At 37.4% G+C, this 72,089-nt stretch overlaps 1 non-coding gene across 1 annotated transcript; it reads right to left on the bottom strand.

Annotated features, from left to right (window-relative positions):
* Nucleotides 1-28,925: 28,925 nt before the first annotated feature.
* On the bottom strand, nucleotides 28,926-29,032 carry LOC141662968 (small nucleolar RNA R71). Its single transcript, XR_012551065.1, has one exon. It is a non-coding gene; the product is annotated as a small nucleolar RNA R71 (small nucleolar RNA).
* Between the last annotated feature and the right edge of the window lie 43,057 nt (nucleotides 29,033-72,089).

The raw sequence follows: 72,089 nt of genomic DNA, 5'->3' as shown, positions 1-72,089 counted from the left end.
TATCAGAACTTGCACCTTTCCTGGAAAACTTCTTTCCCTTCCTGAACTTCCTGTATGCAATCTTTGTGATTCGTTTCACCATAAGGGCACACAGCTTCATCATCTCTTCATCAGCATCCGTCTCAGGCGAGCTTTCAGATTCTGAGTCATCATCACTATCAGAACTTGATGACTCAGTATCAGACTTTGTGAAGTGCGCTTTACCCTTGCCTTTCCTTGGGTGGCTGCCTTGGGGGATTCTTCTTCAGCCTTAAGAGCAACTATCCTTGACTTTCCTCCTTTTCTCTTGCTTCTTTGTTCCATCTCAAGTTCATGAGTCTTGAGCATCCCATAAATTTTATCAAGAGTTGTTTCATCAAGATTATAGTTGTCTCTTATTGTTGTTGCCTTCAAATCCCAGCTTTCAGGAAGAGCCAACAGGAATTTAAGGTTTGAATCTTCAAGATCATACTCCTTATCAACCAGTGACAAATCATTCAAGAGTTTGACAAATCTATCATATAAATCAGTCAATGACTCATTAGCCTTTGAGTCAAAGTGTTCATACTCTTGAGTGAGTATTGTCTTCCTATTCTTCTTAATCGCATCATTTCCCTGACATCTTATTTCCAAGGCATCCCATATCTCCTTTGCTGTCTTACAGTTTATTACCCTGTTTGACATTACATTATCAATGGCATTATGCAGTAAGTGTCGTACCTTAGCATCCTTAGCAATTGATGCGATATCTTCAGCAGTGTAGTCACTCTTCTCCTTTGGTACTGACTTTGCTGCTTCACCTGCAACTGCAACTGCGAGCTTGGTTGGTTTGTGAGGCCCTTCCTTGATTCTGTCAAGATATTCTGGATCTGTAGCTTCCCAGAAACATAGTCATCCTCACCTTCCATATGGGATATTCAGATGGTCTCAATATGGGAACTCTAATAGCCTCATATCGGCTATGGATTTGTGTCTTTGGAGGTTCTTCAGTTTTGGTGGGCTTAGTTGGAGTTTCTGAAAGGAATATGTCCTAAGTCCAATCATGAATTAGGATTTAGGAATAACCTCCTGTGTAATCTGTTATGATTTCATTGATATTATTAAAAGACTTGTTTTGTTTTTATTACGGGCTCTATCTATTTAAGTGTTTAAATAAGATAAACCATAGTTTAGAGTAAAGCTTTTTATGGATTATGATGAGATCATAATAGTGAGACCTAAAAGATGATAACTCTAAACTTAAATAGTTCATGGTCGTAGGATTACTAACTGGTAATTAATAATCCGCAAAGATCGGTACATACTATGCTTGCTTCATTATGAAGGATGTATGTTCTCATAGACATTTGTGTGGTGACACTATAGCTAGTATGTAGGTGCTTATTATAGAATAAGTTCACTGAACATGACTCGCCCAGCTGAACAACTGATGGAGTTCACCCACGTGTCAGCAATTGTTCACATAGTGATAGTTGTACAAGTATCCTTAGACTTGAGGTCATCATAGTCATCTTGTGTACACTGAACTATGCTTTGGTTTAGTTCTTAGTCTCCAGGGACATTGTAGGGTAGAAGGAATTTATTGTACGGTAACTATTCACTGAATAGGTTCTTGGTATTCTAAGCAGTGAATTCATATTATCCGGATAGTCGCGGGGCTGAGAAGTATCCCTCACGATGTAGAATAAATGTGATTAATTAATTAATCATATTTAATAAATTAGAGAATTTATATAAATAATGATAAAATAGTTTTATTATTATTTATTTCTACTACCGGCTTAATATTGAACCTACAGGGTCACACCATAAAAAGAGAATGATTTAATGGTGGAGGAATTAATTAATAATGGCTAATAATTATTTATTTGTGAAATAAATAATTAATTGGCAAATTTAATAATTGATTAAATGAGATTTAATTGATTATAAATTAATTAAGAAAAGTTCTTAATAATTAATTAAAGGATTTAATTTTTGGAAATTAAATCAAGAGAGAGAATTATTTCTAAAGTGTTTAGAAAAATGATTAATAATTAAAAGGTGTTTTAATTATTAATGAGAATAATAAATGGGATAAAATAATAATATTTATGGGAAAATTTCAGCTAAAAATTTTGCCTATAAATACACTATTATAGACCCTATTTTATTATGAACCCCAAAAAAAACCCAAAAAGTTTGGAAAACCCAATTCTCTCCACCTCCTTCCTCCTCCTTAACATCGTTTTCTTGGTGGATACCGGTGGAGTGCTTCACACTTGAGGAGCAACTGCTAAGGATCTATGATCGTTGTCTCCGAATTATTTTAAAGGTTAGATTCGATCCCTCGAATTTTTAGTCATGATCTATTGCTTTTATTTGGATTTTATGTGTGTAAAAGTGTTTTTTCATGCCCCCGCTGCGATTAAAATCCAACAATGGTATCAGAGCCTAGGTTGTATGCATATAGATCTGTGGTAAAATTTCAGAATTTTATGTGCTTGTATGAATTAATTATGATTTTTATAAGTTATATCATGGATTAATTTTGTCTGATGAGAATCATTTCTCAGAATAATTTTGAATGTTGATCTGGGTTCTACAAGTGTTGTAGATCGTCTGGGTATTTTTTTTCATAATTTTATGATGTATGGATTATTTATTATGAATTTTTGAAGTTATTTTAATTAAATTCATAATTAAATAAAGATATATATATATATATATGTATTGTAAGTATGTATATATATATGTACATCTGCGTCTGCTGCTATTTATCTGCTGTTGAATGCACGGAACGAAGACAAGGACGACTGACAGGTACAAAAAAGAACAGTCGGCGGCGGCTGCTGGCAGGCGTGTGTGGTGCACGCGCGCGGGAAGGGGGTGTCGCGCATTCCGGGAATGCGTTACACCCTGTGGCGCATTCACGGAATGCGTTACACCTTTTAATTGGCTTAAAAGGGTTGTAACGCATCACCGGAATGCGTTACAGGGCTTGTAACGCGTTCCTGTAATGCGTTACAGCCCGACTGTTTACATTAAAATTGATTTTCTGGGAGTTTCGTAACTCCGTTTTAGGCGAGCAATATACCGTTGGATTCGTTTTTCCGAGGACGGATCTAATGGAGTGATCAATTTTAGTTTATATAAAATTTTTGAACTGTTTATATTTCCGAAAGTGTTTTAAAGCTGTTTTTAACTGTTTTTAATTGCTTTTAAATGCTTCATGTGATACATAGAGATGTATATTGCTTAGACTAATGTGCCTAGATGATGTAACATGACTACATTGATGTTTATTCATGTTTATATATGTGATATATGCTTAGTTTATCATGCGATGATAGATTTAGGTGAACTTAAATGAACATAAGGCGTTGTGTAGTGAAAGTGTTTCATAACCTTAATAATAATATTATGAATACAATCATGAGATTCTTGTGTTTATGAAACACGTAAATGAATATGAATTTTCGATATGAGAGAAAGGATGATTCTGTCAACAACAGATTTCTATCTGTAAGAAAGGGTTATTAAGTGACGCCTCTTGACAATGCTCCACCCGATCTGGGAATCATCTGATTATTGATTATTGATTTGAAATATTTAATTTAAAAGGAAGAATCTCTTTATAATATGATTATGATTGTAACGTAATATAATCCCTCTAAAATTAAATAATATCAAGTAGTAATTGGCCAATGACACAACGAGCTTGTGTCGGTCATAGCCTTCCAACATGATAGAAAAGTAGTTCTATTTTTGAATCATTGTCGGTTCGTGCTACAGATGAGGGATTTGATTTTGAAATAAGAAATACTTGTCTATTACATAGAGATGTGTACATTGAATAAGAATCTAAAGGTCGGTACGTGCTACAGCCGTGGGCCTTTGGGGACTGATTCAACTGTACGGAATGTTGGGTTAGACTTGACTTAGAATATTGAGTTTGTCATGCCACAGCCGAGACTCAATTATTCAAGAGGCTAAATTTTGATTAGGGAATAACATAAGATGTAATTTACAAGAGTTGTCTGCCTATTGAACATTACATAGCGGTTCGTGCTACAGCGGGGTTGTGTATTGGAATGTAGGATCCCTATTCCCACTAGCATTATGAATGCTTAATTTTTCACGTAGGGGGTTGAATAAATTAGGTAACTAGTGGGAGCCACTTATGAATAAAGACCCGATTCATATAGTGTTTTGAAATAAAATCGAATATTTGCTAAGTGTTGTTATGTGTTTATCATTTACAGATTTACAATATACATTATGTCTTCTGCACTATCACTCAGGAGCATACTGGATGCTCACAAATTGACTGGTCCTAATTATGCTGACTGGCTTCGAAACTTGAGAATTGTTCTCAGGATTGAGAAGTGGAATACGTGATTGACTCACCTAAGCCTACTGAACCTGCTAGTGATGCACATAATGATGAACATGTTGTGTATCGTAGGTGGATAGATGATGCAAATGTTGCTCAATGCATCATGCTAGCTTCCATGAACATTGAGCTACAGAAGCAACATGAGCATATGGATGCTCACACTATCCTCATGCATCTACAAGAGTTGTATGATGTGGCGGGGAGGACAGATCGATATGAGATATCGAAGGAGCTGTTCGGTTGTAGGATGTCTGAGGGATCATCTGTGAATGACCATGTACTTAAGATGATCAATTTGATTGATCGTCTTGGACAACTTGGTTTTGCCATGGATGGGGAGCTGAGCCAAGACTTGGTATTGCAATCGCTTCCGAGTTCGTTCTCGTAATTTGTTGTGAACTTTCACATGAATAAGTTGGATGTCAGCCTGCCTGAACTCCACAACATGTTGAAGACTGCGGAATCGAATTTTCCCCCTAAGAAGAGTTCTGTTCTTCTAATTGGTGAAGGTTCCAATCCTAAGGAAAAGGAAGAGGAACTCTTCCAAGAAGAAGAAAGTAGGTGAAGAAAAGTCGGTTCCACCAAAAGCTGAAGACCCCGAGAGCAAAGTTGTTTGCTTTCACTGTAACAAGGTGGGGCACTGGAAGAGGCACTGCAAGGTTTACCTTGCAGAATTGAAGAAGAAGAAGGGTAGTGAGACTACCGCTTCTGATTCAGGTATATTCATGATAGAAGTGAATATGTCATTAAATCAAATTTTTACTTGGGTATTAGATACGCCTGTGGTTCTCATTATCTGCAATTTGTTGCAGGGACCAAGGAGAAGTAGGACTCTTGAGGAAGAGGAGGTGATTCTACTGATGGGAAATGGAGCAAGAGTTGCTGTTGAAGATGTAGAATCATTTCATTTACATATGCCTACGGGCAAGACTATGTTTTAAATAATTGTTATTTTGTTCCCTCGATTGTGAGGAATATTATTCCCATATTAGACTTGGCTGGATTTTCATTTATTATTGAGAATAATGAATGTTCTATTCTTAGAGATAATATTCTTTATGGACGTGGTACTTTAAATAATGGTCTGTATAAATGTGACATAATTTACTTCAGATTGAACAAACTAATAAAAGAAAAGGGATGATGAAAATCTCACTTCATTGTGGCACTGCAGTCTCCATTTAGTAGACATGGAGAGAGGGCTGCAAATTTGCTAGGAATGGTACACACAGATGTATGTGGACCAATGTCTACGCAAGCCATGGGTGGATTTTTATACTTCATTACTTTCATACATGATAGATCTGGATTCAAATATGTGTTTGATGAAATACAAGTCTGAGGCCTTTGAAAAGTTCAAAGAATATAAGTATGAAGTGGAGAAACAACCAAACATAGTATTATAACTCTTCGATCATATCGAGGTGGTGAATACTTTAATGGAGTGTTTCTAGATTATCTCAAAGTAAATGGTATAGTCTCCCAGTGGACTCCTCCAGATTGGTATCTGAAAGGAGAAATCGAACTTTGTTAGACATAGTTTGGTCCATGATGAGCTATGCAAATCTTCCAGTATTCTATGGGGCTATGCATTGGAAACCTCAGCATATTTACTGAATATGGTGCCTTCCAAAATCTGTTCCTCAAACTTCGTATGAGATATGGAAAGAAAGGAAACCGAGTCTTAAACACGTTAAGATTTGGGGATGTCCAGCTTATGTCAAGTAAGTTGACCCAGATAAGCTGGAATCTAGATCCGTAAAATGTAGTTTTATGGGATATCCTAAGAGACTTTAGGGTATTACTTTTACACCGATCATCGGGTGTTTGTCACCAGACATGCTACCTTCTTGGAAAAGGAGTTTATCCTTGAAGGAAACAGTGGGAGCAAAATTGAACTTGATGAAGTTTCAAGAAGCATAAACTACTACAGATCGAGTGGAAACAACCTTTTGTGGAACAGCCCATTCATAGATCAGGGAGAGTGTCTCGCCAACCTGAGAGGTATTATGGCCTTGTCATTGAGAATGACAATGAGTTGTCGATCATTGATGATGACGACCCTGTAACCTATAATGAGGCTATGAGTAGTGTTGACTCAGAGAAATGGCAATAGTGCCATGAAATCCGAAAAGGAATCTATGTATACGGTATACGAAAGAATGATTGGAGCAGATGGCCAGGTGGAGACCTATAAGGCCAGGCTTGTGGCAAAAGGATTCAAACAAAAGGAAATGGATTGACTTTGATGAAACCTTTTACCTGTAGCCCTGTTAAAATCAGTTCGGATTTTGCTTGCGATTGCTGCTTACTACGACTATGAGATCTAGCAAATAGCCAGATGGTTTCTTTCCAAGGGAAATGAAAACCTAGTATGTAAGCTGCTACAAACCATATGTGGTTAAAGCAAGCTTCTCGAAAGATGAACATTCATTTTGATGAGACAATCAAAGAGTTTGATTTTATCAAAAACGAAGATGAACCCATGCGTCTACAAAAGGGTTAGTGGGAGCGCGGTAACATTTCTTATATTGTATTGAATTAGAGTTGACACACATAACAACATAGCAGACCCACTCACAAAGCTACTTTATGAAAGTCACTTGATCGTCATAAAGACAAGATGGGTATTAGATACCAGAGTGATTGGCTTTAGTACAAGTGGGAGATTGAAAGGAATATGTCCTAAGTCCAATCAGGAATTAGGATTTAGGAATAACTTCCTGTATAATCTGTTATGATTTCATTGATATTATTAAAAGGACTTGTTTTGTTTTATTACGGGCTCTATCTATTTAAGTGTTTAAATAAGATATACCATAGTTTAGAGTAAAGCTTTTATGGATTATGATGAGATCATAATAGTGAGACCTAAAAGATGATAACTCTAAACTTAAATAGTTCCTGGTCGTAGGATTACTAACTGGGTAATTAATAATCCGCAAAGATCGGTACATACTATGCTTGCTTCATATGAAGGATGTCTGTTCTCATAGACATTTGTGTGGTGACACTATAGCTAGTATGTAGGTGCTTATTATAGAATAAGTTCACTGAACATGACTCGCCCAGCTGAACAACTGATGGAGTTCACTCACGTGTCAGCAGTTGTTCACATAGTGATAGTTGTACAAGTATCCTTAGACTTGAGGTCATCATAGTCATCTTGTGTACACTGAACTATGCTTTGGTTTAGTTCTTAGTCTCCAGGGACATTGTAGGGTAGAAGGAGTTTATTGTACGGTAACTATTCACTGAATAGGTTCTTGGTATTCTAAGTAGTGAATTCATATTATCCGGATAGTCGCGATATGCTGAGAAGTATCCCTCACGATGTAGAATAATGTGATTAATTAATTAATCATATTTAATAAATTAGAGAATTTATATAAATAATGATAAAATAGTTTTATTATTATTTATTTCTACTACCGGCTTAATATTGAACCTACAGGGTCACACCATAAAAAGAGAATGAATTAATGGTGGAGGAATTAATTAATAATGGCTAATAATTATTTATTTGTGAAATAAATAATTAATTGGCAAATTTAATAATTGATTAAATGAGATTAATTGATTATAAATTAATTAAGAAAAGTTCTTAATATTATTAATTAAAGGATTTAATTTTTGGAAATTAAATCAAGAGAGAGAATTATTTCTAAAGTGTTTAGAAAAAGGATTAATAATTAAAAGGTGTTTTAATTATTAATGAGAATAATAAATGGGATAATAATAATAATATTTATGAGAAAATTTCAGCTGAAAATTTTGCCTATAAATACACTATTATAGACCCTATTTTTATTCTGAACCCCAAAAAAAACCCAAAAAGTTTGGAAAACCCAATTCTCTCCACCTCCTTCCTCCTCCTTAACATCGTTTTCTTGGTGGATACTGGTGGAGTGCTTCACACTTGAGGAGCAACTGCCAAGGATCTCTAAGCGTTGTCTCCGAATTATTTTAAAGGTTAGATTCGATCCCTCGAATTTTTAGTCATGATCTGTATGCTTTTATTTCGATTTATGTGTGTAAAAGTGTTTTTTCCATGCCCCCGCTGCGATTAAAATCCAACAGTTTCTACTTCAGACATGATTGTTTTTGGATCTTAAACTGTTTGTGTGTTAACAGATAGGCTCTGATACCACTTGTTAGGTCACACACACTGTAGAGGGGGGGTGAATACAGTGTATAGCACAATCAAATCGAATTCTAATAACACAAGTAACAGAAAACAAACTTTATTCAAAGCAATAAACTCTGTTACAGTATGGAACTGTCCTCTCTCAGTGATGAACAAATATCACGAGAGCTGCTAGGGTTACAATGAATAATCTTCTCGATAATGATAACACTTATAGTGTAAACCCTATGTCTGTGTTTATATACTGCACAGTTACAAGATAGTCGCTAATTGATATGGAATATAATTCTGCTTCCTAAAATATTTCAATCAGATATCTTTTCTTCCAAGTATTCTATTCTTCAAAGAATTCCTTCTTCATGCATATATGTTCTTACGTTTATCTTGATCTTCTTTTCCTTTCAATCAGTCGCCTTCCATATCTGAATATTTCCTTTAAGTCCTGATATTATCTTCTGATAAATATCTCCTGAACCTTAAGTACTGATGACTTAAGTTCTGACTTCAATATAAGTACTGATTTCAGTTAAGTACTGATTTGTCCTGTTTAATTAAGATCTGAAAACTAAACATAAATCATATTAGACATGACATTATCAAATATATCTAACACCATCAACTCCATTAAACAGGATATTCATGGCCTTTTTATCCTTCCTGACTTGTTCAATATCAGGATCAGACCATTCATGCCTTGGCTTGGGGACAGATGGCTCATTTCCAGTTGCAGCTCTCATTGGAAACATGAGGGCCTCTTTCTATGCAGTCCACATAGACCTCATCTTGAGAAAACAAATGAAGATGCATCTTTACCTTCCAATAATGGTATCTTTATCCAGAAAATAAATCTTGACTCCAACATCCTTCTTGTTCACCTTGCTGTATTGTTTTGATCTTTAAACTCTTTGATCTTCAAGAGCTTGCTCTGATACCAATTGTTAGTCCCTTAACAATGTAACAAGAATTACAGAAGGGGGTTAAATGGAATTCTTGAAACTTTTTCTTGAATAAAAATGTTCTAACTCAAATATATATATATATATAAGTGTGAATTGATTAGCAAAATGCGGAATACTTACTTGAAATGAATCAAAACACAAGTAATTAAAAACAAGAGTTTTTAAAAACTTTCTGGTGGATTTGAATGATTCCACCAGAGATATATAATATATATCGAGAGAACTCTGTGTGCAAAAAGCTCACAGCTGCTTACAAAATGATAACAACTAAGAATGAGGGAAATTCTAAGAGTACAGCTTACAAATGTTTCTCTCTTTCAATCTGAGTTTCTTAGTTTCTATTTTATTGCTGCTTCTTGGTTTATATATCACCAAGATTATAAAGTAATAAGACAGGATAATAAACAAAAACTATCAAGTCTAATACAATGTTATTTCATTACTCTATTCTAGCATCTTTGAATATCTTCATAATAGCATGGAAATGGCAATGCTTCTTTGTTCTCGAAAACCCAGTTGAATAGGCTACCACATTCCATTTGCATACACTCGACGCATGTGACTATGTTGTCACTGTCAACAGATATTTGAATTCTTTATCCGTTGGGTTCATGATCATCCATCGAGCTACTGATCATCCGTCGGGTTGTTGATCATCCGTCGAATCCATTGTTGTTCAACCGTCGGGTAGCAATCAGGCACTTGACTTCATTTCATTTATCCAGAATTACAAGACATCATCTATGTACAATTAATCAACCTATCCTGCATATCTAGTTAAAGTCAACATGACTTAAGTACTACTACAGATTCTAAACAATGTGTATGCAGAAATGTGCTACAAACTTATTGTTACATAAGCTACTCACTCGATGGATAATAAGTCATCATCCATCGGGACTAAAATGAGTTATCCATTGGGACTATAATCCTTATCCGTCGAGTGCTATATTGAGAAGGAATTACTAGCATTTCCCCCTCTTGGGGTTGGTTCCCCGCGCCCACAGCCACGAGCAGGTCTGAGGATCCCGCAGGATCGTGGCCCGGATTGGGGGGGTACTATTACTTCTCCCCGCATCCCCCAAAAACTGGCTCCTAGCCGCTTTAACAACAGCTGCTCTAGCTCTTTAACTCCTTAGTTATAAGAGAGGGCTATCTACTACAATGGGACATAGCTTCTCCTGTCTCCTTGAAACCGCAGGAACAAGAAATAGCTCCTTAACTTCTTAGCTACAAGAAACTAATTTTCACTTAGTAAAATCGACCAAGGTGTTTTTTTTTATGAAATCATCATGTACACAACATATACACAACAGATCTGAAGGACAACTTTTGGTGGTAGACATGAAGAAGGAGATAACGAAATGGGTGAGTAAATGTTATATGTGCCAACAAGTCAAGGCAGAACATAAGCATCTAAGTGGATTACTACAACCACTAGATATTCTGCAATAGAAGTGGGAACATCTTGTGATGAATTTCATAGTGGGACATCCAAGAACCAGGGAAAATCACGATGCAATTTGGGCAATTATCGACAGACTTACAAAGTCAGCACACTTTCTTCCGATCAACGAAAAATTTCGCTTGACAAGTTAGTGTACTTGTATCTCGAGGAAACTGTAATGCGAAATGGAGTGCCTCTATCAATCATTTCTGATCGAGATCCTCGTTTCAATTCAAGATATTGGAGATAGTTTCAAGAATGCTTGGAAACCAAGTTAAATATGAGTATCGCATACCATCCGCAGATGGACGGGAAAAGTAAAAGAACAATCCAAATGAATTAATCCAAATGTAAAAAATTCAATTCTATCAACATCATTTTCATTATCAGAACAATGCCACCACGGAGAAGAGGAACCAGGGCTTAGCCCGCAGAATCTGTTAATCAACGACAGAATGAACTAACCATATAGTGAATGAGGAGAGTGAAAAGGACCTAGACTTTAATGAATTTGATGAAGAAAGATATATAGAGGAAGAAGCTAAGGATACCCATCAAGGGGGAACCCCATGAATGAATTTATGGACCTTTTGAGGGCAAAAAATCAATCAACATCCCCTTTCACCACCGCCACATGTTGTCCAACAAACTGTTGTTACCGCCTTCAGGGCGTTTAAGTCTCTCAAACCCCCGGAGTTTCTAGGATCTGCCGACCCCGTTGAGGAACAGGCCTGGCTTAAGGAGATAGAGAAGTCCTTTCTGATACTAGGTGTTGAGGAATGACACAAGACCATCTTTTCCTCTTACATGCTGAAGGGGGAAGCCAACTACTGATAGGAGTCCAAGCGTAACCTCGAGACTGATGCTGTGATCCCATTCGATAGATTCACACTATTTTTCTTAGACAAGTATTTCCCTAGGTTTATGGAGACTCAAATAAAGATCAAGTTTCTAGAGCTGAAATGGGATAGAATGATGGTGGCGAAGTACGAGGCCAAGTTCACTGAGCTATCATAATTTGTACCATAGTTTATGAATATTGAAGAGAAGAAGGCACGAAGGTTTCAGCTTGGTCTAAAATAGTTGATCAAGAATCGAGTAGTGATGTTAGAGCTAACAGATTATGCCACTCTAGTGTAGAAGGCCTCGATTGTTGAATCAGGAAGCGAGCAGAGCTTGAAAGAGAAGTAAAGTAGGAAAAGGAAATTAGGAAGTCAAGGATGTAACACCCCCAAATCCGGGGTCGGAGATCCGGGTTGTCACGAGTTCCATTTCCCTTAATAACACCCAATCTTAATAATTACTCAACTACTCTGTACTGTGACCCCACAATAAACACACACACCACACGTTATAGTCTCAGAGATGAACATCCAAAAATAACCACAAGTCATTTTATTCCACAATTATCTGCCCATACACCTTAAAAGGTTTTCTGAATAAATTTACATTTCTTTGCCATTATTACAATTCATAAATATACATAAATCTGGTACATCAAAAGTTGAAAGCCTAGCCTATTGGTAGTTCCTACCTCAGCTACGGCGGCATCAATGCTTCTAGAAAACTGCGGAACATCTCCTAATCGCTTGCGAATCGGGAGCTTGGTCCTGTTCATCTTTTCTATCTGTTGTTGTGTGATAAAAGAAGAAAGCAAGGGTGAGCAGCAAGCCCACCAAAATAATATGTATAATGATTAACAATATGAGCCTTCTCATAGTACTCATGAAAGTCTTGGTCAAAAGAAATGAACCAAGTTTGATATCTTAATGCGATGAAGTCGCAAAATATTCAGTATATATACATATATACTTTTCAAAATATTGGAAGTCCTCTTCCATGCATAATACACACAGAGTTCCAGTGTATAACTGTATAAAAAATATCGTTGCAAGGTGATCTCATATATCTGACCTTGTCTCAACGTTTTTCTGAAAATCTTTGTCATTCATAAGACAATTATTAACTAGATATAAGTTTAAAAGATGAAGTTACCAAATACTTCACTACACTTATTTCATTTATGAAGCTACTTGAACTACCATTGTTCAAAGTATAATGAGCTTTCAACAGTTCATCACATAGATGAGACTACAAGACAAGATTTGAATAGATTAAATCTTTAAAATATTATTAAAGGAAATGAAGTTATGACATACTTCATTAAGTTCTGATATATATATATATATCCACATATACATCTTCCTTTATACATTTCCTGAAAACCGCTGCCATGTAAAGTATGAACAGAATTGCAATATCCAATAATTTGGAAAGGAAAAGAATTTTGGCATAAACCAGATATCTTGCTGATCAGGCAAAGATACCCATAAGTAACCTTTTCTACTAGTAGATGGACGAATTCCCCACTGGTCATCACCCTGGTCGTAATAGGACCTTATGCTGGACTGCCACTCAGCCACTTAAGCATTTGATGGACTCCCACTGAGCCACTTACACTATCATGGACGCCCACTGAGCCCATGTTGCTTATGCCGACTCAATAGATGGACTTACTTCCCGAACGTTGGGTAAGTAATCAATTCATTTACCAAAACTGCAACCTTGTTGCGAATATAAAATACACCACAGAGCCGGATCCCTCAGGTTTTGAGCGAGTATTTAAATCCCCTTAAAAAGGAAGATCTTAAATATAAAAATGAGTTTTGGGATCCGCTCTAACTTTTAAAAATTATTTTGAAGACTCGAAAACACTTTAAAGAGTGTTTGGAGTAAAGCTGATTTAATGAAGTAAATCAGTCCCCATATATTTAGAAAATGTCTGAATATTATTATTTAAATAATATTCCCATAAAGAATAATGGAGGTAGAAGTTGGAAAACTTATACTCGAATGAATAGCAAATAATCAAAGATATACTTATACGAAAGTAATATCTTTATTTGAATAATCAAAAATAAGTTTAATTATCGACACCTTATTCTTTAATACAATAAAGAATATTATTAAGTAATAAGCGGAGTCATAATACCTTGAATGAATACTATAAATAATATTCATAAAATAAAGGAGTCATACATCCTCAAATGAATATCCAAGTAATATTCAATAATAAAATAAACTGAGTCATAAGCCCTCGTATGAATATTCAAATAATATTCAAATAATAAAATAAACTGAGTCATAAGCCCTCGTATGAATATTCAAATAATATTCAAATAATAAAATAAACTGAGTCATAAGCCCTCGAATGAATACTCGAATTAATATTCAATTAAGTAAAATAAAGGTATTGAATAAACCTTATTCGATCAATAGTTTTAAAAACTATATCCATATATATATATATATGTATATATATAATATACTCGGGAACATCGACTCCCGGTTTAGAAATATGTTTTCACCTTTGGGTCCCTATACTACGGGTATATGCAAATTACCGCTATCCTCTAGCATAGGTATTATCAACTGAATCAATAGATATATATGGAAACAGGCATGCATATATATATACCATAGCAGCATGCTTCAATATATTGCAACATTTGCTAATTAACCAACATGCATCTATCGCAAGATAATGCATATACATATATACATCACAACAACAGTTATAACGGGTAGAAAACTTGCCTGAGCGACTTGGGGTGATAAAAGGCTCGGGACGAGTCTGGTAACCTATAAACAACAAGTAAGATGGAATTAAACCAAAGTCACTTGTAAATCTATACTTTAACTAACTTAGACTCTAACGCTTGTTTTGCGCTTAGTGACTCGCTTAAGTCACTCGGGTACCCTCGGCTCCACCATTTTTAATAATTTAACCTTTACGAGTTTTAAGGCGATTCCTTCACGAGTGTCTTACCAACTGCCTAACACACTTACCATAAATGTTTTATACATTAATTAACCCTTTTTGGTCTTTAACCTATGTTTCAAAGTAAGGCGAGGGGAAAAGTTTCGTTCGCGAAACGCCGTTACATGAAATGGTCGTTTCTCCTAAACCGTGCATCGGAATCGAACGAACTACATATCAAAACGAAGCTCGTAACATGAGCTATCTAAACATGGCAATGGTCATAATCTAGCAGGGGGTTCTCGGGTCCTAATGTTATGCACAAAAACAGTCTAAAGAAAATCGGACGTTACGACGGCTATGTTTACGCGATTTCCCAATTTTAAACCATTCAAAACCAACCCAATTCAACCTCAAATCCAACATACAACCAACATCCATCCTTATCACATCATAACAACCCCAACCAATTCAATTTTACCATTCATACTTATGCCTAAGCTTAACTTTAACCATGCTTAAGTTCTTTTAATCAAAACAACAACATTTACCATTCCATTTCAATACCATTTCAATCCCAAACTCTAAATCACAAATATCAAGCTACAATATCACCCTACTAATCAAAATCATCTTATAATACATAGGAATCTAGGGTTTGGAGATGATATACCTTCCTTGAAGTGGTGGGAGGAGCTAGGAAGCCTTAAGAAGCTTTGAGAAGTCTTAGGAATGCTTGGATCTTCAAGGAAAACAAGAAAAATTTCAAGTTAAAAACTTGAAAACACTATTCATTGTCTTCTTCTTTGATTAAATGAAGAAGATTGAGAAGGAATTGATGGCTTAAACTCATGATATAGCCCTAACTAAGCATAAAGATGATTAGGGAATTAACTCACCAATTTAGGAGGCTTGGATCTTGAGTTTTGAATTTCTTGCCCTTTTGCAATAGTAAAAGCCGAGAGCATGAAGAACAATGCCTTGGTTTCTTTTTGATTTTGATGAAAAATGATTTGCTTGGCTTGGTTGGTTTGATTTTTGTGTTTGTTTTAGTAAATTACCTAGTTTCCCTTGATTTTGTGTGGTTAAAAAGCCACCACATCTCCTTCCTTCCCATGTCATGCTTGTGTCATCCTCATGATGTCATCCTCCCCTCCTTGTCCTCTTCTCATTGGTTGGGTGACATCATCCTCTCTAATCCCTTTGATTAACTTCCTAATTGTTTGCGTAATGACCGCTGATCTGTTATACGGTTCGCTTAACTTTCGTTTTCGTTTATCATTTGAAGGATCATACCCGGGATCTTATTACTTAGGTTCCCTTAACCTTTTTCAATACATTATATTCCTTTTTATGATCCTCTCTTATAATCCTTTAATTTAAATCCTTTTTATCCTGTTACCTTATACTCAATTCTTTCCGTACCTAGTGGATTTCTGGTAAAAATCAAAGTGTTCGGAATTGGATTCCGACGATCTTTACATACACTTATATCCCATATAAAGTACTAATAAAATCTCAGAATATCCATATCAGAACCCCTACATAGTGTGGCATGAAAATTTTTCTCATTCAGCAAAAACACTATTCATAAGGGTTTCAAAATTTCAAAAAAATTGGGGTTATTACAGTCTCCCCTCCTTAAAAGGATTCCGTCCCGGAATCAGATAGAAAATGAATAGGGATACTCTCTTAGCATTACACTTTCTAATTCTCAAGGAAATTCTCCCACATTGTGGTTCTTCCATCAAACTCTGAATAGTTTGATAATCCTTCTCCTAAGCACTTGTTCCTTTTTAAATCTATAACCTTTCCTGGTTACTCCATATAGGTTACGTCGGGTTGCATGTTTATGTGCTCATATGCCCCTATTTGTCTGGCATCCGAATTACACTTCCTTAAGATTGATACGCGAAACACGTTATGACTTGCTACAGGTTCGGGGGTAGGGCTAGCTCGTAAGCTAACTTTCCAATCCGTCTTAATATCTCAAAGGTCCAATGTATCTTGGGCTTAGTTTTCCTTTCTTTCCGAATCTCATTAACCCCTTCCAAGGGAATGCCTATAACAACATTAGGTCTCCTACTTCCCATTCCTTGTCCTTTCATGTCAAATCAGCATACCTCTTATGTCCATCTTGGGTTACTACCAGTCGTCCTCTGATTAGATCTATCATATCCTTGGTCCTTTGGACCACTGCTGGTCCGAGCATCTTGCGCTCTACAACTTCATCCTAACCTAAGGGAGATCGACATTGTCTTCCCTCAAGGATCTCATAAGGCGATATCTCGATAATGACATATGATCTATTATCGTAAGATAACTCAATCCGCATTAAGTGATCATTCCAAATTCTTTCAAGTCTATTGCATGGAATTTTATCACAGCTTCTAGCACTATAGCTTTGGCGTCTCAATACCCATTCTTTTCCAGTTCGTAATCGCTACTACCTTCCGTTCCTAATATTATACTGGTTACACCTTTGCTCGTTAGCATTCTATAACCTTTTAATACACGCGTCAACCTTAGTATCACGAATGTGTTTCCATTCCGAATACTACCACAACTTTATTACTCCTTTTTCAGCTGTTTCCATTACCCAAAGTTTGATCAATCATATAGAAGTAAATGAATTTGTTGAGAGATCACTATGATCATGAACACTTGTTATATTGCATAGTTAGTACAGAAGGTGGCCAGCCTTTAGTACTTGACAAGTAATTAAACAATAGCTGGTATCCTACTCGGCTTCTATCACACAGATAGATAGTCATTCGGCAATACCTCCCCTTCTGGAAGGGTTGTTCTTCTCAGTTTACATGAAATGAAAAGAGAGAAAAGAACGAACTGAAGAGAATTGTATATATGAAAAAAAAATATTGCCATAAAATATCTGGCTTGGAACCTACCTCTGAATCATAGAGGTTTGTCATAGGAGAACAAAACATATATGTATATATATCAACATCAAGTATTATCGCATCGCATTTCACATGCTTGAATATTTTTGTTATTCCGTCCATCATTCTATGGACCCATGCTCTTCCTCGAGCTTATACTCAATTACCTATGAAACTCCCTCGACATCGAAAATCGAATCTGGAATCTCATTTTATACATCATCGTTAATAGAATTCTATGCTTGCACTGCAACCTTCCTCGTATAGTATTACGACTCTCTATTGATAAGAAAGAATAATATTCAATAGGTAGATACTCTACTTATTCAGTCTATCAATGATAACTTATACACTACCACGACCCGATTAGTGGTACTCAATCTCAACACCCATTCCAATACAACTCTCACGGTTGTAATCAGCTCATTACTCGCAGAATTATTGCTGCCTTACTATGGTCCACCACTGACCTACTGTAGTCATTCATTTTCCATGAAGTCTTAATAGCTAACCATACGGAGTCCATACATCTCGTATCTAATTCTCCTAAGGAGTTAACATAACCACCAATCACAATTCATGAAAAACACTCCAAACTCTGACGTACTTTCATGACATGAAGTAGATAAAATTGCAGAAGAGTTTCAATCAAAGTAACGATAGCAGGTTAATACCATTCTTAATCATATGCCTTCGATAGAAGACTTAACTCAAAGGTTCATTTAGTCCTTTTGAAACATGGTCCAGGCTCATTCTCAAGATAGTACCTTCTAAGATAGATAGCCCGCTAATGGCGATTACACGAATTAAACCTTTACCCAACTACTATTACGGTTGAGTATTGCACAGTCATATGAAGGAATGTCAATCTTCCGAACCGTAATACAACCTTCCCGGCTTCAACCATCATCACTGTATTCCTTTGGCAGACGCGCCTATAATTATCCTCTTACCTTTAAAGTGTCGGCCACCTCTTTGGCCTTTCCTGATAGTAAAATTTCCTTACAGTCAATGTCATTTTAACCACCTCCAAATAAATTTTCTACCTTATTTCAATCACAGCTTATGTGAAAATGCTTTTCTTTAATATCTGATGAGTAAATAAAATAAAAAAAATATATCACCATTTTTCCATAAGTTATTGCCTCAATCTTTAGAGGTTAATCACTGTCACGACTGACTCTCAATCATACTTAGAACATCTTTTATCTTAGGTCCTAATTACCCTGAACAATTTCAACCTTTACTGGTTCAATTCATACTTTCTCATGGTTTAATACGTGCCTCACTTGGCAACATTATAATTACGTCATATTTCCTTTATCAACATTTCTATTCTTGAGAATTTTGAATATTACCTTTCTCCTTGTAAAACCTCTAAGGTTATCCTTCAATCGTTCCTCCTGTATTCCCTAGATACAGGGCATATCACAATACCATTTCTAATACTAGAACCATTGTTTATATTCTTCTGAAAAATTTCTCCACTGATTCTTAAAGGTTGTTGTTACCTTAACCCTTTCCCAATCATACTGTCAAAACTCATACTGTCCCTATTACGGGTGACATGCCAACCTTTATGCAGTCCCCTAGGATTCATTTTAAGTTACCAATGTTCTATCCTTAATTCCACCTTTAGAAGGTGCCTGCATCCTTCCATGGATAAATCAAGTCATATATCCTTGATAGATTATCTTATTCATCATTCCCATCTCGATAGTCTATACCTAACTTCATAATAGCATCCTTATTCAAATTGAGGTCAATCCATATGGCCTCCAAAAGATAACAATGGTCATCCGCTTTTCTTTCCTGATTTGGTAATGATAACATGGATGTTCTGGAAGATATTGGTCATGTTCAACGTGAACTTCTTCTTAATAATTCCTTATTTACTTTTGTTGTTTATCTCAACAGTCATCTCAATGTTGGGATACCTCTCATACCTGGCGTCTCCCTTTCTGAGATTCGAGCCACCGGTCTTACATTTCACATTATTGAAGGTCACTTCCTTCATCCAATTTTCTTACTTTCTTACTTTCTTGTCTCCTTAGTCTATCCGCGTCTTATTATTTATCCTTCGAACTATCTAAAGGTTTCCTTGAATCCTCCCAACTTAAAGGGGATAAAATGTACATAACTTGTATGCCTTCAACCATCAACTTTAACTCGTGGTGAATCACCCGCATACCAATGATTACATACTTTCCTATTTCTATTGCTACGAGTCTTTAGGGTTTCCTCATACCCGACTCCCTTATCATACCTCAAACTCTATTGCCTTTATATCCCTTTCCACTTCAGTTCCTTTTTATTTCCCTTTCTCTTATCATTATTTCATAAACCAACACAACATAAGCATTGATTTCAAACATCTCGTCATTCTGGATTCGTGTCCTTAGAACGAATCTTGACAACTTTTACAACTTAGATTCATAATTCATCATACTTGTTTGCCTTTGTTCTGGCTCTAAAGCTTTTACTCTATCTCTATAACCTTGGGAAGTACTTTCCTGAAAACAATTGACTGAACTTAAATCAGTTTATTATAATCTCTTGCTCTGTGCCTTCCTTGGTCTTTCATCAGCAGGTGGTCTCTCTCTTAGGAGGGTAAGTGATAAAAACAGTCTTTTGTGATTCGTCAATCATTTAGAATCTCAAATGATTCCTATATTTCCTTTAGCAAGGCTCTTGCCTCGACTGGGTCAGCTTGTTCCTTGGAACTCTGAGAGCTTAGCAACTTAGAGGTCCTGAAAGAATTTCACACCATATTGTTTCCTCAAGGTGGTGGTTGGGAATAAAATATAAGTTCTGTTTAGACAGGTTCATGAATTTCCGTATAGGAGTACCGTCTTGGGTCTCCTTATCTCGCTCGACTTCTACTGTCTTAGTCTAAATATTTCTTCCTACTCCCCATAATTGGGGTCATCTTTTAATTTAAAATCTTCATTTTCCACTTTATTATATTCCGGATTCTTTATATCTTAATTGCGACCTCCCTGATTATCACATTCAAGGTTTGCCCCTAATCTTATTCCTTGTGGGGGCATATTACTTGGAAAATTTTGAGAATCTCCGGATATTTGTCTTACTTACTTTGCTTAAGTCTTCCCCTCGTTTAGTCCTTGCACGATTGCAAATTATGAGTTCTCAAGTTCGATAAACTTCATGACACTCTCTTAAGTGTTAATAGAGCAATTAACATTGTGATTTTATCACAAACAAACTGATCTGAACTGAAATTAACGAATATATACATAACCATTTGTTCGAGGGTACAACAACTGAACATATTAAAGAGGATTACATCATATAAACTTATCGCTCCTATCCCAAAAGTACTACCATAGATAGTCATCTCGTCATTAAAACTAATCATTCATAACTTAGCTAATCCTCCAAAAGCGGTGCTACATAAAACCCTTATTTGATTGCTCTGGCTCTGCACACTACCATGGATTAAGAGATGCGAGCACGCACGACATCCCTAATCTGCTCCATCACAGAGGTGATGAGGTCTAAGATAGTCGCAAGTAGAGCTGGATCAACCTGACCCTCAAGATGGCCTCTAGCTGTAACACGGGTGGTAGCCTCAATCCTTTCCATGCTATACGCTAATCCTGCCGGAAGTATCCCACCCTCAATCCTTGGTGCAGTAAGTCGATCCAACAGATCACTCCTAACATTCCGGGCCTCTGACAGGCCACCCAAAGTCATATGATAATCAGCGATAAGAGAAGCCTGAGTGGTAGCATCTAGCAGTCCATGGGGTGCAGGTGGTGCAGACCCAGGAGATCCAAATGGATAACCAAGCACGGTATCAGGTGACAATGGTGCAGGGGATAAAGGTGGCATTTCCTCAGTATGTGCTGGGCTCTGTACAGGGGAGGGAACAGGAATTGGTGGAACCTCATGGATGTCTACAGGAGCCTCTGGAAGAGGGTCTGATACTGGTATAATTGGGGTCGTGGAAGGCCCCACTTCTTCTGCCCTCATTAACCTTTGTGCCCTTGGTAATTCTTCATCCTCTATTGCCACCCTCGCGGCCATTCTTGCTCTGGTAGTCGCCCTGACTACGGTCATCTGTTCCTCAGCGGTCCTCTCTTCATTCTCATCAGGATCCTCCATGAGATCCTCCTCAGCCACAATCCTTTCCGGAATAACATCCTCAACCGCAACATTCTCTATCTGAACCTCATCCGGTCCCTCATTAGGGTACTCCATCGGATTCACAATTTGATCTCCAACTTGTAATAAAACATCCTCATGCTGATACTCCTGAACCTCAAGGTTCGGTGCCCCGCTGCCCTATACGAGAACGAACTATGTTACTATCACGATACTTATAAAGGTTCCCGTAAGGGTTTTAACTGTCAGTGCTACGTTAGGTAGCCCGACTATAACTTGGCAAGAGTTCTTATTATCTTAGTGAACTTATTATCTTAACGTCACATCATCTCTGAGGTTTATAACGCTTGGCTCTGATACCATTTCTGTAACACCCCCAAATCCGGGGTCGGGGATCCGGGTTGTCACGAGTTCCATTTCCCTTAATAACACCCAATCTTAATAATTACTCAACTACTCTGTACTGTGACCCCACAATAAACACACACACCACACGTTATAGTCTCAGAGATGAACATCCAAAAATAACCACAAGTCATTTTATTCCACAATTATCTGCCCATACACCTTAAAAGGTTTTCTGAATAAATTTACATTTCTTTGCCATTATTACAATTCATAAATATACATAAATCTGGTACATCAAAAGTTGAAAGCCTAGCCTATTGGTAGTTCCTACCTCAGCTACGGCGGCATCAATGCTTCTAGAAAACTGCGGAACGTCTCCTAATCGCTTGCGAATCGGGAGCTTGGTCCTGTTCATCTTTTCTATCTGTTGTTGTGTGATGAAAGAAGAAAGCAAGGGTGAGCAGCAAGCCCACCAAAATAATATGTATAATGATTAACAATATGAGCCTTCTCATAGTACTCATGAAAGTCTTGGTCAAAAGAAATGAACCAAGTTTGATATCTTAATGCGATGAAGTCACAAAATATTTAGTATATATACATATATACTTTTCAAAATATTGGAAGTCCTCTTCCATGCATAATACACACAGAGTTCCAGTGTATAACTGTATAAAAAATATCGTTGCAAGGTGATCTCATATATCTGACCTTGTCTCAACGTTTTTCTGAAAATCTTTGTCATTCATAAGACAATTATTAATTAGATATAAGTTTAAAAGATGAAGTTACCAAATACTTCACTACACTTATTTCATTTATAAAGCTACTTGAACTACCATTGTTCAAAGTATAATGAGCTTTCAACAGTTCATCACATAGATGAGACTACAAGACAAGATTTGAATAGATTAAATCTTTAAAATATTATTAAAGGAAATGAAGTTATGACATACTTCATTAAGTTCTGATATATATATCCACATATACATCTTCCTTTATACATTTCCTGAAAACCTCTGCCATGTAAAGTATGAACAGAATTGCAATATCCAATAATTTGGAAAGGAAAAGAATTTTGGCATAAACCAGATATCTTGCTGATCAGGCAAAGATACCCATAAGTAACCTTTTCTACTAGTAGATGGACGAATTCCCCACTGGTCATCACCCTGGTCGTAATAGGACCTTATGCTGGACTGCCACTCAGCCACTTAAGCATTTGATGGACTCCCACTGAGCCACTTACACTATCATGGACGCCCACTGAGCCCATGTTGCTTATGCCGACTCAATAGATGGACTTACTTCCCGAACGTTGGGTAAGTAATCAATTCATTTACCAAAACTGCAACCTTGTTGCGAATATAAAATACACCACAGAGCCGGATCCCTCAGGTTTTGAGCGAGTATTTAAATCCCCTTAAAAAGGAAGATCTTAAATATAAAAATGAGTTTTGGGATCCGCTCTAATTTTTAAAAATCATTTTGAAGACTCGAAAACACTTTAAAGAGTGTTTGGAGTAAAGCTGATTTAATGAAGTAAATCAGTCCCCATATATTTAGAAAATGTCTGAATATTATTATTTAAATAATATTCCCATAAAGAATAATGGAGGTAGAAGTTGGAAAACTTATACTCGAATGAATAGCAAATAATCAAAGATATACTTATACGAAAGTAATATCTTTATTTGAATAATCAAAAATAAGTTTAATTATCGACACCTTATTCTTTAATACAATAAAGAATATTATTAAGTAATAAGCGGAGTCATAATACCTCGAATGAATACTATAAATAATATTCATAAAATAAAGGAGTCATACATCCTCAAATGAATATCCAAGTAATATTCAATAATAAAATAAACTGAGTCATAAGCCCTCGTATGAATATTCAAATAATATTCAAATAATAAAATAAACTGAGTCATAAGCCCTCGTATGAATATTCAAATAATATTCAAATAATAAAATAAACTGAGTCATAAGCTCTCGAATGAATACTCGAATTAATATTCAATTAAGTAAAATAAAGGTATCGAATAAACCTTATTCGATCAATAGTTTTAAAAACTATATCCATATATATATATATGTATATATATATAATATACTCGGGAACATCGACTCCCGGTTTAGAAATATGTTTTCACCTTTGGGTCCCTATACTAAGGGTATATGCAAATTACCGCTATCCTCTAGCATAGGTATTATCAACTGAATCAACAGATATATATGGAAAGGATACGAAACAGGCATGCATATATATATACCATAGCAGCATGCTTCAATATATTGCAACATTTGCTAATTAACCAACATGCATCTATCGCAAGATAATGCATATACATATATACATCACAACAACAGTTATAACGGGTAGAAAACTTACCTGAGCGACTTGGGGTGATAAAAGGCTCGGGACGAGTCTGGTAACCTATAAACAACAAGTAAGTTGGAATTAAACCAAAGTCACTTGTAAATCTATACTTTAACTAACTTAGACTCTAACGCTTGTTTTGCGCTTACTGACTCGCTTAAGTCACTCGGGTACCCTCGGCTCCACCATTTTTAATAATTTAACCTTTACGAGTTTTAAGGCGATTCCTTCGCGAGTGTCTTACCAACTGCCTAACACACTTACCATAAATGTTTCATACATTAATTAACCCTTTTTGGTCTTTAACCTATGTTTCAAAGTAAGGCGAGGGGAAAAGTTTCGTTCACGAAACGCCGTTACATGAAACGGTCGTTTCTCCTAAACCGTGCATCGGAATCGAACGAACTACATATCAAAATGAAGCTCGTAACATGAGCTATCTAAACATGGCAATGGTCATAATCTAGCAGGGGGTTCTCGGGTCCTAATGTTATGCACAAAAACAGTCTAAAGAAAATCGGACATTACGACGGCTATGTTTACGCGATTTCCCAATTTTAAACCATTCAAAACCAACCCAATTCAACCTCAAATCCAACATACAACCAACATCCATCCTTATCACATCATAACAACCCCAACCAATTCAATTTTACCATTCATACTTATGCCTAAGCTTAACTTTAACCATGCTTAAGTTCTTTTAATCAAAACAACAACATTTACCATTCCATTTCAATACCATTTCAATCCCAAACTCTAAATCACAAACATCAAGCTACAATATCACCCTACTAATCAAAATCATCTTATAATACATAGGAATCTAGGGTTTGGAGATGATATACCTTCCTTGAAGTGGTGGGAGGAGCTAGGAAGCCTTAAGAAGCTTTGAGAAGTCTTAGGAATGCTTGGATCTTCAAGGAAAACAAGAAAAATTTCAAGTTAAAAACTTGAAAACACTATTCATTGTCTTCTTCTTTGATTAAATGAAGAAGATTGAGAAGGAATTGATGGCTTAAACTCATGATATAGCCCTAACTAAGCATAAAGATGATTAGGGAATTAACTCACCAATTTAGGAGGCTTGGATCTTGAGTTTTGAATTTCTTGCCCTTTTACAATAGTAAAAGCCGAGAGCATGAAGAACAATGCCTTGGTTTCTTTTTGATTTTGATGAAAAATGATTTGCTTGGCTTGGTTGGTTTGATTTTTGTGTTTGTTTTAGTAAATTACCTAGTTGCCCTTGATTTTGTGTGGTTAAAAAGCCACCACATCTCCTTCCTTCCCATGTCATGCTTGTGTCATCCTCATGATGTCATCCTCCCCTCCTTGTCCTCTTCTCATTGGTTGGGTGACATCATCCTCTCTAATCCCTTTGATTAACTTCCTAATTGTTTGCCTAATGACCGCTGATCTGTTATACGGTTCGCTTAACTTTCGTTTTCGTTTATCATTTGAAGGATCATACCCGGGATCTTATTACTTAGGTTCCCTTAACCTTTCTCAATACATTATATTCCTTTTTATGATCCTCTCTTATAATCCTTTAATTTAAATCCTTTTTATCCTGTTACCTTATACTCAATTCTTTCCGTACCTAGTGGATTTCTGGTAAAAATCAAAGTGTTCGGAATTGGATTCTGACGATCTTTACATACACTTATATCCCATATAAAGTACTAATAAAATCTCAGAATATCCATATCAGAACCCCTACATAGTGTGGCATGAAAAGTTTTCTCATTCAGCAAAAACACTATTCATAAGGGTTTCAAAATTTCAAAAAAATTGGGGTTATTACAAAGGAGGAGGAGGAACCGAGAATAGGAGCCTTCCGAGAAGGTTTGTCAGGGGAATGGTGTCCCAACCTGCAAGATGCCCCAGATTTAGAAAGGCCCCAAGTGAGAGAATTGGCCTGGGCGGCGGACCATCTAGGGCGATATTTCACAGCCAACCCCACACCCCTATACCAGAATGTCAAACATGCAGAAAGAGATACCTCGGAGTGTGTGTCTAGGTGAGAGCCCTTCTGAAATGCTTCAAGTGCAACCAACCAGGACACCTTGCCCCAAGTTGCCAACATCCAGGAATGACATGTTTCCCGTGTGGAAAGGTAGGGCACATAAGGAAGGATTGCCCCACCAACAGGCCACCAACTTCAGGAATAAGCAGAGCCGCTTCCAACCGGCCCCCAGCTGCTACGACATTCAACATGACCGTTTTGGACATTTTCCGGAACACTGATGTGATAGGAGGCACCCTTCTATTAAATTCTAAACGTGCAAATGTTTTATTTGATTCCGGAGTGACTAAGTCATTTATATCTCGAAATTTTTCTAAGAAGTTAAATCTTAATGCTTGTTAGATATAATTGATGGTTGATGAGTGGCATTTTATACCACTTAGAACGTCTTATAATGGCTTGAATTGATGTCTTAAAATCAAGTATTTTGTGTATATGATGCGTTTTTCTAGTGTTTGTGCATTTCAGGGTATTACTTGTGTTTGAGGGGAGATTTCATCATGAATAAGACTAAGGGAGTGCTTGGCATTGCAAGTGGGAAGTTAGGAGCAGAACGCAGCAGAAAATATGAGCAAAATAAGCATTTTTCCAGTAAGGTGCTAGGCGCCCGCTCAGCCTGGCTGGGCGGCCGCTATGGAAGCTGGGCGCCCGCTCAGGATTGCTGGGCGGCCGCTCAGGGGCATAAAATTATATACTAATTTTTAGAGTTCTATTTCTGTTGTACTTCTGACTTCTAAGATGGCGGGGTCTTGTGGGGCTTCTATATAAGTAGTTTCAGAGATGTTTCACATGATGAATCGTGGTATCAATCAAGGAGTAGGGAGAGAAGGAAGACGACCGTTTTAGCACATCGCAACCAAGAAGACGAAGCATAGTTTTCTTGTGATTCTTTTATTCGTTGTATCAGTGGATGCTAGTTTTCTTTACTTTGAACCTTATTACTCTTGTGTTGTAGTCTGGTTTTAATAAGTATTTTTATTAGTTATTCGTGTGTGTTATTATCATATTTTCATATGAACCCATGGTGATGATGAGTTCTATCATGGGCTAATCGTGATCATGGGGTAGTCACGGATTTACTATGGAATTCTTTAGTTAGTTGTTTAATACCTTAGTGTGTAATGATTGTATGATATCTAGCATAGGTTGCGCTTATTCGTCTTATGTGCGTCGCGAACATATAAGATAAGGTGTTAATCTCTTGTGAAGCGACAGTGGATCTTGAGGTTTAGAACTTGCCATGCTAGCATAGGTTCATGTATGTGTATGCATGATTAGTGGGTAACTCTAACCGTTTTACTTGCCCTGTGTAATCATAAGGAATAACTTGTGCTTAAATCGTTATGTTGTCAAATTCTGTAGACATACAGGATCTCAACATAATTGATGCCTATTCAACTTCTATCTTAATTGTGGATGTTTGGTAGAATGGTATTAGTACAACGAAAGTTGGCTTTTATCAGTTTCGTGTTGTTCGATTAATATCATCACCATTACATGCTAAGGGTAATAACAATAACTATTGAAGGAAGTAGTAATGAAGTTAAGATCTCATGTGTGTTTAATATTGTTAATTCAAGTATCAATTAAGTGTTTAATTCTCGTAGTTAATTATAGTTAATAATTAGTTAATCAAATCTAAGTGTTATTGTCTTGACATTGAGAAGTAATCATACATTGGTGAGTAAGTGTTAATTGAACATAATTAAGTCTGAGTCTCTGTGGGAACGAACTAGAAATTATTCTATATTACTTGCGAACGCGTATACTTGCGTGAATTATTAGCGTGTGTTTTGTGCTTAATAAGTTTTTGGTGCCGCTGCCGGGGACTCGACGTATTTGTTTAGTTTATGTACTTACCATCATTGGTCATTAGGACTCATTGATTAAGACATGTTACTTATTGTTTCCGGTTGGGTTTCGGGTACTTTAGCGAGCGTTTATGCAAACACATTCTCGTACTCGCAAGAGGACTTTAGATACGGCTGAGGAGACAGACTCAGTTCTTGATATTCCAGAGAAGATAGATTTTGAAGATTCAGATAAAGAGAGTGAGCAGAAAGAACCTGTAATCATGGGTGATCGTATAGTTCCGGCAGATCCAGCTCTTATGGAGTTTTCTCGACCTAAAATTGATGACATTCAGTCAAGCATCCTTCATCCGGATATTCAGGCTAACACTTTTAAAATCAAGCCGAGCACTATTCAGATGGTGCAGAATTCTGATTCTTTCAAGGGTGCTGCGACTGAAGACCCCAACATGCACATCAGGAATTTTGTCGATATCTGTAGTACTTTCAAATATAATTGTGTGACTGATGAGGCTATCAAGATGAGGCTTTTCTCATTCTCTCTGAGGGATAAAGCTAAGGACGGGTTACATTCTGAACCAGCTGGGTCCATCACTACTTGGCAAGATCTTGCGCAGAAGTTTCTAGTGAAGTTATATCCAATGGCGAAGACTGCAGCTATGAGGAGTGTTCTTACTCAGTTTGCTCAGCAACCAACAGAATCTATGTGCGAAGCTTGGGAGTGCTACAAGGAGATGTTGAGAAAGTGTCCACATCATGGTATGCCTGACTGGATGGTGATCACTGGTTTCTATAATGGTTTGGGGGCCCAATCTCGGCCAATGCTCGATGCAGCAGTTGGAGGCGCCTTGTGGGCCAAAAGCTATACTGAGGCTTATAATCTTATTGAAATTATGGCTGCAAATGAGCATCAAATCCCAACTCAAAGGATGATGCCTGGGAAGGTAGCAGGTATTCTGGAAGTCGATGCAGCTACAACTATTGCAGCACAGCTACAACTATTGCAGCGCAACTCCAAGCGCTGTCTTTGAAGGTCAATTCTTTAGCCACCTATGGAGTCAATCAGATAGCTATGGTCTGTGAGCTTTATGCAGGTTCTCATGCTACTGATCAGTGTTCTATTATTAATGAATCTGTTCAGTATATGAATAATTATTAGCGACCGCATCAGCCTGTGTCAGCTACCTATCATCCTAACAACAGAAATCATCCCAATTTCAGCTAGAGCAATAATCAGAATGCTATTCAGCAACCATATCAGCAAGGCATAAGTAAACAGTTTAATCCACCTGGATTCCAGCAACCACAGCATTACGCTCAAAGGCAATCATATCCTCAATAAGGAGGTGCTGCTCCACCTTCTAGTGCTGATTTCAAGGAACTCAAGCTGTTGTGCAAAAGTCAGGCTGTTTCTATCAAAACCTTGGAAAATCAAATCGGTCAAATAGCCAATACAGTGCTCAACCATCAACCTGGCACACTTCCCAGTGATACTGAAGTGCCAGGCAGGAAGGAAGCTAAAGAGCAAGTCAAAGCTATTACCTTAAGGTCTGGAAAAGTTGCTGAAAAAGCGAAAGACGGAGAAGCTGAAGTTGTTGATGAAGAAGAGAAGCAAAAGGAGAAAGCGGCGGAACCAAGGAAGACTACTATTGAACACACTCTTCCTGATGGTAATACAGGGGAGAAACAGCTCTATCATCCACCACCTTTCCCTAAGAGATTGCAACAACAAAAGCTGGATAAGCAGTTCAGTAAGTTTCTGGAGGTGTTCAAGAAACTTAACATCAACATACCTTTCGCTGAGGCTCTGGAGAAAATGCCTAGTTATGCGAAATTCTTGAAGAGTATTCTTTCAAGGAAGGTGAAACTGGTTGACCTTGAGACCGTTGCTCTAACGGAAGAGTGCAGTGCTGTGCTGCAACAAAAATTACCTCCAAAGCTTAAAGATCCAGGTAGCTTCACCATTCCTTGCACCATTGGCAAGTTTTCTTTTGACAAATGCCTGTGCGATTTGGGAGCAAGCATCAATCTGATGTCGTTGTCTATCTTCAAAAAGTTGAATTTTCCTGATCCAAAGCCCACCTACATGTCTCTACAATTGGCTGATCATTCTATTACATATCCACGAGGCATAGTGGAGGACGTGTTAGTAAAGGTGGATAAGCTCTTCTTCCCTGCAGACTTTGTCATTTTGGATTTCGAGGAAGATAAGAAGATCCCCATAATCTTGGGAAGACCTTTCTTGGCTACAGGCCGTAGCTTGATAGATGTGCAGATAGGTGAACTTACTATGAGGGTGCAGGATCAGGATGTGACATTCAATGTATTCAAGGCGATGAAATTCCCTACAGAAGATGAGGAGTGCTTAAAGGTGGATTTGATTGATTCCGTGGTAACTTCAGAACTTGATCATATGATAATGTCTGATGCCTTAGAGAAGGCCATGGTGGGGGACTTTGACAGTGACGACGAGGATGGCAATGAGCCACTACAATATCTAAATGCTTATCCTTGGAGGCGAAAGCTAGACATGCCATTTGAATCTCTTGGTACTTCTGATCTCAAGAATGTTGAAGGAAAGCTCAAACCATCTATTGAGGAAGCACCTACTTTGGAGCTTAAACCATTTCCTGGACACTTGAGGTATGCTTTTTTAGATGATGCATCTACTTTACCTGTTATTATAGCATCTGACCTTTCAGGTAGTGAGGATGACAAGCTCTTGAGGATCTTGAGAGAATTCAAATAGGCTATCGGATGGACTATAACAGATATCAAAGGGATCAGCCCTTCGTATTGCATGCATAAAATTCTGCTAGAGGAAGGTAGTAAGCCGACAGTTGAGCAACAACGATGACTTAATCCTATCATGAAAGAAGTGGTGAAGAAAGAAATTCTGAAGTGGCTGGATGCAGGAATCATATATCCAATTTCTGACAGATCTTGGGTGAGCCCCGTGCAATGTGTACCTAAGAAAGGAGGTATCACTATTGTAGCAAATGAGAAGAACGAGCTCATCCCCACTCGAACAGTCATAGGATGGAGGGTATGCATGGATTACAGAAAGTTGAACAAAGCCACGAGAAAGGATCACTTCCCTCTTCCATTTATTGATCAGATGCTTGATAGGTTGGTTGGTCATGAGTATTATTGTCTTCTGGATGGCTATTCGGGGTATAATCAGATTTGTATTGCACCAGAAGATCAAGAAAAGACTACCTTCACTTGTCCATTCAGCACGTTTGCTTTTCACAGAGTATCGTTTGGCTTATATGGTGCACCAGCCACTTTTCAGAGATGTATGATGGCTATATTCTCTGATATGATTAGAAGCAATGTCGAAGTGGTCATGGATGACTTCTCCATCTTTGGACATTCGTATGATGAATGTTTGAATAATCTTCATGCAGTGCTCAAAAGGTGTGTGGAAACTAATTTGGTGCTCAATTGGGAAAAATGTCACTTTATGGTGCGTGAAGGCATTATTCTTGGGCATAAAGTCTCTAGCAAGGGTCTTGAGGTGGACAAAGCCAAGGTGGGATTCATTGAAAATCTTCCACCACCTATTCCTGTGAAAGGAATCCGTAGCTTTCTTGGTCATGCGGGTTCTTATCGGCGTTTTATTAAGGACTTCTCGAAGATATCTAAGCCGTTGTACAACTTGTTCGAGAAGGATGTGCCTTTCAAATTTGATGATGAATGCTTGGCGGCATTCGAGACTCTCAAGAAGAGTTTGATAACTGCACCAGTTATTACGGCACCTGATTGGACATAGCCTTTTGAGATGATGTGTGATGCGAGTGATTATGCGGTGGGAGCAGTTCTTGGGCAGCGCAAGAATAATCTTTTTCATATGGTCTACTATGCTAGTAAGACTCTAAAAGGATCTCAAATGAACTACACCACTACTGAGAAGGAGCTCTTGGCTATAGTCTTTGGTTTTGAAAAAATTCGATCTTATCTTCTTGGGACAAAGGTGACAATATTTACTGATCATGCTGTCATTCGCTATTTGGTCTCAAAGAAGGATTCGAAGCCTAGACTTATTCGTTGGGTGCTCTTGCTACAGGAATTTGAGTTAGAAATTAAGGATCGAAAAGGTATTGAGAATCAAGTAACTGGCCATCTTTCTGGATTGGAGAATCCCGATTCTACTTCACATGATAAGACATTGATCAACGAATCTTTTCTGGATGAGCAGTTGTTCGTAGTTCAGGAGGGAGAACCATGGTTCGCAGATATTGTGAACTATCTTGTCAGCAATATAATTCCTCCCAATATGAATACAACTCAAAAGAAGAAGTTTATGCATGAGGTGAAGTGGTATATGTGGGATGAACCATATTTGTTTAGACAAGGAGCTGAACTGATCATCATGAGATGTATCCCATTCTGTGAGACGGAGGGGATATTACGAGACTGCCATTCCACAGTTTATGATGGACATTATGGTGGTGAAAAGACAGCAGCTCGTATTCTGCAAGTAGGTTTTTCCTGGCCTACTTTTTTTAAGGATGCACATCAGTTCGTTTTAAGGTGTGATCGTTGCCAAAGAATGAGTAATCTTACGAAAAAGGATGAGATGTCGATAAATGTGATGCTTGAAGTCGAGGTCTTTGATGTTTGGGGGATCGATTTCTTGGGACCATTTGTCTCATCCTGCAATAATCAGTACATCTTGCTGGCAGTCGATTATGTCTCAAAATGGGTAGAAGTCAAGGCTCTACCGACGAATGATCCAAAGGTAGTGTTGAATTTTCTTCATAAGCAGATTTTCACAAGGTTTGGAGCGCCACGAGTAATCATAAGTGATGAGGGGTCGCATTTCTGCAACCATGAGTTCACTTCTATGATGCAGCGCTACAATGTGAATTATCGTGTTGCTACTGCCTATCATCCGTAAACGAATGGTCAAGCTGAAGTGTCTAATAGAGAGATCAAGCACATTCTAGAGAAAGTTATTTGTCCGTCAAGGAAGGATTGGTCTTTAAAGCTCGATGAAGCTGTTTGGGCTTATAGAACAGCATACAAGACTCCACTTGGGATGTCCCCGTTTCAACTTGTTTATGGTAAGGGATGTCATTTACCTGCGGAGCTTGAGCATAAGGCTTATTGGGCATTGAAGAAGTTGAACCTTGATCTAAATGCAGCTGGGAAGAAGGGAATGCTTCAGTTAAATGAACTTGATGAATTTCGACTCCAAGCTTACGAGAACAACAAAATGTACAAGGAAAAAGTGAAAAGGTGGCACGACAGGAAGCTATCTCCTAAGTCATTCGTGCCGGGGCAACAAGTTCTTTTATTCAACTCCCGTCCCTGACTTTTTCCTGGAAAGTGGAAATCAAGGTGGTCTGGAACTTTTATTGTCAAAACGGTGTTTCCACATGGAGCGGTGGAGATTTTTGAGAATGATCCGGACCAAACATTCAAGGTTAATGGTCAGCGGTTGAAGCATTACTATGGGGACACAGCAAACTGGGAAGTGGTTAGTGTCGTCTTATTGTCAACTTGAGCAAGGTACTCTACGTCAAGCTAATGACGTAAAAGAAGCGCTTCTTGGGAGGCAACCCAAGAATGATGACTATAGGAACCCTTCGAAGTTAGTAACCTATCCAAAACCACAAAAAAATTAGAAAAATTGGGCAAGAAAAAATATTTTCCAGAAACACTCTGGGCACCCGCTCAGCTTTGTTGGGCAGCCGCTCAGGATGCTGGGCGCCCGCGCAGCTTTGCTGAGCGGCCGCTCCGCCCCCGACTGTTGGAAAAAAATTTTGCCTTCTAAAAAATAAAAAAAAATTAGAAAAATTCAAAAACAAAAATACAACCCACAACCCACGATTTCTTTTCCCATAACCCACGTTTTTTTCCTCACAACCCCACTCCTATTCAATTTTTAACCCTAATTCATACCCTAAATATACATACAACTCCTCCATATACACTCCCACATACTTTCAACTTTAAAATTCTCTGCTACACTCAAAACACAACTCTTAAACACTTTTTCTCAGTTTCAAAGACTCCCAAGAGATCCCGAACTATTGATAGCAGCAGCACCGTTCCTACTGCTGATTCTTCAAGGGGAACTGCTGCGAGACCTCGTTTGTTTGATAGGGCTGCTGAGGAGGAGTATACTAGGCTTCTGGCTAAGCCGATTTTGAAGGAGAGGGGATTCTTACCATCGGGGAGGGATGGTGAGTTGTTGCCGATGAATGCTGAAAATGGGTGGATTTCTTTTTGTGAGTCGTCGGAGGCGGTTCTGATGAGCGTGGTTCGCGAGTTTTATGCGAACGCAAAGGCTGAAAAGAATGGGTTTACTGTTGTTCGTGGGCTTACAGTTGATTATCAGGCCGCGGCGATTCGTCGTGTGATTGTACATCGACAGGGAAGCCCACAGGGGGGAATTGGAATGAGAAGACCCCCGGGGACTTTGATTTGGATTTAATTTGTGCTACTCTCTGTCAGCCGGGCACAGTTTGGAAGTTCAAGATGGGAACTAACGAGTATAGTTCTTTTTCGGCGATTGCGATGAATAGGTATGCCCGTGCATGGAATGCCTTTATCTGTGCTAATATTCTGCCTACTTCACATGCACATGAGGTTACAGTTGAGCGAGCAAGGTTGTTATGGGGTATTTTGAATGAGGAGTATTATGTGGACCTTGGTGAGTTCATCTACCAAGGGATTTTGAAGTTTTTGAGGGGAGCGAAGCACATGAACATCCCTTATGTGTAATAACCCCAATTTTTGGAATTTTTAAAACCCTTATGAATAGTGTTTTGCTGATTATGCTGATTAAGAAAACTTTTCATGCCACACTATGAAGGGGTTCTTTTATTGATCTTCTGGGATATTATTAGTACTCTATGTGGTATATAAGTGTATATAAAGATCGTCACAATCCAAATCCGAACACTTTGATTTTTCCCGAAAATCCACCAGATATCGAAAGAATTGAGTATGAGGTAACAGGATAAAAAGGATTTAAATTCAAGGATTGTAAGAGAGGATCATAAAAGGAATATAATGTATTGAGAAAGGTTAAGGGAACCCAAGTAATAAGATCCCGGGTATGATCCCTCAAACAATAAACGAAAACGAAAGTTAAGCGAACCGTATAACAGGTCAGCGGTCATTAGCCAAGTAATTAGAAGCTAATCAAAGAGATTAGTGGGGGTGATGTCATCAAACCAATGAGAAGAGGACAAAGGAGGGAGGGTGACATCACATGGTGATATAAGCATGACCAAGCAAAGTGTGTTGTTGGTTGAATTAGAACCACACAAAAATTACCATGGTAAAAAGGTAACAAAACAAATCAAAAGCAATCAACCAAGCCAAAACAATTCATTTCATCAAAATTAGAAGTTGACTTCTCTTCTTCAAGAACAAAAGCTCTCGGCTTTTTCTTCTTAAACCAAGGAAGAAATTTCAAAACCCTAGCTACACACCTTCAAAAATCAAGAGGTTTGTTTCTTTAGCTTCCATAATTCATAACTTAGATGAGCCATAAGTTAAAGCTCAAGATTCCATGATTTACATAGCTAATCAATTCATCAAAGTTCTTGGTGAATAGTGTTTTCAAGAACTAACTTTGTGTTTTCTTATGTTTTCTTCAAGATTCAAGCTTAGTAAAGACAACTAGTGGTTAATTAAAGCTTCCTTATTGATTCTCCACTCTCCAAGGAAGGTATAACCCCTCCAAACCCTAACTTTATTTGAGTAATTAGGTTTAGTTTTGTTGTTATAATTCATGAGAGGCTTTCTTGTTGTGAATGTAGAGATTAGTTGGTTTTGTAAAGTTTTTGGAGTGGTAGTTCTTGGATTGTTGATTAATGAACTTAAGTGTAGTTTAAATTCATGTTTAAGAATAGTATAAATTGATAATGTGAAGTTTTTGGGGCTGTTATGATGTAGTATGAATGGAGTTTTGGTTGGGATGTTGATTGTGAGATGATTTGGAGTGGTTTAAATTTGGGTAATCGCGTAAACATAGCCGTCGTAATGTCTGATTTTCTTTAGGCTTTTTTTCTTCTTAACATTAGGACCCGTGAACTCACTGCTAGGTTTTGACCATTGCCATGATTAGATAGTTCATGTTACGAGCTTCGTTTTGATATGTAGTTCGTTTGAATCCGATGAACAGTTTAGGAGAAATGACCGTTTTAAGTAACGGTGTTTCGCGAACGAATCATTACCCCTCGCCTTACTTTGAAACATAGGTTAAAGACCTAAAAGGACTAATTGGAGTATGAAACATTTATGTAAAGTGTGTTAGGGAGTTGGTAAGGCACTCGCGAAAGAATCGCCTTAAAACTCGTAATGGTTAATTTATTAAAAATGGTGGAGCCGAGGGTACTCGAGCGACTTAAGAGAATCAGTAAGCGCAAAGCGAGCGTTAGAGTCTAAATTGGTTAAAGTATAGGTTTATAAGTGACTTTGGTTTAATTCCAACTTATATGCTGTTTATAGGTTACCAGACTCGTCCCAAGCCATTTGTAACCCCCAGTCGCTCAGGCAAGTTTTCTACCCGTTATACTGTTGTGGTGATGTATACTTTTGTATATGCATTATCTTGTGATAGATGCATGATTGTTATTAGCAAATTCTTGCGATATATTGTAGTATGTGATATGGTATATATGCATGCCTGTTTCGTATTCTTGATACATATATCTGTTGTTTCAGTTGATAATACCTATGCTATAGATAAGCGGCAACACTACCCAGGGTACCTCGATAGAAAGGCTACGATTGGGCGATTGTTGAGTGTTGGCAGGGGCAAGCTTTCAAAATGATGTTTGCATCAAATGAAGTATCTCATAACTTCATTTTATTTTGATGATATTTTAAAGATTGATTCTATACAAGTTTTGTCTTATAGCTTAATCTATGGGATGAACTAATTATAACTTGAACGGTGGTAGTTCAAGTAGTATTCGGAAAAGATATAAGTATATTGGAGTATCTTGTAACTTCATCTTTTAAACTTATATCTAGTAAATGATTATCTTATGCATGACAAAGATTTTCAGAAAAACGTTGAGACAAGGTTAGATATATGAGATCACCTTGCAACGATATTTTATACAGTTATAAACTGGAACTCTGTGTATATTATGCATGGAAGAGGACTTCCAAGATTTTGAAAAGTATATATACATATATACTGAATATTTTGCGACTTGGTCGCGGTAAGATATCAAACTTGGTTCATTTCTTCTTGACCAAGACTTTCATGAGTACTATGAGAATGCTCATATATTGTAAATCATTATACATATAATTTTGGTGGGCTTGTTGCTCACCATTTCTTTCTTCTTTCATCACACAACATCAGATAGACAAGATGAATAGGACCAAGCTTCCAATTCGCAAGCGGTTAGAAAATGTTCCGCAGTTTTCTGGAAGCGTTGATGTCGCCGTAGCTGAGGTAGGAGCTACCAATAGGCTAGGTTTTCAACTATTGATAAACCAGACTTCTGTATAATATAAATTGTAATAATGGCAAAGAAATGTAAATTTATTCAGAACCTTCTTGAGGTGTAATGGCTTATTATGTGGAATAAAATGACTTGTGTTATTTTTTTGGGTATTCATCTCTGAGACTATAACTTGCGGTGTGTGTGTGTATATTGTGGGGTCACAGTACGCAGTAATTGGTTGATTGTTAAGATTAAGTGTTGTTAAGGGATATGGAACTCGTGACAACCCGAATCCCCGACCCCGGATTTGGGGTTGTTACAGAAATGATATCAGAGCCAAGCGTTATAAACCTCAGAGATGATGTGACGTTAAGATAATAAGTTCACTCAGATAATAAGAACTCTTTCCAAGTTCATGGTCGGACTACTTAACGTAGTACTGATAGTTAAAACCCTTACGGGAACCCTTATAAATATTATGATAGTAACATAGTTCATTCTCGTATAGGGCAGCAGGGCACCGAACCCTGAGGTTCAGGAGCATCAGCATGAGGATGTTTTATTACATGTTGGAGATCAAATTGTGAATCTGATAGAGTACCCTAACGAGGGACCGGATGAGATTCATATTGAGAATGTTCTGGTTGAGGATGTTACCCCAGAAGGGATTGTTGCCGAAGAGGATCTCGTGGAGGATCCTGACGAGAATGAAGAGAGGACCGCTGAGGAATTGATGACCGTAGTCAGGCCGACTACCAGAACAAGAATGGCCGCGAGGGTGGCACTAGAGGATGAAGAGTTACCAAGGGCACAAAGGTTAATGAGGGCAGAAGGAGTGGGGCCTTCCACGGCACCAATTATACCAGTATCAGACCCTCTTCCCAAGGTTCCTGAAGACATCCATGAGGTTCCACCAATTCCTGTTCCCTCCCCTGTACAGAGCCCAGCACCTACTGAGGAAATGCCACCTTTATTTCCTGCACCATTGTCACCTGATACCGTGCTTGGTTATCCATTTGGATCCCCTGGGCCTGCACCACCTGCACCCCATGGACTGCTAGATGTAACCACTCAGGCTTTTCTTATCGCCGATTATTACATGACTTTGGGTGGCCTGTCTGAGGCCCGTAATGTTAGGAGTGATCTGTTGGATCGACTTACTGCACCAAGGATTGAGGGCGGGGTACTTCGGGCAGGATTAGCTCATAGCATGGAAAGGATTGAGGCTACCACCCGTGTTACAGCTAGAGGCCATCTTGAGGGTCAGATTGATCCAGCTCTACTTGCAACTATCTTAGACCTCATCACTTCTGTGATGGAGCAGGTTAGGGATGTCGTGCGTGCCCGCATTTCTTGATCCATGGTAGTGTGCAGAGCCAGAGCGATCAGACAAGGGTTTCATGTAGCACCGCTTTTGGAGGATTAGCCTAAGTTATGAATGATTAGTTTTAATGACTAGATGATTATCTATGGTAGGACTTTTGGGATAGAAGCGATCAGATCAAATGATGTAATTCTCTTTAATGTGTTCAGTTGTTGTACCCTCGAACAAATGGTTATGTATATATTCGTTAATTTCAGTTCAGATCAGTCTGTTTGTGATAAGTTCATATGGTTAATTGCACTATTAACACTTAAGAGAGTGTCATGAAGTTTATAGAACTTGAGAATTGATAATTTGCAATCATGAAAGGACGGAACGAGGGAAAGACTTAAGCAAAGTAAATAAGACAAATATCCAGAGATTCTCAAATTTTTTTTTTCTTCCCAAGCATTATGCCCCCATGAGGAATAAGATTAGTGGCAAACCTTGAATGTGATAATCAGGGAAGTCGTAATTAAGCTATAAGGAACCCAGAATATAATGAAGTGGAAAATGAGGATTTTAAATTAAAAGATGACCCCGATTATGGGGAGTAGGAAGAAATATTTAGACTGAGAAAACATAAGTCGAGTAAGATAGGAAGAACCAGGATGGTACTCCTATTGGGAAATCCATGGACCTGCCTAAAACAAAACTTATACTTTTACCCCTAACCACCACCTTGAGGAAACAATGTGGTGTGAAATTCTTTCAGGACCTTTAAGTCGCTAAGCTCTCAGAGTTCCAAGGAACAGGTTGACCCAGTCGAAGCAAGAGCCTGGCTAAAGGAAATATAGGAATCATTTGAGATTCTAAATGATGGACGAATCACAAAAGACTATTTTTATCACTTACCCTCCTAAGAGAAGGGCCACCACTGGTGAAGGACCAAGAAAGGCACGGAGCAAGAGATTATAATAAACTGATTAAAGTTCATTCAATTGTTTTCGGGAAAGTAATTCCCAAGGTTATAGAGAGAGTGTAAAAGCTTTAGAGCCAGAACAAAGGCGGACGAGTATGATGAAATATGAAGCTAAGTTGTAAAAGTTGTCAAGATTCGTTCTAATGACAAGAATCCCAGAACGATGTGATGTTTGAAGTCAATGATTAGTGGGTTCATGAAATAATGATAAGAGAAAGGAAAATAAAAAGAAACTGAAGTGGAAAGGAAAATAAAGGCAATAGAGTTTGAGGAATGATAAGGGAGTTGGGTAGGAGGAAACCCTAAAGACTCGTAACAATAGAAATAGGAAAGTATGTAATCGTCAGGATGAAGGTGATTCACCATGAGTTAAAGTTGATGATTGAAGGAATAAGAGATACATATATTTTATCCCCTGTAGGTTGGGAGGATTCAAGGAAACCTTGAGATAGTTCGAAGGATAAATAATGAGACGCGGATAGACTGAGGAGACAAGGAAGTAAGAAATTAGGAAAATTGGATGAAGGAAGTGACCTTCAAGAATGTGAAGTGTAAGACCGGTGGCTTGATACCCAGAAAGGGAGACGCCAGGTATGAAAGATATTCCGCCATTGAGGTGACTGTTGAGATAAACAACAAAAGTAAATAAGGAATTATTAAGAAGAAGTTCACGTTGAACACGACCAATATCTTCCAGGACATCCTTGTTATCGTTACCAAATTAGGCAAGAAAAGCGGATAACAGTTGTTATCTTTTGGAGGCCATATTGATTGACCTCATTTTGAATACAGATGTTATTGTGAAATTAGGCATATACTATCGAGGTGGAAATGATTGAATAAGACACCCTTATCAGGAATATATGACTTGATTTATCCATGGAAGGATGCATGTACCTTTTTAAAGGTGGAATTAAGGATAGAACATCGGTAACTTAAAATGAATCCTAGGGGAATGCATAAAGGTTGGCATTTCACCCTTAATAGGGATAGTATGAGTTTTGACAGTATGAATTGGAAAAGATTAAGGTAATAACAACCTTTAGGAATCAGTGGAGAAATTTTTCAGAAGTATATAGACAATGATTCTGGTATTAATAAATGGTATCTTGATATGCCCTGTATCTAGGGAATACAGGAGGAACGATTCAAGGATAACCTTAGAGGTTTTACAAGGAGAAAGGTAATACTCAAAATTCTCAAGACTAGAAATGTTGATAAAGGAAATATGACGTAATTATAATGATGCCAAGTGGGGCACGTGTTAAACCACGAGAAAGTATGGATCGAACCAGTAAAGGTCGAAATTGTTCAGGGAAATTAGGACCTAAGATAAAAGATGTTCTAAGTATGATTGAGAGTCCGTCGTGACAGTGATTAACCTCTAAAGACCGAGGCAATAACTTATGGAAAAATGGTGATATTCTTTTTTTTACTCATTAGATTTTAAGGAAAACATCTTCACATAAGCAGTGATTGAAATGAGGTAGAAAATTTATTTGGAGGTGGTTAAAATGACATTGACTGTAAGGAAATTTTACTATCAGGAAAGGCCAAAGAGGTGGCCGACACCTTAAAGGTAAGAGGATAATTATAGGCGCTTGTTCCAAAGGAATACAGTGATGATGGTTAAATCTGTGAAGGTTGTATTATGGTTTGGAAGATTGACATTCCTTCTGATGACTGTGCAATACCCAACCGTAATAGTAGTTGGTAAAGGTTTAATTCGTGTAATCGCCATGAGCGGGCTATCTATCTCAGAAGGTACTATCTTGAGATAAGCCAGGACCATGTTTCAAAAAGGACTAGACGAACCTTTGAGTTAAGTCTTCTATTTAAGGCATATGATTAAGAATGGTATTAACCTGCTATCGTTGCTTTGATTGAAACTCTTCCGCAATTTATTCTGCTTCATGTCATGAAAGTACGTCAGAATTTGGAGTGTTCTTCATGAATTATGAATGGTGATTATGTTAACTCCTTAGAAGAATTCTATACGACATGTATGGATTCCGTATGGTTAGATATTAAGATTTCATGGAAAGTGAATGACGACAGTAGGTCAATGGTGGACCATAGTAATGCAGCAATGATTCTGCGAGTAATGAGTCGATTACAACCGTGAGAGTTGTATTGGAATGGATGTTGAGATTGAGTACCACTAATCGGGTCGTGTTGACGTATAAGTTATCTTTGATAGAAAAACTAGGTCGATTATTTACCTATTGAATATTTATTCCTTCTATCAATAGAGAGTCGTATTACTATACGAGGAAGGTTGCAATGCAAGCATAAAATTCTAGTAACGATGATGTCTAGAATGAGGTCCCAGATTCGAGTTTCGATATCGAGGGAGTTTCAAAGGTGATTGTGTATAAGCTCGAGGAAGAGCATGGGTCCATAGAATGATGGACGGAATAGCGAATACCTGATGTTGATATATATATACGTATATGTTTTGTTCTCCTATGACAAACCTCTATAGTTCAGAGGTAAATTCCAAGCCAGATATTTTGTGGCAGCATAATTTATATATATACAATTCTCTTCAATTCATTCTTTTCTCTCCTTTTCATTTTGTATAAGCTGAGAAGAACAACCCTTCCAGAAGGGGAGGTATTGCCAAATGACTATCTATCTGTGTGATAGAAGCCTAGTAGGATATCACATGTTGTTTAATTGCTTATCAAGTACTAAAGGCTGGCCACCTTCTGTACTAACTATGCAATGTAACAAGTGTTCTTGATCATAGTGATCTCTCAATAAATTCTTTTACTTCTATATGAAGGACCAAGCTTTCGAAGATGGAGCCAGCTAGAGAGGAAGTGGTACCAAGTATGGTGGTATTCTGATTCTAACGCGTTCGTGATACTAAGGTTGACGCGATTATTAAAAGGTTATAGAATGCTAACGAGCAAAGGTGTAACCAGTATAATATTAGGAACAAAAGGTAGTAGCGATTACGAACTGGAAATGAATGGGTATTGAGAAGCAAAAGCTCTAATGCTAAAAGCTATAATAAGAGTCTGTGCAATAGACTTGGAAGAATTTGGAATGATCACTTAACGCGGATGAGTTTTCTCACGATAATAGATCGTATGTCAGGTATCGAGATGTTGTCTTATGAGATCTTTGAGGGAAGACAATGTCGATCTCCCTTATGTTAGGATGAAGTAGTAGAGCGCAAGATGCTCGGACCAGCAGTGATTCAAAGGACCAAGGATATAATAGATTTAATCAGATGATGGCTGGTAGTAGCCCAAGATGGACATAAAAAGTATGTTGATTCGACACAAAAGGACAAAGAATAGGAAATTGGGGACCTAGTAATGTTAAAGGTATCCCTTGGAAAGGATTTATGAGGTTCAAAAAGAAAGGAAAGCTAAGCCTACGAATTGTTGGACCCTTTGTGGTATTAAGACGTATTGGGAAGTTAGCATATGAGCTAGCCCTACCCCCGAACATGTAGCAAGTTCATAACGTGTTCCACGTATCAATGTTAAGGAAGTGTAATTCGGATGCCAGATAAATAAGGGCATATGAGCGCATAGACATGCAACCAGACGTAACCTACATGGAGCAACCAGGAAGGGTTATAGATCATAAATGGACAAATGCTTAGGAGAAGAGTTATCAAACTAGTCAGAGTTTGATGGTAGAATCAATGTGGGAAAATTATGTAAGAGTTAGAAAGTGCAATTCTAAGAAAGTATCCCTACTCATTTTCTATCTGATTCCGGGACGGAATCCTTTTAAGGAGGGGAGACTGTAATAACCCCAATTTTTTGAATTTTTGAAACCCTTATGAATAGTGTCTTGCTGATTATACTGATTAAGAAAACTTTTCATGCCACACTATGAAGGGGTTCTTTTATTGATCTTCTGGGATATTATTAGTACTCTATGTAGTATATAAGTGTATGTAAAGATCGTCAGAATCCAAATCCGAACACTTTGATTTTTCCCGAAAATCCACCAGATATCGAAAGAATTGAGTATAAGATAACAGGATAAAAAGGATTTAAATTCAAGGATTGTAAGAGAGGATCATAAAAGGAATATAATGTATTGAGAAAGGTTAAGGGAACCCAAGTAATAAGATCCCGGGTATGATCCCTCAAACGATAAACGAAAACGAAAGTTAAGCGAACCGTATAACAGATCAGCGGTCATTAGCCAAGTAATTAGAAGCTAATCAAAGAGATTAGTGGGGGTGATGTCATCAAACCAATGAGAAGAGGACAAAGGTGGGAGGGTGACATCACATGGTGATATAAGCATGACCAAGCAAAGTGTGTTGTTGGTTGAATTAGAACCACACAAAAATTACCATGGTAAAAAGGTAACAAAAAAATCAAAAGCAATCAACCAAGCCAAAACAATTCATTTCATCAAAATTAGAAGTTGACTTCTCTTCTTCAAAAACAAAAGCTCTCGGCTTTTTCTTCTTAAACCAAGGAAGAAATTTCAAAACCCTAGCTACACACCTTCAAAAATCAAGAGGTTTGTTTCTTTAGCTTCCATAATTCATAACTTAGATGAGCCATAAGTTAAAGCTCAAGATTACATGATTTACATAGCTAATCAATTCATCAAAGTTCTTGGTGAATAGTGTTTTCAAGAACTAACTTTGTGTTTTCTTATGTTTTCTTCAAGATTCAAGCTTAGTAAAGATAACTAGTGGTTAATTAAAGCTTCATTATTGATTCTCCACTCTCCAAGGAAGGTATAACCCCTCCAAACCCTAACTTTATTTGAGTAATTAGGTTTAGTTTTGTTGTTATAATTCATGAGAGGCTTGCTTGTTGTGAATGTAGAGATTAGTTGGTTTTGTAAAGTTTTTGGAGTGGTAGTTCTTGGATTGTTGATTAATGAACTTAAGTGTAGTTTAAATTCATGTTTAAGAATAGTATAAATTGATAATGTGAAGTTGTTGGGGCTGTTATGATGTAGTATGAATGAATTTTTGGTTGGGATGTTGATTGTGAGATGATTTGGAGTGGTTTAAATTTGGGTAATCGCGTAAACATAGCCGTCGTAATGTCCGATTTACTTTAGGCTGTTTTTGTTCTTAACATTAGGACCCGTGAACTCACTTCTAGGTTTTTTCCATTTCCATGATTAGATAGTTCATGTTACGAGCTTCGTTTTGATATGTAGTTCGTTTGAATCCGATGAACGGTTTAGGAGAAACGACCGTTTTAAGTAACGGCGTTTCGCGAACGAATCATTACCCCTCGCCTTACTGTGAAACATAGGTTAAAGACCTAAAAGGACTAATTGGAGTATGAAACATTTATGTAAAGTGTGTTAGGCAGTTGGTAAGGCACTCGCGAAAGAATCGTCTTAAAACTCGTAATGGTTAATTTATTAAAAATGGTGGAGCCGAGGGTACTCGAGCGACTTAAGAGAATCAGTAAGCGCAAAGCGAGCGTTAGAGTCTAAATTGGTTAAAGTATAGGTTTATAAGTGACTTTGGTTTAATTCCAACTTATATGTTGTTTATAGGTTACTAGACTCGTCCCAAGCCATTTGTAACACCCAGTCGCTCAGGCAAGTTTTCTACCCGTTATACTGTTGTGGTGATGTATACTTTTGTATATGCATTATCTTCTGATAGATGCATGATTGTTATTAGCAAATTCTTGCGATATATTGTAGCATGTGATATGGTATATATGCATGCCTGTTTCGTATTCTTGATACATATATCTGTTGTTTCAGTTGATAATACATATGCTAGAGATAAGCGGCAATTTGCATATACCCTTAGTATAGGGGACCCAAAGGTAAACATTTTTCTAAAACCGGGAGTCGATGCTCCCGAGTATAATATATATATATATATATTTATATATATATATATGAATAGTTTTTAAAATTATTATTCGAATAATGTTTATTTGATAACTTTATTTTATTTATGAATATTATTTTGAATATTCATTCGAGGGCTTATGACTCCGTTTATTTTATTAGTGAATATTATTATTTGAATATTCATTCGAGGACTTATGACTCTGATTATTTACTAATTATTATTCTTTATTTTATTAAAGAATAATGTGTCGATAATCAAACTTACTTTTGATTATTCAAATAAAGATAGTACTTTCGTATAAGTATATCTTTGGTTATTTAATATTCATTTCAAGTATAAGTTTTACAACTTCTACTTCAATTATTTTTATAAAGATTATTCTTTATGGGAATATTATTTAAATAATAATATTCAGATATTTTCTAATATATTGGGACTGATTTATTTTATTAAATCAGCATCACTCCAAACATTCTTAAAAATGTTTTGCGAGTCTTCAAAATGATTTTAAAAGTTAGAGCGGATCCCAAAACTCATTTTTTTTTATATTTAAGATCCTCCTTTTGAAGAGGATTTAAATATTCGCTCAAAACCTGAGGGATCCGGCTCTGTGGTATGTTTTATATTCGCAACAAGGTTGCTGCCTTGATAAAAGAGTTTTTGATTACTTACCCAATACTCGGGAAGTAAAATTCTTGGAACAAGTTAATCCATTAACAGGCATCGCCTGGGAAATATCGGTGAGTTTTGCTTTCCAACTAGATACGACTTCTTGGTGGAGCCGTATCAACAGGTTTCTACTTAGGGAAAGTGGGGACGAGCTTTACGTTTCAGAGTCATGGATTTCATCTGAACTAGGAGTGGCGTAAGTGGTCGAGTGGCGCCGGCCCAACCTAATTATATTGGCCCAAATGGCCTGGAAGTTCCGCTAAGATAGTCCATTCCTTAGGAGTCCAGTGTTCGGTTGACAAGTAAATCCGACAGGTTCTCCTCTACATGTAGAAAATGGTGGGGTTGTACTACTGCGACTGATCATCATAAGTGGTCTTTTTGGCGCGAAAAACTCCCGTAATGAGTTCATCATCCAGTTGGATATTTCTGCAACACTACCCAGAGGACCTCGATAGAAAGGCTACGGTTGGGCGATTGTTGAGTGTTGGCAGGGGCAAGCTTTCAAAATGATGTTTGCATCAAATGAAGTATCTCGTAACTTCATTTTATTTTGATGATATTTTAAAGATTGATTTTATACAAGTTTTGTCTTGTAGCTTAATCTATGGGATGAACTAATTATAACTTGAACGGTGGTAGTTCAAGTAGTATTCGGAAAAGATATAAGTATATTGGAGTATCTTGTAACTTCATCTTTTAAACTTATATCTAGTAAATGATTATCTTATGCATGACAAAGATTTTCAGAAAAACGTTGAGACAAGGTTAGATATATGAGATCACCTTGCAACAATATTTTATACAGTTATAAACTGGAACTCTGTGTATATTATGCATGGAAGAGGACTTCCAAGATTTTGAAAAGTATATATACATATATACTGAATATTTTGCGACTTGGTCGCGATAAGATATCAAACTTGGTTCATTTCTTCTTGACCAAGACTTTCATGAGTACTATGAGAATGCTCATATATTGTAAATCATTATACATATTATTTTGGTTGGCTTGTTGCTCACCCTTGCTTTCTTCTTTCATCACACAACATCAGATAGACAAGATGAACAGGACCAAGCTTCCAATTCGTAAGCGGTTAGAAAATGTTCCCCAGTTTTCTGGAAGCGTTGATGCCGCCGTAGCTGAGGTAGGAGCTACCAATAGGCTAGGTTTTCAACTATTGATAAACCAGACTTATGTATAATATGAATTGTAATAATGTCAAAGAAATGTAAATTTATTCAGAACCTTCTTGAGGTGTAATGGCTTATTATGTGGAATAAAATGACTTGTGTTATTTTTTGGGTATTCATCTCTGAGACTATAACTTGCGGTGTGTGTGTGTATATTGTGGGGTCACAGTACACAGTAATTGGTTGATTGTTAAGATTAAGTGTTGTTAAGGGATATGGAACTCGTGACAACCCGAATCCCGGACCCCGAATTTGGGGGTGTTACATTATGCATCTACTGTCACGGAACTATGCCGAGCAGTGGGAGTTCATTGGCCTTCTCACGAGCAGCTGCAGATGCAGGCCGCTCCTATTGATTCAGCGACTCTGAATGCGATGCAGGAGTGGATGGGTGGAGAGCCCGAGGAGCATTGGTTGGGTTATCGTCTTCCAGGAGGACGTCCAGAAGCTGGTGCTACCATGGCTAGACCGGGTCGTGATGAGGCAGGCTCTTCTAGAGCTCAGGATGGTGCTGGGATGACTGATGCCCAATATAGGAGGCTGTCGAGGAGGATGGATGCGATGTATGAGTCATAGAGTAGGTTTGCTTAGGAGCTCACCCTTGCACTTGGGACTGCTTTCAGAGGCCTTGGAGCTGACATCCAGTGGTCCATTTTTGGTGAGGACTCTGCTTATCCGCCTCCTGATACTCCACCCTCTGAGAGTGATGATGATGATTTCTCCGATTAGGTATACCCTGTGTTCCTTTCTACTACCTTCACTGGGGACAGTGAAGATTATAAGTTTGGGGATGGTAGTTAAGGAATATTTTTGTGTGTGTGTCATGTAGTTGCATATTCATGATAGTTTAGTTCATATAATTGCATATTTTTGCCATATAGTTTTTTTATTCTATAGCTTTATTTATCATGTCATTTAGCTCATGCATATACCATTATCCCTATTTCGTTGCTTTACCAATTGATTTGTGATATTGATGCAAGTGTAGTGATAGCGTTAGAGTGATGTTGAGTCTTGTAGGTTGACATGCATGCTAGAAACACTTGTAATTTCACTAAGTCTTAGAGTATTCTTAAGGACTAGGTTGTTGTCATGGTTTGATGGTTTTTGAGGTTAATCTATTGATTATGCTTAGAATTTATGATAGGTCCTTAATGATAAAAGGCATGAAAAAAAGTAATTGGAGTAAAAATTGGAATTCATTGCTAATTGTGGCTAGGCGTCAAATGGCTAGTAGCCGGCTCGTATTTTTATGCGATTAGTCTAGGGTTGAGCAAGATGGAGCGAAACACACTTGCTCAAAAATTTGAAAAAAGAAGAAGAAGAAAAATAGGAAAAAAAGAAAAAGAAAAAAGAAAAAAAAGAGTTAATGCATAATTGATCACGAGTGGGCTCTTTGGTATTCGAGTTATTAAGTTCTTAGCGTACTTTGTGCCTAGTGACCTAAGGCTTTTATAGTCTGGGATCCGCTAACCTAACGCTCGCTAAATGGATGCCATTGCATAAGTCTTTTGTGGACCTCACTCATTCCACGGTCAAATAAGCATTTGTTCTTGTGTTGAATAAAAGCATGATTCCGTAATAAGCTCCAGTAATCTTGAAGTGTTATATGTCATTTTGTGCCTAGAATTTATTCTTCGTATAATCAAGTGATTTCCTTGAGGATAGTCGAGTTATGATAATTGATCTAGTTTCGAAACATATCTGTTAAGCATCCGCACACACCACGTTTCTGGTTGTATGTTAGTTTGCATGATTTAATTGATCTTTATTCGCCTAATTGTATTTGTTGAGATGTCATGAGTTGGTTGGTTTAGTCATTGTGAGGGGGATCACTGCATTTCATATAGATTGCATTCATGCATGTTTTTGTTTTGTTTTTGAGTCTAGGACGCTTGAGGACAAGCATCGATTTAAATTTGGGGGTGTGATAAGTGGCATTTTATACCACTTAGAATGTCTTATAATGGCTTGAATTGATCTCTTGAAATCAAGTATTTTGTGTATGTGAGGGGAGATTTCATCAGGAATAAGACTAAGGGAGTGCTTGGCATTGTAAGTGGGAAGTTAGGAGCAGAATGCAGCAGAAAACGGGAGCAAAATAAGCATTTTTCCAGTAAGGTGTTGGGCGCCCGCTCAGCCTGGCTGGGCGGCCGCTCAAGAAGCTGGGCGCCCGCTCAGGATTACTGGGCGACCGCTCAGGGCCGTAAAATTAAATACTGATTTTTAGAGTTCTATTTATGTTGTACTTCTGACTTCTGAGATGGCTGGGTCTTGTGGGGATTCTATATAAGTAGTTTCAGAGACGTTTCACATAATGAATCGTGGTATCAATCAAGGAGCAGGGAGAGAAGGAAGAAGACTGTTTTAGCACATCGCAATGAAGAAGAGGAAGCATAGTTTTCTTGTGATTCTTTTATTCGTTGTATCAGTGGATGCTAGTTTTCTTTACTTTGAACCTTATTACTCTTGTGATGTACTCTGGTTTTAATAAGTATTTTTTTTAGTTATTCGTGTCTGTTATTAGCATGTTTTCATATGAACCCATGGTGATGATGAGTTCTATCATGGGCTAATCGTGATCATGGGGTCGTCACGGATTTACTATGGAATTCTTTAGTTAGTTGTTTAATACCTTAGTGTGTGATGATTGTATGATATCTAGCATAGGTTGCGCTTATTCGTCTTATGTGTGTCGCGAACATATAAGATAGGGTGTTAATCTCTTGTGAAGCGACAGTGGATCTTGAGGTTTAGACTTGCCATGCTAGCATAGGTTCATGTATGTGTATGTATGATTAGTGGGTAACTCTAACCGTTTTACTTTCCCTGTGTAATCATAAGGAATAACTTGTGCTTAAATCCTTATGTTGTCAAATTCTGTAGACATACAAGGTCTCAACATAATTGATGCATATTCAACTTCTATCTTAATTGTAGATGTTTGGTAGAATGGTATTAGTACAACAAAAGTTGGCTTTTATCAATTTCGCGTTGTTCGATTAATATCATCATTGTTACATGCTAAGGGTAATAACAATAACTTTTGAAGGAAGTAGTAATAAAGTTATGATCTCATATGTGTTTAATATTGTTAATTCAAGTATCAATTAAGTGTTTAATTCTCGTAGTTAATTATAGTTAATAATTAGTTAATCAAATCTAAGTGTTATTGTCTTGACATTGAGAAGTAATCATATATTGGTGAGTAAGTGTTAATTGAACATAATTAAGTCTGAGTCTCTGTGGGAACGAACTAGAAATTATTTTGTATTACTTGCGAACGCGTATACTTGCGTGAATTATTAGCGCGTGTTTTGTGCTTAACAATGGTATTAGCAGAAACTATCATAAGTTCATATTAGGATTTATATCAGCATTTACTGAAGAGTGATGTCATTAGTACTTATATCAGTACTTGATGATCAGCAAATGATGTTATCAGTACTTGTCACTTCAGTAGATATTCGAGGAGGAAAAGGAAAGCAGGAATTCAAGGCGGTAAAGGACTCTGTCTCAGAAGTATTGTATTAGGTTTCCTTGTTATTGATAGAATATGATTCCTTATACATTATGTAGTTGTGCTCTATATAAAGCACAGATTAGGTGAATGCTATAAGCATTGCGAACATTATTATATTCCGAACGCGCAAATGTCGTATTTAATTCCAGAGCGACCAATTCATTTATATCTCGAAATTTTGCTAAGAAGCTAAATGTTAATGATGTCCCTTACGTGAGGTAGTACAAGTAGAAATAGAAAACCGAGAAATCATTCCTTTTAATCAAGTACACCCAAGATGCAAGTTAAAACTAGAAAGGAAAGTCTTTGAGGTTGACTTAATCCCATTTGTGTTAGGAGAATTCGATATGATCCTAGGAATGGACTGGTTATCCAGTATTGGAGCGCAGATAGATTATGAGAAAAAGAAGGTAAGAATAAGAGTGCAAGATGGGAAAGAGATAGTATTTAAAGGTCAATGATAGACCCAGAAATTTCTAACCATGATTCAAGAAAAGAGGTTGTTAAAGAAAGGTAATGAGGCCTATTTGGCTTATATAATGGATACTAAAAAGGAAGTTTCTAACATACAGGGCATACCCGTAGTAAAAGAATTTGAGGATGTGTTTTCGGAGAACTTAATAGGGTTGCCACCCGACAGAGAAATAGAATTCGTTATAGAATTAGCACCAGGGATGGCACCAGTATCTAAGGCCCCTATAGTCTGGCCCCAGTTGAGATGAAGGAACTAGCTTCTCAACTACAAGAATTGTTAGACAATGGGATGATAAGACCAAGTGTGCCACCATGGGGTGCACCAGTGTTGTTTGTAAAGACGAAGGATGGTAGTATGAGATTATGCATAGACTATCGAGAGTTGAACAAACTGACCATCAAGAATAGGCACCCTCTCCCTAGGATTGATGACCTATTCGATCAGCTTAAAGGTGTTGTGCACTTTTCCAAAATAGATTTGAGGACAGGGTATCACCAATTGAAAATCAAGTCTGAAGATATACAAAAGACTGCTTTTCACACTAGGTATGGACATTATGAGTTCTTAGTCATGTCATTCGGGTTAACCAATTCACCCGCAACTTTTATGGATTTGATGAACAGAGTGTTCAAGAAGTACATAGACATATGTGTGATAGTCTTCATAGATGATATTCAAATCTACTCAAAGATTTAGCAAGAAGATGCGGAACATTTGAGGATAGTCTTAGAGATTCTGAGGAATGAAAAGTTGTATGCCAAGTTCTCAAAATGTGAGTTTTGGTTAAAGGAGGTTCAGTTCTTAGGACATGTGGTGAGTAGCAAAGGAGTTTTAGTCGACCCCGCCAAGATAGAGGCAGTATCCAATTGGGAAAAACCGACTACCCTAATCGAGGTTAGGAGCTTTGTGGGCTTAGATGGATAGTACCAATGGTTCGTGCAATACTTTACCAAGATAGACGGCCCATTGACTAGGCTTACCAGGAAAACGGAGAAGTTTGTGTGGACAGAGATATGTGAGGAGAGCTTTCAAGAGCTGAAGAAAAGATTGGTGTCAGCACCAGTACTCGCTCTTCCCGATGGAAAGGAAGACTTTGTAATATACAGCGATGCCTCATACAAGGGGTTAGGGTGTGTGCTCATGCATCACGGAAAAGTGATTGTGTATGCCTCTCAATAGTTAAAGGAATATGAGATAAGTTACTGTTAGGAATATGTGTATTAGTTTGATGATAAGTTCAGCAAAACACTTAAGTAGAAATCTAGTGTTTGTAGCCTCAACGGATAAGACCATCTTGGCTATCCGTTGAAGCAGTAGCCTTACTTAGCAATAAGTTTGGTATTGTAGCACATCTCACTCTTTGGTTTCAAGCTGTAATTCTTAGATGTTGTTAGGAGATAATCAGTCATGTTGACTACTAATGGATGTACAAATAGGAGGGCTAATTGTAAATATTTCATGCCTTGTAATTTTGTATAAGTGAAGAAGTGTTAACGGATATTGAAGACCTTCAACGGATAAGAAACTAAGCTTCAACGGATGTCTCTAACGCTTCAACGGATAATATCCATCAACGGATAAATGCTTCAACGGATAAAGCTTCAATTGCTAGAGCATCAACGGATAAAGCCATCAACGGATGAAAGCTTCAACGGATGCTCAGTCTCATAGCAGTTGATAGTGACAGTTAACAAAGCTGACAGAGGCACATGGATTGACAGAGATGTGGTAGCCTATTTCAGGAACAGCAGAAAAAGCAGCCGTTTTTAGTCTGGTTCAGAATAGAAAGTCAACAGATAATTCCATATTACACTGGATAAAAATCGAACAGAAACAAGTGGAGAACTATTGTCTTATTGTACTTTATCTTTGTCTTCACTTGTAAACTTGGTGTTATATAAACCAAGTAGTAGCTAGTAATTAGATGTGAATTTTCTCTGAGCTGTTTAGAAATATCAAGAGAGAAAATCATCTAGTTTGTACTAGAAAACAGCTGTGATTTAATTTTGAATCACAGATTTTCTGAAATAACACATCTCTGGTGGAACAACAAATCCACCAGAAAAGTTTTTAAGTTCTTTGTGTTCATTACATTTGTGTTTGAATATATATCTGTCTGCATCAGCTCCAAGCAATTCACACACATTTGATCACTCAAACACTTAATCTTACAAACTGCTCAAAACTTGAAAAAGTTTTGAGATTTACATTCAACCCCCCTTCTGTAAATCTCATTGTTAGTCCACTGGGAATAACAGTTACCCTACCCACGACCTAGAATTAGCAGCCATAGTATATGCCCTAAAAATCTTGAGACACTATATGTATGGAGAAAAATTCGAGATTTACAGAGATCATAAGAGCCTCAAGTATATTTTCACCCAGAAGGAATTAAACATGAGACAGAGGAGATAGCTAGAGCTGATTAATGACGATGATTGTGAAATCCTGTATCACCCAGGTAAAGCCAATATGGTGGCTGACGCCCTTAGTAGGAATGAAAGACTTAAAATGATAATTACATCTGAGGAGTTGGCTAAGGAATTTGAAAAGATGGAGATCAGAGTAAGAATAACCGGTAAAGGATCAGAAGGACTATTTGAAATCAGGTTAGTATCAGAACTAGATGAGAAAATACGAGTGTGACAAGAGAAAAAGATGAATGAAGAAAGAGAAACATTGACCGGTGAGGAGATCAGATGCAAGAAGGATGAGAGAGGGATCATGAGGTATGTGTTAGGCACAAAGCATGCGCTAAATAATTCATGCAAGTATACGCGTTCGTAAGTAATATAGAATGATTTCTAGTTCATTCCCACAGAGACTCTGATTAATTATATTTAATTAACACTTACTCACCAATCTATGATTATTCTTCAATGTCAAGACAATAAAAATTAAGGTTGATTAACTAATATTAACTACGAGAATTAAACACTTGAATTAACAATATTAAATACAAATGAGATCATAACTTCATTACTACTTCATTTAATAGTTATTGTTATTACCCTTAGCATGTAATGGTGATGATATTAATCGAACAAAACGAAACTGATAGACGCCAACTTTCGTTGTACGAATACCATTCTACCAAGCATCCACAATTAAGATAGAAGTTGAATAGGCATAAATTATGTTGAGACCCTATATGTCTACATAATTTGACAACATAATGATTTAAGCACAAGTTATTCATTATGATTACACTGGGCAAGTAAAACGGTTAGAGTTAACCACTAATCATGCATACAATACACGAACCTATGCTAGCATGGCAAGTTCTAAATCTCAAGATTCATTGTCGCTTCAAAAGAGATTAACAGGATATCTTACATGTTCGCGATGCACATAAGATGAATAAGCACAACCTATGCTAGATATCATACAATCACCACATACCAAGGTATTAAACAATTAACTAAAGAAATCCATAGTAAATCCGCTATGATCCCATGATCGCAATTAGCCCATAACAGAACTCATCATCACCATGGGTTCATATGAAAACATAATAATAACACAATGATATAAACTAATAAAAATACTTAATAAATAATGAAGTACATCACAAGAGTATTAAGGTTCAAAGAGTAAAGAAAACTAGCATCCACTGTTACAACGAATTAAAAGAATCACAAGATAAACATATGCTTCCTCTTCTTCGTTGTTGCGTGCTAAAACGGTCTTCTTGATCTTCTTGCCTTCGCTCCTTGTTACTTGTTCTCAAAAACGTCTTCCAAGATTGTTTATATAATATCCCAAAAGAACCAGCGCTAACAGAAGCCCAATAGAACTCGAATTATAAAAATCAGATTCTGAAAATCCGCACCCAGGCGGCCGCCTCCTCCTTCCAGGCGGGCGCCTGCTACCAAGCGGTCGCCTGCCTGCTCTCATCAGGCGGGCGGCTACAACCCTTTTGGAAAAATTATTATTTTGCTTCTGTTTTTTCTGAATTCTTCGCACACAACCCGAGACTAATTCTAAACACTTCCTTAGGCTTATTTTGATGAAATCCACCCGTTTAAGCAAGTTATACCCTGTAATGAAAAAACACTCAAAAACGCGTCAAATACACAAAATACTCGAGTTCAAGACACCAATTCAAGCTGTTATGAGACGTTCTAAGTCGTATAAAATGCCACTTATCACACCCCCAAACTTAAATCGATGATTGTCCTCAAGCAGCACAGACTCAAACTCAGAATAAAACATGCATGAATGCAAACTACATGAATGCAACGGACCCCATCGCGATGACTAAACCAACTAACATTTGACATATCAACAAATGCAATTAGGCGACTAAAGATCAATTAAATCTTGCAAGCTAACATACAACTAGAAATATGGTGTATGTGAATGCTTAACAGATATGCTTTGAAACTAGATCAATCACCATAACATAATTATCCTCAAGGCAATCATAAGCTTATACGAAGAATACATTCTAGACATAAAATGACTTATAACACTTCAAGATTATTGGAGTTTATTACGGAATCATGCTTTTATTCAACACATAAATAAATGCTTATTTGATCGTGCAATGAGTGAGGTCCACAAAAGACTTATGCAATGGTACCCATTTAGGGAGCGTTAGGTTAGCGGATCCCAGACTATAAAAGCCTTAGGTCACTAGGCACAAAGTCCCCTAAGAACTTAATAACTCGAATACCAAAGAGCTCACTCCTGATCAATTATGCATTAAACCGTATTTTTTTCTTTCTTTTTTCTTTTTTTCTTTTTTTCTATTTTTTTCAATTCTGAGCAAGTGTGTTTCGCTCCATCTTGCTCAACCCTAGACTACTCGTATACAATACGAGCTGGCTACTAGCCATTTGACGCCTAGCCACAACTAGCAATGAATTCCAATTTTTTCCAATTTTTATCTTTTCATGTCTTTTATCATTAAGAGCCTATCATATATTCTAAGCATAAGCAATAGATTAACCTCAGAAACCATCAAACCATGACAACAATCTAGTCCTCAAGCATACTCTAAGACTTAGTAAAATTACAAGTGTTTCTAGCACGCATGTCAACCTAACACGATTCAACATCACTCTAACGCTATCACTACACTCACATTAATATCACATATTAATCGGTAAAGCAACACAAAAGGGATCATGGTATATGCATGAGCTATATGACATGATAAATAAAGCTATAAAAAAATAAAAAAAAACTATATAAAAAACTATATGGCAAAAATAGGCAACTATATGAACTAAACTAACATGAAAATACAACTACATGACACACACACAAATATGTTCCTTAACTACCACCCCTAAACTTAAAATCTTCACTGTCCCCAGTGAAGGTAATAGAAAGGAACACAGGGTATACCTACTCAGAAGAATCATCATCATCACCCTCAGAGGGTAGAGTGTCAGGAGGTGGATAAGCAGAATCCTCACCATAAACGGGCAACTGGATGTCAGCTCCAAGGCCTCTAAATGTAGTCCCAAGTGCTAGGGTGAGCTCCTGCGCAAACCGACTCTGCGATTCATACATCGTATCCATCCTCCTGGAAAGCCTCCTGTACTGGACATCAGCCAATCCCGAACCATCTCCTCCCTAGGCTCTCGAAGGACCTGCCTCTCCCCGAGCCTGACTGGGCCTAGCCATGGTAGCACCAGCTGCTGGAACTCCTCTAGGAAGGTGATATCCCAAACCATGTGACTCGGGCTCTCCACCCGTCCACTTCTGCATCACATTCAATGTCGATGAATCAATAGGAGCGGTCGGCATCTGCAGCTGCTCATAAGATGGCCACTGGACTTCACATGCCATGCAAAGCTTCGTGACAATAGAGGCATACAGGATAGAATACTGCGACTTCCCCCTCAAAAACTTCAAAATCCCTTGGTAGATGTACTCACCAAGGTCCACATAATACTCATCATTCAAAATCCCCCACAACAACCTCGCCCTCTCCACTGTAACCTCATGTGCATGCATAGAAGGATGAATATTAGCACACATAAATGCATTCCAAGCGCGAGCATACCTGTTCATCGCGATAGCAGGGAAATTACGATACTCGTTGGTTCCCCTTTTGAACTTCCACACTGTGCCCGACCGACAGAGAGTAGCAATAATTAAGTCCATATTAAAATCCTCAGGGGCCTTTTCATTCCAATTCTCCTCCTGTGGTTTACTTTGTCGCTGCCCAATTACCCGGCGAATCACCTCGGGCTGATAATCAACAGTAAGCCCACGAACAATAGAAAACCCATTCTTATCGGCCTTGGCGTTCGCATAGAACTCGCGAACGATACTCATCGGAACCGCCTCAGGTGACTCACCGAATGTAATCCATCCCTTCTCAACAATCATCGGTAACAAATCACCATCCCTCCCTGATGGCAAGAACCCCCTCTCCCTCATAATAGGCTTTGTCAGAAGCTTGGTGTACTCTTGTTCAGCAGCCCCATCCAACAATCGGGGCTTCATAATAGTGTTCCTCGAAGAATCAGCAGTCGGAATGGTGCTGTTGCTCCCTACAGTTCGTGATCTCTTTGGGCCATGGAAACTGAAAATAAGGGTTAGAGAGTTGTGTTTGGTGTGTAGGAGAGATTTTGTAAAGTTGAAAGTATATGGGATATGTATGGAGAGGTTGTATGTATATATATAGTAAGATTAGGGGTTGAATTTGATTGGGACTGGGTATTGTGGCTAATATTGGGGAAGAAATCGTGGGTTAATGGGGATTGTGGGCTGTGGTTTTTGTTTTTTTTTGTTTTTTTTGTTTTTTTTTATAAAGGCTGAAAACTATTTTTTTCAAAAATCAGGTCCGTAGGCGGTCTCCTGGCACCAGCAGGCGGGCGCCTGCTAGCACGCGGCCGCCTGGTCCTAGCAGGCGGGCGCTTGCAAGGTCTCTGGAAAAAAAATTCTGCCAACATTTTTCTATTTTTTTTGGGTTTTTGGATAAAGTACTAAATTTTAAGAGTTCCTCTAGTCTCATATCTTGGGTTGCCTCCCAAGAAGCGCTTCTTTTACGTTATTAGCTTGACGTAGAGTAATGCGATCAAGTTGACTTCACGGTTTGCCGTATCCCCATAATGGTGCTTCAATCTGTGACCATTTACCTTGAATGTTTGGCCCAGATCGTTCTCAAAAATCTCCACCGCTCCATGTGGAAACATAGTTTTGACGATAAATGGTCCAGACCACTTTGATTTCAACTTTCCAGGAAAAAATTGGAGATGAGAGTTGAATAGAAGAACTTGTTGCCCCGGCACGAAAGACTTAGGCGATAGCTTCCTGTCATGCCACCTTTTTACCTTTTCCTTGTACATTTTGTTGTTTTCATACGCTTGATGTCGAAATTCATCAAGCTCATTTAACTGAAGCATTCGCTTCTTCCCAGCTGCATCTAGATCAAGGTTTAACTTCTTCAATGCCCAATAAGCCTTATGCTCAAGCTCCGCAGGTAAATGACATCCCTTACCATAGACAAGTTGAAACGGGGACATCCCAAGTAGAGTCTTGTATGATGTTCTATAAGCCCAAACAACTTCATCGAGCTTCAAAGACCAATCCTTCCTTTACGGACAAAAGACTTTCTCTAGAATGCGCTTGATCTTTCTATTAGATACTTCAGCTTGACCATTAGTTTGCGTATGATAGGCAGTAGTGATGATTCTCATTGTAGCATTGCATCATAGAAGTGAACTTATGATTGCAGAAATACGACCCTTCATCACTTATGATAACTCGTGGAGTTCCAAACCTTGTGAATATCTGCTTATGAAGAAAACTCAACACTACCTTTACATCATTAGTCAGTAGAGCTTTGACTTCTACCCATTTCGAGACATAATCGACTGCCAGCAAGATGTACTAATTATAGCAGGACGAGATAAATGGTCCCATAAAATCGACTCCCCAAACATCAAAGACCTCAATTTCAAGCATCACATTTAAAGGCATCTCATCCTTTCTGGTAAGATTCCCAACTTTTTGGTAACGATCACACCTTAAAATGAACTAATGTGCATCCTTAAACAACGTAGGCCAGAAAAAACCTGCTTGAAGAATACGAGCTGTTGTCTTTTCACTACCATAATGTCCACCATAAATTGTGGAATGACAGTCTCGTAATATCCCCTCCGTCTCACAGAATGGGATATATCTCCTGATGATCTGGTCAGCTCCTTGTCTAAAAAATTATGGTTCATCCCACATGTACCACTTCACCTCATGTAGAAATTTCTTCTTTTGAGCCGCATTCATATTATGAAGCATTATATTGCTAACAAGATAGTTCATAATGTCTGCGAACCATGGCTCTTCCTCTTAAATTGTGAACAACTTCTCATCCGGGAAAGATTCGTTGATCAATGTCTTATCATGTGAAGTAGACTCGAGATTCTCCAATCTAGAGAGATGGTCAGCTACCTGATTTTTAGTACCTTTTCGATCCTTGATCTCTAACTCGAATTCCTGTAGCAAGAGAACCCAACGAATAAGTCTAGGCTACGAATCCTTCTGTGAGACCAGATAGCGGATGACAGCGTGATCAGTGAACACTATCACCTTTGTCCCAAGTAGATAAGATCGAAATTTTTCAAAACCAAAAGCTATAGCCAAGAGCTCCTTCTCAGTAGTGGTGTAGTTCAGTTCGGCTCCATTTAGCGTCTTACTAGCATAGTAGACCACATCAAAGATATTATTCCTTCGTTGTCCAAGAACTGCTCCTACTGCATAATTACTTGCATCACACATCATCTCAAAAGGTTCTCTCCAATTAGGTGCTGTAATAACTAGTGCGGTGATTAAATTCTTCTTGAGAGTTTCGAATGCTGCCAAGCATTCATCTTCAAATTTGAAAGGCACATCTTTCTCGAGTAAGTTGCACAACGGCTTAGATATCTTAGAGAAGTCCTTGATGAAACGCCGATAAAAACCCGCATGACCAAGAAAGCTACGGATTCCTTTCACAGAAATAGGTGGCAGAAGATTTTCAATGACGCCCACCTAGGCTTTATCCACCTCAAGACCTTTACTAGAGACCGTATGCCCAAGAATGATGCTTTGTTGCACCATGAAGTGACATTTTTCCCAATTGAGCACCAGATTGGTTTCGACACACCTTTTGAGCACTAAACAGAGATTATTCAAGCATTCATCATATGAATGTCCAAAGACGGAGAAGTCATCCATGAACACTTTGACATTATTTCCAATCATATCAGAGAATATGGCCATCATGCATCTCTAAAAAGTGGCAGGTGCACCACATAAGCTAAAAGAAACTCTGCGAAAAGCAAACGTGCCGAATGGACAAGTGAAAGTAGTCTTCTCTTGATCTTCTGGTACAATGCAAATCAGATTGTAGCCCGAATATCCATCCAGAAGACAATAATACTCATGCCCCGCCAACCTGTCAAGCATCTGAACAATGAATGGAAGAGGGAAGTGATCATTCCTCGTGGCTTTATTCAACTTCCTATAGTCCATGCATACCGTCCATCTTGTGACTGTTCGAGTGGGGATGAGCTCGTTTTTCTCATTTGCTACCACATTAATACCTCCCTTCTTAGGTACACATTGCACGGGGCTCACCCAAGAACTGTCAAAAATAGGATATATAATTCCTGCATCTAGCCACTTTAGAATTTCTTTTTTCACCACTTCTTTAATGATAGGATTAAGCCTTCGTTGTTGCTCAACAGTTGGCTTGCTCTAGCAGAATTTTATGCATGCAGTACGTGAAGGGTTTTTAGCACATAAACGCATCGAAAACATAAATTTAAATCTTAAAAAAAACCGAAACCCTCCGCAGGATCCATGCGAAAAATAATATTTAATTCGTAGTTCAGTATGTTTACCTTAAGAAGCTTTACGTTAATGAAAAGATCGAGGTCTTTAATGGCGATCCAAAAATGATGAACGGAGATCCTTAGCAACTGCTCCTCAAGTGTGAAGCACTCCACCGGTATCTACCAAGAAAACGATGTAATGAAGGAGGAGGAGATGGAGAGAATTAGGGTTTTTGTAAATCTTTTTGGTTGAGGCAAAAATAGGGTTTATAATAGTATATTTATAAGCAAAATTTTCAGCTGAAAATTTTCCCATAAAATATTATTATTATTAACCCTTTATTATTCTCACTAATAATTAAAACACCTTTTAATTTTTAATCCTTTTTCTAAACTCTTTAGAAATAATTCTCTCACTTGATTTAATTTCCAAAAATTAAATTCTTAATTAATTATATTAAGAAACTTTTCTTAATTAATTTATAATCAATTAAATCTCATTTAATCAATTTTTAAATTTGACAATTAATTATTTATTTCATAAATAAATAATTATCAGCCATTATTAATTAATTCCTCCACCATTAAATCATTCACTTTTATGGTGTGACCCTGTACGTTCAATATTAAGCCGGTAGTAGAAATAAATAATAATAAAACTATTTTATCATTATTTATATAAATTCTCTAATTCATTAAATATGATTAATTAATTAATCATATTTATTCTACATCGTGAGGGATACTTCTCAGCATATCACGACTATCCGGATAATACGAATTCACAGCTTAGAATACCAAGAACCTATTCAGTGAGTAGTTACCGTACAAATATTTCCTTCTACCCTGCAATGTCACGATTAAATACAAGGCATGGAACTTGTGTCAAGCCTATCTTATTTAATCACTTGCTTTCCCATTCACTATGCTTAGTTCTATTTAATGTAAATTAGAAACTCCTTTCTAATTTCATTCACTCTGGCCAGAGATTCTTGAACTAACATAAGTGGATCAGCATTGAACATTCTCTTCCTAAACTGGAAGGGGTAGATCCTTTATTGATCATACACTATCTTCGTGTACAAATTCCTATACCCAGTAGAGCCCTTATAATTGTCCCTTGAGACTAAGAACTAAACCAAAGCATAGTTCAGTGTGCACAAGATGACTATGATGACCTCAAGTCTAAGGATACTTGTACAACTATCACTATGTGGACAACTGCTGACACGTGAGTGAACTTCATCAGTTGTTCAGCTGTGTGAGTCATGTTCAGTGAACTTATTCTATAATAAGCACCTACATACTAGCTATAGTGTCACCACACAAATGTCTATGAGAACAGACATCCTTCATAATGAAGCAAGCATAGTATGTACCGATCTTTACGGATTATTAATTACCAGTTAGTAATCCTACGACCAGGAACTATTTAAGTTTAGAGTTATCATCTTTTAGGTCTCATTATTATGATCTCATCACAATCCATAAAAAGCTTTACTCTAAACTGTGGTATATCTTATTTAAATATTTAAATAGATAGAGCCCGTAATAAAAACAAAACAAGTATTTTATTAATATCAATGAAATCAAAACAGATTACATAAAAGCTATTCCTAAATCCTCATACATGATTGGACTTAGGACATATCTCTTTCAGTACGAAGGGCTGATCCCTTTTATATCTGCTATAGTCCATCCAATGTCCGATTTGAATTCTCTCAGAATCCTCAAGAGCTTGTCCTCATCACTACATGAAAGGTCGGATGCAATAATAACAGGCAAAGTAGATGCATCACCTAAAAAAGCATACCTCAAGTGTTCAGGCAGTGGTTTAAGCTCCAAAGTAGGTGCTTCCTCAATAGATGGTTTGAGCTTTCCCTCAGCATTCTTGAGATCAGTATTTCCCAGAGATTCAAATGGCATGTCTAGCTTTCGTTTCCAAGGAGAAGCATTCATATATTGCAACTGCTCATTGCCTTCATCATCTTCACTGTCAAAATCCCCCAATAAGGCTTTTTCTAAGGCATCAGACATTAGCACATGATCAAGTTCTGAAGTAACTGCAGAATCGACCAAATCCACCTTAAAGCATTCCTCATCCTCCGTAGGGAATTTCATCACATTGAACATATTGAATGTCACGTCTTGATCTTGCACCCTCATAGTGAGTTCACCTTTTTGCACATCTATCAAGGTACGACTTGTAGCCAAGAAAGGTCTTCCCAAGATATGTGAATCTTCTTATCTTCCTCAAAATCCAGAATGACAAAAGTTACAGGAAAAATGAGATTGTCCACCTTTACTAGCACGTCCTCCACGATGCCTCGTGGGTATGTAATCGAACGATCAGCCAATTGTAGAGACATGTAGGTGGGCTGCAGATCAGGAAAATTCAACTTTTTAAAGATAGACAACGACATCGGATTGATGTTTGCTCCCAAATCACAAAGGCACTTGTTAAATGACAACTTTCCAATGGTGCAAGGAATGGTGAAGCTACCTGGATCCTTAAGCTTTGGAGGTAACTTTTGCTACAGCACGACACTGCACTCTTCCGTCAGAGCAACGGTATCAAGATCATCCAGTTTCACCTTCCTTGAAAGAATATCTTTCATGAATTTCGTATAACTAGGCATTTGCTCCAGAGCCTCAGCGAAAGTTATGTTGATGTGAAGTTTCTTGAACACCTCCAGAAACTTACCAAATTGCTTGTCCAGCTTTTGTTTTTGCAATCGCTTAGGAAAAGGTGGTGGAGGATAGAGCTGTTTCTCCCCTGTATTACCCTCAGGCATAGTGTGTTCAACAGTAGTCTTCATTGGTTCCCCCTCTTTCTCCTTTTACTTTTCTTCTTCATCTACAACTTCAACTTCTCCATCTTTTGCTTTTTCAACATCAGCAACTTTTTCAGACCTTAAGGTGACAGCTTTGACTTTCTCTTTAGTTTCGCATTGGCTATTTGTCCAATTTGATTTTCCAAGGTCTTGATAGAAACAGCCCGCCTTTTGCACAACAGCTTTAACTCCTCGAAATCAGCACTAGAAGGTGGAGCAGCACCTCCTTGTTGAGGAATATGATTACCTTTGAGAATATTACTGAGGTTGTTGGAATCCAGGTGGATTAAACTGTTTACTTGCAGCTTGCTGATATGGTTGCTAAGCAGTATTCTAATTTTTGCTCCAGCTGAAATTGGGAGGATTTCTGTTATTAGGATGATAAGTAGCGGGCACAGGCTGCTGCGGTCGCTGATAATTGTTCACATACTAAACAGATTCATTAACAAGAGAACACTGATCCGTAGCATGATAGCCTGCAGAAAGCTCACAGACACTAGCTATTTGATTTACTCCATAGTTGGCTAAAGAATCGACCTTCATAGACAGCGCCTGTAGCTGCGCTGCACTAGCTGTAGATGCATCAACTTCCAGAATACCTGCTACTTTCCCAGGAATCATCCTTTGAGTTGGGTTTTGGTACTCGTTTGCAGCCATAGTTTCAATGAGATTATATGCCTCAGTATAGCTTTTGGCCCATAAGGCACCTCCAGAAGCTGCATCAAGCATGGGCTGAGATTGGGCCCCCAAACCATTGTAGAAACCAGTGATAACCATCCAGTCAGGCATACCATGATGCAGATACTTTCTCAAAATATCCTTGTAGCGCTCCCAAGCTTCGCACATAGATTCTCCTTGTTGCTGCGCAAACTGAGTAAGAGCACTCCTCCTAGCTGCAGTGTTGGCCATTGGATAGAACTTCACCAGAAACTTTTGCGCAAGATCTTCCCAAGTAGTGATGGACCCAGCTGGTAAAGAATGTAACCAGTCCTTAGCTTTATCCCTCAGAGAGAATGGGAAAAGCCTCAGCTTGATAGCCTCATTAGTAACACCATTATATTTGAAAGTACTACGGATCTCGAAAAAATTCCAGATATGCATGTTGGGATCTTCAGTCGCAGCACCTCCGAAAGAAACAGAATTCTACACCATCTGAATAGTGCCCGGCTTGATTTCGAAAGCATTGGTCTGAATAACCGGAAGAATGATGCTTGACTGAATGTCATCAATTTTAGGCCGAGAAAAGTCCATAAGAGCTGGATCAGCTTGAACTATAAGATCACCCATTGTTACAGGTTCTTTCTTTTCACTCTCTTTATCCGAATCTTCAAAAACTATCTTCTCCGGAAAGTCAAGAGTTGTATCTGTTTCCTCAGCCGTATCTAGATTTCTCTTGCTGGTGCGAGAACGTGTTTGCATAAACGCTCGCTAGAGTACCTGAAACACAACTGGAAGCACTAAGTAACAAGTCTTAATCAATAAATCCTAATGACCACAGACGACAAGTACATAAACTAAATAAATTAACACTGAGTCCCCGACAGCGGTGCCAAAAACTTGTTAGGCACAAAGCTTGCGCTAAATAATTCACGCAAGTATACGCGTTCGCAAGTAATATAGAATGATTTCTAGTTCATTCCCACAGAGACTCTGATTAATTATATTTAATTAACACTTACTCATCAATGTATGATTATTCTTCAATGTCAAGACAATAATAATTAAGGTTGATTAACTAATATTAACTACAAGAATTAAACACTTGAATTAACAATATTAAACACATATGAGATCATAATTGCATTACTACTTCATTCAATAGTTATTGTCATTACCCTTAGCATGTAATGGTGATGATATTAATCAAACAACATGAAACTGATAGATGCCAACTTTCGTTGTACGAATACCATTCTACCAAGCATCCACAATTAAGATAGAAGTTGAATAGGCATCAATTATGTTGAGACCCTATATGTCTACAGAATTTGATAAAACGATTTAAGCGCAAGTTATTCATTATGATTACACAGGGCAAGTAAAACGGTCTTCTTGATCTTCTTTCCTTCGCTCCTTGTTACTTGTTGTCGAAAACATCTTCCAAGATTGTTTATATAATAGCCCAAAAGAACCAGCGCTAACAGAATTCCAAAAAAACTCGAATTCTAAAAATCAGATTCTGAAAATCCACACCCAGGCGGGCGCCTGCTACCAGGCGGTCTCCTGCTCTCATCAGGCGGGCTCCTGCAACCCTTCTGGAAAAATTATTATTTTGCTTCTGTTTTTGCTGAATTCTTCGCACATCAACCTGGGACTAATTCCAAACACTTCCTTAGGCTTATTTTGATGAAATCCACCTGTGTAAGCAAGTTATACCTTGTAATGCAAAAACACTCAAAAATGCATCAAATACACAAAATACTCGAGTTCAAGACACCAATTCAAGCCGTTATGAGACGTTCTAAGTGGTATAAAATGCCATTTATCAGTATGCATCCCGAATTTGGGTTCTGAATGTGCAAGAACTAAAGGACGAGCAGTTGCATGAAGGGCATAACTTCAGGTATTCAATCCACCCAGGAAGTATGAAAATGTACAACAACCTAAAGGAATATTATTGGTGGCCTAACATGAAGAGGGATGTAGCAGAGTGGGTCAGCAAGTGCTTGATGTGTCAAAGAGTAAAGGCTAAACATCAGCGACTGAGTGGACTATTACAGCCCCTGGAAATTCTGAAATGAAAATGGGAGCATATAGCCATGAATTTTGTGACAGGACTACCAAGGACTAAAAAACAATCACGATGCCATATCGGTCATCATAGATAGACTGACCAAGTCTGCACACTTCCTGCCAATTAACGAAAGGTACACCATAGACAAGCTAGTGGATATTTACCTGAAAGAGATCGTAGTAAGGCACGGGGTCCCCGTTTCCATAGTGTCAGATAGGGGCCCAAGGTTTGACTCCCGATTTTGGAGAAGCTTCCAAGAATGTGTAGGCACCAGACTAAATATGAGTACCGCTTACCACCCCCAAACGGATGGGCAAAGCGAAAGGACTATCCAGACCATAGAAGATATGCTGAGGGTTTGTGCCATTGACTTTAAGGGAAATTGGAATGATCATTTACCCCTGATTGAGTTTGCCTACAACAAAACCTATCACACTATTATAGGAATGCCTCCCTTATAGTGGGATAAAGTTGGGGAACATAAGATTCTAGGACCTGAGTTGGTCCAGCAGACCTGAGAAATGGTGGAACTCATCAGAAAGAGGCTGGTAGCGGCTCAAGATAGACAGAAGAAGTATGCTGACCAGACCAGGAAAGATAGAGAGTATGAAGTGGGAGATTTGGTGTTGTTAAAGGTATCTCCATGGAAAGGAGTAATGAGATTCGGGAAGAAAGGAAACCTGAGTCCCAGATTCATGGGACCCTTTAAAATCTTGAGGAGGATTGAACCTCTAGCTTACGAGCTCGCCTTGCCTACTAACCTGTAATAAGTGCACAATGTGTTTCATGTGTCAATGCTAAGGAAGTACCATGCCGATGCGTGATATGTGATAGAGTATGAATAGGTAGACTTACAACCAGACCTGACTTACATCGAGCAACCAGTAAGAGTAATGGACCAGAAGGAACAAGTGCTGAGGAACAAGACTTTCAAACTGGTCAGAATCTTGTGGAGAAACCAGAATATTGAAGAGTCAACTTGGGAGCTAGAGGATTCGATGAAGGAAAGATATCCCCACCTGTTTTATATTTGATTCCGGGACGAAATCCTTTTTAGTGGGGAAGATTATAATAACTCAAATTTTTGAGACTTTGTAAAACATTTGATGAATATTAACCCTGACAATCGGGGAAAACCTTTAATCCCACACTATGTTATGCATGGGAAATTTAGTTTCCGAGTTGATATCGTGATTATATGTATCAATTGAGTGTATGTAAATGCCCATAGTTTTCGAAAAAAATGAATGTTGTTAAACGACCGTTTCTACGAACCATCGAGGAATATGAGAATCAAAATACAATTATAAATCTGAAATCCTACAAAATAAAACCCAAGTACAAGGCTTCAAAGCGTAAATAACGTATAAGAAAGGATTTACCCTGCGAACTGCTTACGGAGATTTATTACGAAAATGAATAAGCGACCAAGCGAATACGTAAGTGAATAAATAAAACGTATCAAGCTATGTAAACCATGCAAACTAATTAATAAGAATGTAATCAAAGATTATAAACTAAATAGTAACCAACCTAATGAGCATAGTAACCTAGCTAGCAAATAGTAACATGAATAGTAATGAAGTACTTAGCTAGCATCCTAGCTTTGAAAATATTGTCCAAGCTAGCAAGATATCGATAGATTTGAATATCCTAGGATTATATACTAAATATTACATCACCATTTCAAGAATCAACAAGAAAGAAACAAAAACTCTCTCTCCCCCAAATAGCCCCATTCGGCTATTTTAAAGAAAAATAAGAAACCAAATTGCAAACTTTAACTTCTAGCCATGGAAAAATCCTTCAATTAATTCCGAAGCTTTCTACATATCAAACTAATGTAAGATAAATTTTTGAAAGTATTTCATTAAGGTTTGGATGGTGAAATAATTTCATGAAAGTGATGACGAATAGTGCCAAATAGTAATATTTCTTGATTTCTTGATTTTCATGGCAAGATTTAGGCACCTTAAGCACACCCAAGCCTCCCCAAGATTCATCCATCAACAAGAACACATTACAAGATTTCAAGAAAGGTATAAATCTTTATCCAAAATTTGTTTAAGGTTTAAGTTTCAAGAAGATTATGGATCTTGTTTATAAACCAAGTTTTGATGGTTGAAATATTACTTTCTTGATGATTAGTTAGTTGGTTATTAAGGTTGATGTTGTGGCCTCAAGATCTTGATGTTCATGAGAGTAGTAAGTGTTAAAATGATGGTATGGTGATGTTTAATTGTTCATTAATGAATTAGAGCAAAAACGAAACTCAAGTCGCGAGGTAACATCGATAAAATGAGCGAAACATAACCATAAGTTTTCTGCAGAAGTAAATAATGTATAAACTGTGATTTCTTGAAAAGTAAGACTTGAAAATGATATAGCTTGTTGTAAAGTTCGTTTAGGTGCTTGAATCGCTTGATTCTGATTTACGGTTCAAAAGTTAGGTCCGTTTTACAAAAAATGATTTACGCGATAAAAACTGCTACGAATTACGAACTTTGGAAATAGAAATGATCGACTTAAAAATATTTAAAAATCATGTAATTTTTATAGAGAGTAAGAAATGGAGTTTAATAACTGCCATAAAATTTCAAGTGAAAATATAGATTTTTTAAAGAGACCGCGCGAATAGAAATCCTTATGAATCACGAGTGGAGCCGAGGGATGAAATATAAAAGGCAGTAACGGACGTAAGGGGTTATGAAAAGAAAGTGAATATGACAAGTACTTGTACTTATTGGAATAATGAGATTAAAATGAGTCACATAAATGAATAGTATGAATCGTGTATATACAAGTAACGATAAATACGAACATAATCTAACAGAATGATAATCGTTCATGATTATAGATTTCCGGACAGACCAAGAGCACCCTCCACCTCTAAGTACCCAGAAAAGTTTATGAACCATGTTCTACATACTGTTGTGTTGTGAAGATTGTTTTACAATTTTCGTAGAAATGCCATATTTGCCATGATAGTAAAATATGAGCTTTTAGGTATCAATAACGATTGAGACTATGATGAACATATCGTATAATATTTTAACGCTATAGCAGAGCGTGATGTACAATTGTAAGATGGAGAGTCAGTTAGCTTTTATAAAGTATAAACCTGGGAATCATCCCGGAGATGTTTTGGACGATTAAAAGCCTGCAGCTATTTTATTCTGAGGGACTCGTTGTCCCCTCGCACAACATAAAGTACCTCAAACTTTTATTAAAATGATTTCAAAAACTTGTGTTCTCTCAACTTATATTATTTATTTAAACGATGGATATTATTTTAAATACTCATTTAAAGGAAGAAGTATTCTTAGACGAATACTTATTTATAAATTTTAAATATTTAACATTTACTTAAGATTTAATCTATTTACTTAAATATAAATCAGTTGGGGAATCTTATTCAAATATTCTTTTAAAATAGAATTGTTCGAGGCTAATTATTTTAATAAATATTAATTGATTATTTAATATTTATTTAATGATTTTATATGTTTAAAACTCATAAATCTTATTTCAAAATATTATATGAGTTTTAGAAAATCATTTTGGTATTATCGGAACTTCGAAAAATATTATTTCAATATATATTAATTATTTTGACTATAGTGTCGAAGGAAACTTTCCCTTAAATACGTATATGTTGACAATGATCAACTAACATTATCTTAGTACTTCTTCCAAAAATTCTCGAAAGTACATATATACATATATAAAATGAATTGTGTCTATCAACAAGCAAAACGCTTGAGGAACTTCGATATAATTCAAGTTCCATTTTTATAATAAAATTCTTTAAATAGACAAGGAGGGGTAGACTCTAGTACTTTATATACTGTAGCGACTACTGGTGTGCCACATGTAAACATGTGAAGTATGTGGAAAGCCTAGATGTATGAGCCACACAATATCCCCGAATGCGGCAAGGGTGACAACTGGATGTATGAGAGTCATCCCTCTACTAGTAGAAAAGGTTACAGATTTTCGTATTACGAATGGTCATCGTATGTGGTTGCTCTGGTGAATATCCTATATTCTTCCAATTGGAATTGAGATGCAATACCGTATGTCAATCCTAGGTGTTGGGTTTACCATTAAGGTATTTGCAGGCTAATAAGTTAATCAAAGAATTGTTTTTGGAAAAATGTGTGTATCACCAAGAAAAACTATTTTTAAATAAACATATATATTATATACGGAATCAGATCTGAATTTCTTATACAGTCTTTTCATACTCTACTTTATTATGCTGGGAATTATAGCTCACACTTGTTTTCTTAAAAATGACACAATACAACAGTGAATCAAGATGCCTATCATGAAACTCACGACTAGGAAACGGGTAGGAAACGACAAGCAGTTCCGTAGGATGTTCGGTGCAGTACCCCAGGTAGACCGTATAAGCTGAATTGGTTTTCATTTGTTTTTAGTCCGGCTTATTTACATGTATGATTTATGTAAGGTAAAGTTGAAGAAACGTATATTTGGCCACCGCTATAACGTTAAATAAAGGTTACACCCATGGTAAGACTTAATTACTTTTGGTCTGTAATAACTATCACTTTAGGGATGATAAACTCTAGTAATGAATTGTTCATTTCCAAGACAATAACATGTAAGTGTGTGTTTAATTAGTGTGGGGTCATTAAGGTGTGAGTATTTATATATTGTTTTATGAAATAAGTGTTATACAGGATTTAAGATGGCGTGGCCTCCTAGATCCCGGACCCCGGATTTTGGGGCGCCACGGTAGTAAGTAACATTTTTTCCTAGAAACAAGGTTCAGATTTACTAGAATATCGTCGAATGTGAATTCTAAAATTATATTTTCTTTACAAACTAAATGAAAAATAAATATACTAATTTTACATGTTAGTTTAATGTTCACATTTTTTTGGTCGATATTAAACCAAATCGGTCAGTCAAAAATAAATTATACCAACTTTTTTTAAAATGACCAAGTATCAAGATTAACTGGGTCAATATCATAACAATAGGGTGTCGTAATGTTTTAACTTTTAATATTAATATTTAAATTCTACATCATCATAAATATTTACGATAATTAAACT

Source organism: Apium graveolens, chromosome 5, assembly GCF_009905375.1.
Source record: "Apium graveolens cultivar Ventura chromosome 5, ASM990537v1, whole genome shotgun sequence".
NCBI classification, from domain to species: Eukaryota; Viridiplantae; Streptophyta; class Magnoliopsida; order Apiales; family Apiaceae; genus Apium; species Apium graveolens.
This window is presented reverse-complemented; position numbering and strand designations above follow the sequence as displayed.